Source organism: Mesitornis unicolor, unplaced genomic scaffold (assembly GCF_000695765.1).
Source record: "Mesitornis unicolor isolate BGI_N332 unplaced genomic scaffold, ASM69576v1 scaffold10790, whole genome shotgun sequence".
Classification (NCBI taxonomy): domain Eukaryota; kingdom Metazoa; phylum Chordata; class Aves; order Mesitornithiformes; family Mesitornithidae; genus Mesitornis; species Mesitornis unicolor.
Window position 1 is genome coordinate 7245 of NW_010160277.1, and position 72089 is coordinate 79333.

Below are 72089 nucleotides of genomic sequence, written 5' to 3' on the forward strand. Positions count from 1 at the left end.
TACAGTTAGGGTACCATCTCTGCTCTACCTTGTGGCCAAAGCTCTATGGTGTGACTGTAAGCAAAGCAGAGCCTTGAATGTTGTGAAAACAACAGCAAAAGGAATCGCAGAGCAGAAGGGAAGTCAGGGACAGAATTTGTAAATTGTTGTTACTTAGTTGTCTGGGGCATCTGGTAAACTTAGGGAGGGATCACGGCTAAGATTGAGAGCTTGAGCAGAGATTCAGTTTTATCCAAATTACTGTCTTTGGGCTCAAGATGAGGAATTTAGACTGCAGACTTTGGATTTCAGCTGGAGAATGACCCTAATGCTCAGTGTAAACAACTTTGGCGTTTTATGGAGTTGTGCTGCAAGTTGTAATGAAGCTAGGTGTTGTGCAGGAGAAGTAAGGTTGACATATGCAAGGCGAGCATTACAGGAAAGAGTACATGTTAGTAGTACCATTATTGCATTACAGCTGTGCCATTGTGTTATTAAATCTTCTCTCCAAATTCATAAATCTTGGCAGTCTCCTGAACAGAGGTTTGCTTGATGCTTGAATGCTTTCTGCCATGAAATGTTTGAACTGAAAGTTTTCCTTAGTTAACAGGACTTTTGACCTTGTTTTAGCCAGTTCTTGGTTGGTAAACACTCTAAAGAACAAACAGTTTTAAAATAAGCTGCCTTTTCTATTAACTGGGTTGTTTCCGAGGCTGTAGTAAGTATCTACTGTAGTGTTCTAGTCTTTTGTACTGTCTTAAACAAATACATTCTTACTAATTTCTGTGGCATTTAATACTGCAAGAAAAGACCTCCATTAAAAACTGATTTTGTAACGCTTGCTGCAAATGCAAGCAATTCAATTTATATCAGGACAGAATATTCCTAGCACGCTAAAGGCAAGCTAGACAAAGCAGATGAGAAAGCACATGGTGTAGCCCAAAAAACTAGGCATTCACACTTCTGATAGTTTCCCGTTGATTTATTTTATTTTTTTTAAAGCATTTTTTTGGGAGATTGTAAACTGGGTTAACACATTTGCAACTACTGAGGCTATATTTATGTTTCTTCCACAGAGTCAGAGAATATTGGCTCTTCAGAGCACTCCATACAATCATGTAACTTTATGTGGCCTAATAGTGAAAGCAGTGTAGAGTACGGGTCCCAGGGTCCTCATTTTGTTGTCAACTCCGGCAGCAGAACAGACATGTTTCCTCATCCCCCTGCTTTGGTTTCCCTGTCTGTGACATGGCAGCTATGCTAACTTGTGTTACAAATACTAAGCTGTCTGCACTTCCTGAGCAGATTAGCCATGCGTTCGTTTTCAGGGACAGGGCAGGGAAGGTACCACAGTGAATTCTGACCAAGTAGGATACATGTGTATTCCATAGAGTTGCATAAGCTGCTGAAATTGTTGGCAGAAATACTCTGGGTTTTAGTAAGTCTTCAGGTCTTCTGTGTTGATGCTGAGAGACTGTTTACTACTAAGAGCAATTTCTCCAAATCTAACTCAAAGCCGTACCAGAATTCCTGTGATATATTGACTCCTGGAGAAGATGTGGATAAGTGAAAAAAAAAAGTTAACATGAATATCTCAGTAGAGCTGATGGTTGGTCAGTACTGAGGCTTTGGGCTTATTTATGTGTACTTATTTATCAGCAGCTGGAATTCACAGAAACAGGAGCTGCTTGTCCGCTCACTTTTAGAAGAATCCAGATGAATATGTGACTTTATCTAGGGGAGTTCTCCCAGATGGATCTCTGCAGATTAGTATGTATTGTAGTCTCTGGCTGCAAGGAAGTTTGATGATACGAGAAAACTTTTTTTCTAATGGGTTAGGCATGTGCTGAGAACACGGATCTGCATTTTCAGTCTATTTTAGCATGAGTTAGTCATGACCTCAGTCAGTTTAATCCCTAGCTTAATCTCTGTCTATGCAGATACCTCTGTCTGTATAATGGGCTGTATTATTTACCTATTGCAGAGTGAGTTGGGACAAGAACTGTTGTTTCATGATACTGGAGTATTATGTGACACAGACTATAGCAGTTCATAACACAACACCTAGCTGTCTAAATATTCTGTGGATTTCTAGAACTCATTTTTTTTTTTTTTTAATGAACTTCTGCTTATACCTCTTTGTTATTGTCTTATATGGCTTCTTTTGGTGATGTGGACCTGCTAGGCTGGAGCTAGCAGTATTTGGACAGGATGAGCTTGGTGGCTAGTCCCTCCTTCCTTCCCCCTGCTGGTTCTGGAAATGTAGCATTACTTCTAGCAGAAGCTAGCAAGCAACTTCTCATCCCTTTGTCCAGGTAAAAAAGGGTAAGGAAGACTCAAAACTGCATTTGATCTTGAATTTTTAGCAAACAAGTTATTCTGTGTTTTGCTTTGAGACATCATTTCTTCAGCATGGCATGATCTCCTTCCTCCTCTCTAATCGCTAAAAAAAGTTGAAGGAGCTCACTCCAGGTTGCTTCTTTTTAGTGATTTTCATTCTATTATGAGGGTTTTTAACAACTAAACTGTAATTATGGTTCAACCAGAAAAGGAATATCCATAACAATTTTTGGCAACCACAGCAGAGCCCTAGTTTTAATCTTCCCTTGACCTTCTGCTTTAGATGGTGAGGATTTCTTTGAAATGAGTCTGCTTTGCATACCAGATTTCACTATTCGAAAGTGAAGCCTTTTCTATAGAGTGTGACCTGTTCCCCCATGACCCAGAATTACTCAGAACACCCCAATACAAAGTTCATTTATTGATGTCTGAGAGTACTAAGTCTAGAAGTGAACTTTCTTTCTCAGAGCCAAATATCCTTTCAGCGTTTTTCCTACACCAAGTTTATAAAATTTTAATTTATTAGCAACTGAAAGTAAGTAACATAGTATCTTTCAATAGATGTAGCTATCATATTGAAGACAGTATAAGACAGTAGTATGGGCAAAAAATAATGTCATTTAAAAAAATCTCACGATTCAGAAAATCAAAACCCTTTCAGTCGTGGGTTTCAGCTCATTATTTGATATCACTAGTTGCTTTTTAAAAAGCATTTCTGCTGTGCTGTGCGAAGTTGAGTTATGGTTGTGGGTGACATGGGATTAGGCAAAGTTGGCCAGCAAGACACTGACACTGGCTAAAGAAAGATTTTGTTCAGGAGATACTTCAAAATGTAAACGTGGTTATTTTTTCTAATTGCAGATGAGACTGAGCGGCACAGAGGTTTTCTTGCTTATAGTTTGGAAACTGTACAATTACTGTATCATTCAAGGACACTCACACAAAGTATAGATTCTTGACAGAATTGATAAGAGCAAGAGGGAACTCTCTCCCAAAAATCTCTTGAACGGTTTATTTGGCACAAAATAAAATTGCAAAATTATATGAGCTGCCCATACCTTACTATGGCAGATCTCCACCTTCTTCTGTCCTGTTACTTGCTTATGGGGGTAACTTTGGTTTTTAATGTTTTATGCAGACATTAAAATGCAGACTTTGTTTTTTGCTGATGGGTACTTTCTGCCTTTTTCCAGTTAGTGTTAGCTTGGAAAATGTCTGATTCTAGTTTCTGGCTCAGTGGATTTGAAGTGGTGCAAGCTTGGAAGAGCCTTCTGCTTTTTGAAGTCAAGCTTCCTCAGAGACAGAGGTAGACCATAGATCTTCATGCTCTGGTTTTTAATGTAGTTCTCTTTTGTATAGATTGTGTCAGCAGTGTTTTTGTTTTCTTCTTATGTTTTGGTACCAAACGTGTGTAGCCTGATGAATCAGTTTAGACTGACCTAACCACTATTTTGGTAAAAATGTATGCATCTGTAATACTTGTAGAAGATTACAGTTTACTGTTGGTGCTTATTGTTTTAGAGTTTCAGTGTTGGGAGACTTTCACAAAAGTTCATTGAGGTAAAATTGCTGTACTTTGGAGAGCAGGCAGGACACAAAGGAATGGGGATTGGTTAAATTTTTAACATTTTAATGAACTTTTAACTTTTCAAACTTTTTTTTCCTCATGCTTTTCTTCTTATTTCACAGGTGCACATATAACTCTCAGGCTACAGTTAGTAAATTCCTGTCATATTAATTTTAATTTAGCATCTTGGTTTCTTGGCCAAAACATGTGCTGACAGTGTAAACAAAACAGAAGGATCACCAGGCTTAAGATATAACAAGGTTCTTAAGTATTTACTTGCATGCTTTCAAAAATACACAATAGTACTTTGGTCATGCCACATTTGCTCAAGTGGAAGGGACAAAGGTCCTTTAGTATAGTTTTTATTAAAAGATTGTTTCTGATCATGAGGCTGAACAGTAACTGCTGCATAGTGAGTAGTTATGGGTAGTTCTGTTGCAGTGGGAAGGAAAGGGTTGTTCAAGTGACAGAGATTAAGCAATATCAGAAGAGCTAGTATTTTAGAATTGTTTCTATTGCTGAGGAGTCTGTATTGGAGCACAGTATATAAGCCAAACAAACTTTCTATCTAATGCAGAAATAAAACCTTAACGAGATACTTGCTAATATTTGCATATGTTAGTCACATACATGTGCAGCTGTGACTTTAGAAGAATGGAGGAGATGTGGTGGGCTTTCCAGCCCTTATCCAGCATTTGCCAATCTTCTGATAACTGAGCCATGTCTTTATGGGTTAAAATTTGTAGCAGCACCACAAGTGTGAGTGTGACAACAGTCTGCATGTAGCTGCTGGGACAGACACACAGTACGCCCTTATCCTTAGGCTCTTCAGTGCCTCTTCTGCCGTGCTGAGAGGGGATGGGCAGAAGTCAAAGGCTTCTGTGGCATGCTTCTGCCGTGTTAGGGGTTTTTCTTTGTGAAGACACCTGAAAATATCATCAGTGTTCTGTTGCTCGGCTTAAGGTTTCTTTTAAAAGACAAACCTGTACTACATGAACACAGGGTAATGTCAAAGCTGTACTCCACAGTAATGACATCCATTCTCAGTGCTCCTGCATCATGAATGTATTCATTGCAAATGAGTTCCACAGCTACAGTTCTTAGGGCATAAACCTGAGAAATTAATGGTTTGTTAGCAAGAGAGACTTGTCTAAGTGTTTCTGAGTCTTCCTTACATGTTAGCCCTTACATTATGTAACATAAGGGTTATAACAGTAATATTCTTGCTGCACTTTCAAAATATTTCATTTTTCAATAGAAAATAATTAAAAAGCCAAACCCAAGAAAATAAAGGGCTGATTATTTTTCCATCAGAAATAAAAGTAGGTAGTTTTGCCTACAATGTAAAGGGCATACTTTTATTCAAATCAGTAGAGAGACTGTGGTGATTGCTATTGGGAAAAAACCAAAACAAAGTCCCCAACAAACACTAAGTGTTCTCTTGCTGGCTGATGTAATGATGGTGAAATTAGCTTTGTGCCCTATTTTGCAGTGTTCTTTCCCTGCGCCTTTTTTTTAATATGCTAGAATCTTTTTCTAGATGGGCAGAGTTTTATGTATAGACTGCTGTTTGGTGGTGGAGGACCTTAACTTCTTGCTAACTCTGTAGATCAGCTGTTCTTCATATGTGGTGACGTGGACTGTAGCCTGTAGCCTAACAGAAGGTAAACTAGTGCAAATTAATGTAATGAGTTTACCCTCCTCTTCTTTGTAGCACAATGGCTGACAATAAAGCGAAGTCGACCAAACCTGCGAATAAGACTCCTCCAAAGTCTCCTTCAGATCCAGCAAAGGACCGGGCAGCAAAACGATTATCCTGTGATTCAAACAGCTCCCATGAGGGAGCTATGGCAGGAGAATTAAGTGCCCTGGAAGAGGCCTTTAGAAAATTTGCCATCCATGGTGATACAAGAGCCACAGGAAAAGAAATGCATGGGAAGAACTGGTCAAAGCTATGTAAGGACTGTCATGTGATAGACGGGAAGAACGTGACAATCACAGATGTTGACATTGTCTTCAGTAAAATCAAGTAAGTTCCTTTTTGCCATCTTTACCTTGACTCCCAACATGTTTTGTAGATACCATCTAAATTGGTCTCCCGTTGTCTACAGATGTTGTGAGGCACTTTGTCGCAATTCATCTCTTTCTTGTTTCTTTATGAAACTGTCTTGCATTGTGTGAAGCTACAGCTTTCAGCTTCTTTCCTGCTATCTAAAACTGACTTCAGGTGTTATGCTGTACAAAGAGGCACGATATGATCAGGACAAATGCAGGCTATTCCAAGAAAAATATTTTTTTGACTACAGTGAATGATGTGAGTGTTTCCTGAAGGATATCTGAATGAATTCAGGATGTAGTTTTACATCTTGCCAAAACTCAGCCTCAGAGCACTGAGGCTAAGGTAGTAAAAGCCATTATTCTAACACCAGTCCTGATGTCCAGCACAATACCTACTCAAGTTTGAAGTGTAGGGCCATGCCAACGTGATGGTGAATTTGTGATGCAGGCTCATGGCCGTGATTAATTGGTTAGGATTATCTCAGTGGTCCTAGCTTATTTTTGTGAGCGAACTGGAGCTTTAGTGAAACTATCTCCCCACATTGAAAACCTCGGCAGACTTGTTCCAGAAACTTGTCAAATCCAAGGGAAGATATTCAGCTGGTCCAGCATATTCTGTATGAAGCCCCAAATAATTTTTTTGTTCTCACTCTATGTGTAGAATTGGATCATTTTAATCTTCCCCCTCTCCCTAGTTTGTGATCTGATAGCCCTATCTTTTCAGCTTTTTATTGCCACAGTAACTGTTTAAAAATTGTCTCACACCTCATTGTGTTGAGGGACATGCTTTATGAAAGGTCCCTTAATTGTACTTGTAGCTTGTAGGAACATTTATTTGGCTCATGCTCTCAACTACTGTGATGTAATGCTAGGGGCACATGCAAGCTGAGTGCTTACAAAGGTAGTTGGGAAAACTTGATAAAAACACTGACCCTTTAGAATGCGTCAAAGCTTAGAAAGGCAGAGAAGAAAAGGCCCTTGATCTTTAAATGTTGTCCAGTGTAACATGCACAGTTAAAATGGCATTAGTTATTTGATTTCTTTCTTTCTTTGTTTCTTTGCTCCTCAGGGATCTTGTCGAGGCAATTTAAAACACTATATATGCACACTCCAACCCTCTTCTTGTATCAGTCCACTTTTTCTTTGAGTCCCTACTTGTATTTTTTGGAAGCTGTGTTGCCAGATTTTGTACTGTTAGTGAACTAGCTTATTTGAAATGGATGTTCAGGCTCTAGGGTTGTTTGTTTCTTTTTTTGATCTATGATAGAATATGCTGGCATTTATTTTTAAATTTTCTTCGACTGTTATCAACTTAAAGGTTTCTCTGTATCTATAATCACAGGAAACAATAAATCTTAGCACTACTTTCTCATGTCAGTATCTGGATAAGCTAGTGATAGGAGCAACCCATGATATGGCATAAACAATTGTACAATATTATCAGATAGAAGTATCGGTTTTGGTGCCTGCTGGCGTAGAAGGACTCTAGTCCTTTTCTGCTGGAGCGAGTTGTGAGGTTCCTAAGGCTCAAGGGGAATGTCAGCATAACCCCTTGCAGTTGTTCAGCAGCCTCAGCTCAGCTTGGGGTGTTCTTGTCTCTGCCCATGCAGGGAGGTACTGCTTCAGCAGTTCCTGAGACCTTTCTCCTGTGACCACTGTGAACTGCTGTCATTGCACTTGGAAGAGGCATGCTATCTATTCCTCTCTCTACCTAGTATTTAATAGTTTAGAAGATAACTGCATCAAATGCAAAGGCATTTTTATCTTGTTTATTAATTACTTGCTCATTCCTCACCTGTGGATGTACATATAATGTGTATGCAATATATTCTTATCTTTTAGAATTAATATTGCTTCAATGGCAGGTGATGAAACTTACAATTGCTGAGATTTGCTGTCTTTTTTAGGAAGGTCTGTTTTTTTGTGTGCATGCTTTTGGTAGGTATCCTTCCTCATTTTCTTAAGTGTTGGGTTTTTTTTTGTTTTTTACCTCTATTCTTGAGAGCATATGTCAGCAAATCTTTTTAGTCTAATCACGTTTATTTCACCTATAGTATTTTAAGTTTTAGCAAGGGAAGATTTAATGGCTGCAGTTACACAAGTGTTAGTAATGTGCTGTAACTTAGAAGCCTTATGCACAGGCAGAGTATACAGGGATTCTCGAGCATGTTCAGACAACTGCTTTTCCTTGCTTTCTCTTTTGTTTTACATTTAACCCTAAGCTAAAGGATAATGACAGATTTAGTGATGCATCAAAACAGGCATACTCACAAAATAAAATCTTACCCATTTCCATTTTACAAGCAGCTTTTTCCCAGCAGAGCACTAAGGGTTTTTGACAACGTGAGTTTTTCTCCATCTGTGTTGAATGAAACACATTAAACACTATGAAAGAATCTCCAGCTCCCCAGAAAGTGCTTCTATGCCTCAATAAGAGTCGTGCTTATTGGTATTCAGAAGGCTCCGTACTTCACTGTGGTTTTTAGGTTCAGCTAAATTGCGTCTCAGAAGATGGACTTTGGCCTGGGAATTCCTATAGTCAGCCATAGGGGCTCAGTGAGATGGGGCTGGGGGATCTTGACACTTATAGTCTGGCCAGAGAACACACCCAAAGATGAGGAGAGATGTTTGTCATACCCCAGTACAATTGCCATCTAGCATTGTGGTGGAACCTCCAAACAGGTTTAGTGTTGGGCCTATTAACGGGAAGCCACCATGTTTAGCAGGGCTTGTTTTCTAGCCAGCTGTACATGCAGTTTATGACCGTGACACATGCTGTTCAAGCACTAGAAAATAATTAATCTAGTAGAATTGTTCTTTGGATTTATGAATTACTATGCTTATGTATAAAGCCCTTGTTTGTCATCTTGTTAACTTTCCCAGGCTTCATTTATTGTTCTGCTACAGATTGGCAAAATAGGTAGGAATTGTGTTGCTGATAGTCAGGGTAAAGTAACAGGGAAATTAGTAACAGATAAGTTTACCTAAGAGCTACTGAAAGATAGTGGTTTATTCACTGATTGGTAACTTCCTCTGCTGCAGGAGAGATTTTATCAGTTCCGTCCTGAGAAGTAATGAACATATTTTTAGTCTCAACACCTCCTTCTCCACCTCTGCCAGAGTTTTGAATAGTCTGTGATGCTTCTTCAAGCTGGGACTTTGAAGATCTGTATTTCAAAGATTAGTTCAATTAAGGTTTAGTTTATGTTGTCATAAAGGTTGAGGAAATTTTGATGAACCTTTATTACAAATGAGAAAATAAGTGTAGAGTGCTGTTTTTCTTCTGCATGAGGATGTTAGGTCAGACTGAACTCTAAGCTGTTGATTTATCTTGTATAAAAGGTCCACTGAAGGCCTTCGTGTAAGCACAAGATCTGTATGTTCTTTAGGGTAAGAAGAAGAAATAATCTAATGCAAAGAATGCGCAGTAGTAGACATGAAAGAAGAATTTTTCAAATTGCATTGTTTGGTAAGAAAAGATGTAAATTGGGTGATATCCCCGCTCCTCCCCGCCCCCCCAGGTATTTTTCCTTAACAGTAATTTGTAGGTTCTTAGGGGTCTCACAAATCCTTTCAATTTGAAGGATTGTAAGTTAAGTTGTTGTGTGTTTTGGGATTTTTTTGCTTTTCTATTTTAAAAAATTTCTATTGTCAGCTCAGAAAATACAAGAAATTAAGCAGCAATGAATTTTGCAATGGATTTACTTGAAATGAAAAGTCAAAGCCCACTTGTGAGAGTAGTCGCATGCATGAATATTTGTAAGTTGCATCCCTAGAGATCAGAGGAAAACCACCTACCTTTATGCCAAATATTTGAATTGCATTATTACAGTTGGGATAGATTGCCATTTCTATAGTAAGTACAGAAGTTTTTGTTTGGATTCTTTTTTTTAGCTTATAAAAACATACAATAAAAACATATCATATGATATCATTAACCTTCTATGCATGTTGCACCTCAAAGTGAAAGAAATTGTGAAGAGTGAATGACGTAGTTTTACAATATATTGTGGGATGAAATATATTAAAAATGCAGTGAAACCAACAAAAGTGTACATAACTGTAAATGCAACTATGTAGTAAGCTTTCCTTACTGAATATTATAGTTTCACAGTCAAAACTTGAGATGTTGAACTCTTTTCTTCGTATGTATACAACAGTAATGCTATGGTTGCAGGGTAAATTTTCAGTTCAAAGCTAGCTCCTTGCTTAAAGTTATGTAAAAATCTCTTTTGCTAATTGGTATCAGGTCAGCTTTGTCTCTTTAAATAGCAAAAAATGAAGCAACTCTTTCTCTGAAAAACCTGCTCATATCATTGTTAAAAAAAAATAAAAGAAAAAGAAGCCTGAAAATACTTTGTAGGATGTAATTCTCTCTAACTGGTCCTTAAATTCACTGCCATACTTGAAGACAAAGTCACGGTCATATTCTATGAGAAGGTAAGTTTTCATAAATTACTGTATGTGAAATTCCCATGACAGGACCAAAAATAGTATTTCACCATTTTTGTAAGGATAACAACTTCAATTTCCCTGTGGCCCAGGCTACTGATGAAATGTAGGGTTTTAGTATAAATAGATCATTCCAAGCATACATTTTTCACATGCTATCTGATGTCTTCTACATTTTGCAAACTGAGTGATAATGCAATCTGGATCTACTGAATTTAGAGATGTACAACTTGCAGACATGCAGTAGCATGTGAAAATGGATGGTTTTAGTGAGAATGGGAATTCCATGGGTATCTTTTTAGTAGCTGAAGTTATTGCCTTCCTTCTTGGAAATATTCCCCATTAGCTTACGGTTTCCTTTATGTTACTCTTCCAGAGATGCAAACATTTGTAGGCTGTGTGTCTTGTATTGTGCTTACAGAGTGCAAATATGGGTTTAGTGAATCTAATTGCTTTGGAGAAAGCAAGCTCATTGGTGACACAGGAGAAGGGCACAGAAGTGTTCTGCATTTGGTATGAAAAGCAACATGTGGCTGCATTCTTCTTAATCCAGCAAGACAGTGAGACACAACAGTCTAAGAACTCTTTTTGTATTAAGGAAAGCAGAATATCCAAGAAGAATAGATGTTACTGATCTCTGACCAGGATTCTGGCATGTTGCCTTAGGAACTTAAATTTCTTTGTTTATTGGGGTCAACAACTGCTCTGGGATATTTGATATGTTAGCTATGCCATACACATACTCCACGTGTTGTATGTAGTTAATATGGTAATAGTAATAGCCCTGATATAAATACCTCTGCTCTTATTTTAGAAGTGTTACCACTCAGCACTGCTGGAATATGGTTTAAGCACTGCCATAAAACTGCTAATTCTATGACATTATTAGATAGAAAAATAAAAATATTTCTGTTTACACTGGCACGTTACTATGGTTGCAGGCAGGCCTGGGTGACGTCACGCCTTGGATCCATTGTGAGCATTTATTTAGGTAGTTGTCTCCATGGAAACATTTGTTTGTTTTGATGTTACTATGTGTTAAATTTTAAACAAATTTTTGCAGTTCTATACTGGACTGTTATTGAAGACTAGTTAATCTACAGAAGCTTTGTAAATATACATTACTCCCTGCCCCCTAAAATATTTTTTGTAAAAGATCAAGTGAAAGCATAATTGTCCCCTCAAATTCCATTAATAGTTTCTTATGTTGCTCTGACATGTTTTCCTGTTGCTGAGGAAGCCATGTGTTGCAAAGGCCAGAAAACTGTCCTCCATCTTTCTGAGAAAGGAAGGTTTTGTTCCCATGGAGAATCTTCACAACACATGTTGCTGCACCCTGGCTTTGAAGCAGTCCAACCCATGCTCTGTCCTCAGTACATCTTGCAACGGGCAGATGTTTAGCCTAGTTCCCACAGTCTGGATCAGTCAGGTCTCTCCAGTAGTGCTTCCACCTGAGACCGGCTGGATCTTAATTCAGCAGAAGTTCACCATTGCTGCAAGGCTGTGAAAGAATTAAAATGGATATTTGCTCTAAGCAGCTGGCAAGATAACTCTTGGCAAGAATGAGTACATGCTTTTCCCATTTGTCAAATGTGATTGTTGTCTTGCCTTTGTACTGAACGATTATGATACTTCTTGCTTTCTTAATACATTTGACAGGAGTATTACTTTGACACCTGCACTCATTCAAAAACAAGTATCTCTCCATGAGGCTTCTCTGAAGTAATGTGTATTTAACAGAGATTTTACTGAAGCCTCTCTTCATTTTTTTATAACTATGTAAATAGGTGTGGAGTAGTCTGTATATATAAACGAAGCACACAGTAGTTGTAAGTTGTGTTTTACTTACCTACTGGAGAGATTCCTTTAATAGTGACATAGAATCTGATTTGTGTAATCCTACTTTATGCATGAAGTAGGCATAACAGTTAATTTGTGTACTTTAATATGTCTACATCAGGAAATAAGTTTTAAGTGGATATAGAATGGTATGCAGAGCATAATCTGCGCTAATAAATCTTTCCCTTCCAGGCAAATTGTGAAGTAGTGCAGTTATAGATAGAAACGTAGGTAAGTTACAACAAAAGGGGTTCTTAACCACATCATCTATGCTTCATTTTAATTGAAATTAAGATCCAATTTCCTTTCTCCTACAAGAAGCCAAATGTAATGTTGCCTTTTGCACTTTATCCTTGAAAGGCTTTTTACTTAAAAAACCTTTTGTCCCTCTTCTGCCAAGAGGCATAAATTCTAAAAGTAAAAGAGTGACCACTTGTAAGAAGAAAGATGGATTTAGATTCACTTGCTGTTATGCGGGCTTGTTTTGTGCATGTAAAATAGGTAAGTTCTGTACCACTGATGATGTATGCTGATTATGATTTTTAAAAGCACCTTTTCATGTGAGTAGTCATCACATGGAAACCTATAGATACAGTGGTGGGTGATTCATTTCCTAGCTGATACAAAATGCTGCATGATTTCATACACAGTATGGGTTTGGGGTTTTTTTGCATGTCAGCCTAATTTCTTCATATTGCACCATCATTTAAAGTTGTCTTGTTTTCATTTATAAAAGCAGCTATGTGAAATCTGTGTTAGTTACAAAATGACCTCATTTTACTGATTAACAAGCAAGTATTTTCCGGACTGTTAAACATCAATGTAGACTTTGTCTCTTGTTTTCCATGGATTGAAGCAGAAGATGATTAGGATATAAAGGATGAGGCAGTCTTGGCTGCAGCAACCAGGTGCCTGTAAAGTTTTAGATTGTGAGAGTAGTGAGCAAGATGAACAACAGGATTACAATGCTGGACTTCAGAAGGACAGATGTTAGTCTGTTCAGTCTCCCACAGGAGACTGCCCTGGAGGGCAGAAGGGCCTAGGAGAGCTGGTTGATCTTCAAGACAGCTTCCTCAGAGTACAAGAACAGTCCATTCCCATGTGCAGGATGTTGAGCAAGCATGGCAACAGGCCAGGATGGATGAACGTGGAGCTTCTGACTGAGCTCAAACACAAGAAGGAAGTACACAACAGGTGGGAGCAGGGAGAGGCTATGTGGGAGGAATGTGCATGAAGGATCAGAGTGAGGAAAGCCAAAGTTCAGCTGGAGTTGAGACTAGCGAGAGAGGTGAAGGACAACATGAGAGGTTTCTGTGAGTGCACTGGTAGCAAAACTGGGAGCAGACTGCTCAGTGTGACAGAGGACCTAGTGACAAGGGACATTAAAAAGGCAGAGATACTCTGTGCCTTGTTTGCCTGCCTTTTCAACTGATAGGTCTTACCTTCAGAGTTCCCAGGTCCCTGAACCTGCTATCAAAGTCTGTGGGCATGAAGCAGTGCTCACAGTAAAGGAAGACAGTTAAGAATAATTTGAGCCAGTTGCACATACATGAGTCCACAGGACCAAGTAGGACACATCCAAGGGTGCTGAAGGAGCTGGGCAACATCATTGCAAAGCTACTTCCTGTCATCTTCAAAAGGCCATGGCAGCTGGAGGAGGTTCTCGGTGTCTGGAAAAAGGCAAACATCGCACACAGCCTCAAGAAGGGCAGGAAGGAGGATCCAGGTAACTACAGGCCAGTCAGCGCAACCTCAGTCCCTGTGGATGTTGTGAAGCAAATCCTCTTGGAAGCTGTTTCTCAGCATACAAAGGACAAGAAGGTGATTTGGAGCAGCCACCATGAATTTGCCAAGGGCAAGTCATGCCTGAGTGACTTCATTGCTTTCCATGATGAAATGACTGGCACTGTGGTCAAGAGGATGTAGTATACCTTGATTATGCCAAGGCCTTGGCCCTGGTCGCATCCTCACCAAATTGGTGAGGTATGGGCTGCATAGCAGGCCGACAGTCTAGGAAACAGTTCTGGAGGTCGTGATGGACAACCAGTTGAATGTGAGTGAGCCGCAGTCCTGGCAGTAAGTTGTGGCAGCAAGGAAGGGTAGCTGTATCCTGAGCTGCATGAGTAAATGTGTAGCTAGCAGGTCTGGGGAAGTGATCCTTCCCTTCTGTTTGTCCTTGTGAGACTGTGTCTGATATGCTGTGCCCAGTCTGGGGCAAGCAAGAGACTGATATACTGGAACAAGACCAGTGCAAGGCCACCAAGATGGTCAGAGGGCTGTTTACAGTGTATGGTGACTGTGGCAGGCAGTTCTGAAGCTAAAGCTGAAATTTTTTACGAAAACATGAGTGTATCTATGTACATTGTTTGACTCTTAAAACAAGGACATGAGCTAGAAATCATCCATCTCATATAGCAGGTTAATATACCATGAATGTTATAATTAAGCTATATTTTATCTGCCTATGTATATAAAGCTACTAAACGAATTAATATGTGGTCTGCTTAGGATGTGATGTTGGTAAATGGAAACATACTGCATTTGATGAAGTTTTTCATCTTCCTTCAACATTTTATTTTTTTTTAAGTGGGTTGATTTGGGGTACCCCAGTTCTTGTGTTCTTCCCATTATTGAGAAGTTTAAGAGGACTATTTTACAAGTGAATTGGAACAAATCTCATTAAAGACTGGTTGTAACATTAAGGTAAAGAAGGATTCACCTACACCCCAGCTTAAAAAAAAAAAAAAGTGAGTCTGTACTCTCTTCCCTATTCTGTTTCTTCTTTACCACCAGTAGGAATGTAAACCTCTTCCTTGGAGAAGTGATAGCATATTAATTTCAACTTTGTGGAAGGCCATGTTAATCAGGCTACTAGATCCCATGATTTGTGGTTGCTTGGAGTCTTGAAATTCTTGGGAGCTGGAGTCTGGGGCTAATATTACAGAGAAGGAAAAGAAAGAGTCACTTGTAAATGCTAAGTGTGCAACACCTGATCTGCCCCTTAAGGCTGGGCACTGCCTGGTCTTATGATGGAGTTTGATCAGGGCCAGCCAGGTTTAAGTTATTAATTTGAAATTGTTCCTGTAAGTGGTGTCACATACAAGGCACCTTCTTAATGCATTTTGGTCTAGCTGTAGTTGAACTATTAGTCAGTGAGAAGTTGTAGGTGCTATATATAGAGCTAGGACTTGCAGTGTTAAAACACCCGAGTGGTGTTACTAGAAACCACTCCTTTGAAATTCATCACCCTGATTAATTAAAATGGCGTTACTTACTATTTTCTGGCATTATTGAAGTGAAGCTGCTTATCACATTCTTTTGTGTGTGTGTGTGCACGCTAAACTGAAGAAACGTGAATGAAATCCAATTTTTTCTTGAAACTTGATCTCTGTTCCTGACTTTCTGCAGTTGTTATTTTTCTTAATGCTGTCCTGGTTTGACCTAAGTTGAGCTAATTTTCTATGTAGTGATTTTACTTTTCACCTCAGTCTCTTCTAAGTGTCTGAACTTGCTGAAACTAGCAGCATGTTTTTCCAGACAGTGTGTGCTGCTGCAGTTGATAATCTCAAGGCCACTGTGTCCCCATGGGTCCCGTGTCTGTGGCTACGGGGGGGAATTGGACCCAAAACTGACCAATGAGGTATTCCATCCCACATACGTCATACTCAGTGTAAAGCTGAGGGATCACAAAGCTCTCGACTCTTCTTCCATCTTGGAGTCCTTCCATCTCAGACCCTTCTGTCTGTCTCGATCCTGCAATGGCCAAAGTCCGAGCAGAACCCTGCTGGTTCATCTGCTGCTGATCCTGATTCGTGTGTTCCTGCATCCCGCTCCCACCTGCTGCTGGATCCAGTCTGGGACTTTTCCGGTGCCCTGCTCCACAGAGCCTCTGGTGACGTATTCATCATTGCAGGAGGGTGGGGGAGGATTTTATATTGGTTTTGTATATATTTGTACATATCTGTACATACTTCATTATTTTCCTATTTACATTATTATCCTGTAGTATTAGTATTACTGTTTTATTAAACCTGTTAGTTTTATTTTCCAACCCATAAAGTCTCTCTCCCTTACTCTCTTTTTCCTTCTGGGGAGGGGAGAGGGGTTAATAGAGAGCATCTGTCCAGGACTTAGTGGCCAGCCCAGCCCTAAACTATGACAAATGCATATGCATGTATTACTATGAATTAAAAAAAAAATAAAATTTTAAAAAAATAAATAAAATTGGTATGTAGTCCTAGTGCAATTCCGTCTAAAAGGAAAAACTTTCCCTCTGAGAGGTTTTTTTCCCCTTCCATTTCATAGTCTGTTTTAGGTTCTCATTTATTAAGTGGGTTCTGGACATTACTAGCAAATAAATAATTTTAGAAACCTTAGTAAGACTGCTAATGTTAGTGGTGATTCTGAAGGCTCCTAGAACATTCTAATTACATAAACATATCACTATGGCAACCTTTTCTAGGAAGAAATGCTATTAGATACTAAAGTTTTATGGTTGAAGGAGCAAAGACAGAAAGCTTTTCAGTTTCAGTGAGGAGCTGAGGAAGGAAGATTACAGTTGACAGAGTTAAAGTGTAGCCAGGAAGTCCATGGGTGAAATGTGTACCCTTCTGGTAAGGGGTAGTATCAGCACCTTCGTTCCTGCCCATCACTAGCATTTTCAGCAGTGCAAGCAGTCCCACCCAGCACACTGCTGCTTTTCAGCATAGAAGTATTGCTACTGAGCTACAGGTTATTTTGAAGAGCATCATTGTATCCTCAATAGCCAGCACCAATTTTTGCAGCTTGCCCATCAGAGCGTTAATATCGTTGATTTAATTTAGCATGTGAGTTGAGAAAAGATGATTGTTAAAAAAATAAAATAAAAGGGAGTGAGGGTGGGAGGGTGTTGGGCAGTAATGGTCGTCGTCTGCCATTTTGTTAGGTTATGTTTGCCTTCAATACTTTGTTCGACCCACTGATTTATAAAAGGCCAGAATACCTAAGACAGGAAGGGAATGTTACTGTACTATCCGGACATTTGTAATTTAGGCAAAAAAACCCCAGAAAACCTTACTGCAGTGTTTTACATCACGCCAGTAGGTTTCTGCTTAAGCTGTGGAACAGCTTTAAATCAAACCTGAATCTTTGTCAGTGATGGCAAGCAGTGGAAAATACCTTCAGGCAAGTTGTTTCAGTGGAGACAGGAGTTCATTGTAAAAACATTGCACTTCACGTCTGTTTTGAATGTATGATACTTCTGAAGTCTGGTAGCTTTTCTTGGTGCATTTAATTCCCGGTAATTGGTTCTAGAGATCCTTTTTGGGAGTGGTGCCATGTTCTGTGCAAAGCCACACATTGCACAGCTACTGAGAGCTTGCCATGAGCTGTGCTAGCTGCAGAACGGGAAGCAACGCAGCTACAGCTGTGTGGTGCTGCACTGCTCTGGTTGTCCAGCCTGTTGCATTCTGCCAGGTGAATGCTCCAGCTTTCTTGGCTTTAGCTTGATGTTTTAAACTGCGTGCTTCATAAAAAGGATAGTAATGAATGCTGAAGATGACGAACATAGCCTTAGCAGCTCTGAATTGTCTTCCTTCTTCTTTGCCTTAGCTTTGTTCTGGAAGGAAGGGTCCTGAAAGTGTGGGGAATCTTTTAGTCTTACACTGTTACCCTATTTTCATGATTCTGGCAGAAGCTTCATAGGATGCTTAGAAAAGCAGAAAGATTTACAGAGTTCTTCAGCAGACACAAAAGTACAAGACTCTGAAGGAAAGGATAAGCCACCATCATCTGGTGAGAAGAAGTTAGTGCTGTAGACCTGTTCATCTCTTTGTCTCGGCTTATACAGCAGAGCATTGTACCACTTAGTGCCATTTGTGATCATGGGCACCAGCAGCTGCAGAACAGTGGTGATCTTTGGCACCAGGCTGTGACACTCATGACACATGACAGCACTTGCTTCATTGCCCAGATGTCTTGGGTCTTTATTCTATGCCCTTCAGTTGCAAATACTGGATAAAAAAAGAAAGTAAGCTAATGAGAGGAGCACTTGTTTTGCTGTCTGTGGCTGTATTTTTTATGCTATATAAAAGATGGAACTGATAGCTTTTATATCATCATAAAAGTGCGGGCAAGGATAAGTTGTTTTTTTTTTTCCTTTCAGCTAACAACAGATATACAGTGATACTGTAACATGATAGTAGTTCATTATGCTACAACTGAAAAATCAGTTTGAGAAGACAAGATAGGTCTGTGCTTATTGTTTGAAATCTAACTCAGTTATACCAGATCTTCAGATACACTTGTTATAATTCCCAGTGCAGTACCAGTTAACCCTGGATTTACCTGCTTCATGATATTTGAGATGTTTGTTACTCAGTGTGGGGTGGTGTTTTCTAAGCTTCTGAACAGCACTGAAAATGCTGAGATTGGAGAGTTTATCAGACCCAGAGCAGTGTGGGAGTAATACAAGAGGCTACTGAAAACAGGATCATAAAGTAGAGGGTAGGTAGCTCTTACTCATCATCATGCGCAGTCTGTATTTCACAAAAAGGTGGTGTGTGTTCAGTTCTGCAAGATTGAGGCTCTGTGGTATGAGATATATGAAAAATGGTGGCTGCACTGTTTACCATCTTGTCCAGTCATTTCCCCATATATAGCAGCCACAACTGCTGCTTGCCAATCTAATGCTGAATGGCACATAGGAACATAATGAACCCTATTTTGATACTCCTTATGCACTGTCTTTCTGTCTCTCCATTTGAAACGGATAGTAACCTTTCTTCCAAATTTAAGCTCATATTTGGTTTGCTTAGCAAGGTTTAGGTAGTTAGTGGGCTACAGGGATGGCTTCAGTGAGAAGCTGCTAGAAACTTCCCTTATGTCTGATAGAGCCAGTGCCAGCCAGCTCCAATACAGACCCACTGCTGGCCAAGGCTGAGCGAAACAGCGACAGTGGTAGTGACTTTGTGATAACATACTTAAGAAGGGGGAAAAAAAACTGCTATGAAAAACAGTAGCAGAGAGAAGAGTGAGATGTGAGAGCAACAACTCTGCAGACACTAAGGTCAGTGAAGAAGGATAGGGAGGAGGTGCTCCAGACACTGGAATGAAGATTCCCCTGCAGGCCATGGTGAAGCCCATGGTGAGGCAGGCTGTCCCTCTGCAGCCCACAGAGGTTAATGGTGAAGCAGCCCATGGAGACCCCACACTTTAGCAGGTGGATGTGCCTGAATGAGGCTGTGACCCTGTGGGAAGCCCACGCTGGAGCAAGCTCCTTACAGGATCTGTGGACCCATGGAGAGAGGAGCCCACACTGGCGCAGGTTTACTGGCAGAAGTTGTGACCTCACATGGTCAGCACTGGTGCAGGCTGTTCCTGAAGGTCTGCACTCCATGGAAGTGACCCATGCTGAAGAAGTTTGTGAAGAACTGTAGCCTGTGGGAAGATTTGCATTGAAGAAGTTCATGGAGGACTGTCTCCTATGGGAGGAACCCCATGCTGGAGCAGGGGAAGAGTGTGAGGAGGCCTCCCCTTGAGGAGGAAGGAGCAGCAGAGACAATGTGTGATGAACTGACCACAACTCCCATTCCCTGTCACCCTACACTGCTTGGGGGCAGGAGGTAGAAAATGCAGGAGTAAAGTTAAGGCTGAGAATAAGGGAGGAGTAAGGGGGAAGGTGTTTTTAAGATGTGGTTTTATTTCTCATTGTACTACTCTCATTTGATTGGTAATAAATTACATTACTTTTTTTTGCCTGTGACAGTAATTGATGAATGATCTCCCCCTGTCCTTACCTCAACCTATGAGCCATTCATTATATTTTCTCTCCCCTGTCCAGCTGAGAGGGAGTGATAGAATGGCTTTGGTGGGCACCTGGCATCTAGCCAGGGTCAACCCACCACATTTATATTTTCTTCCTGTGACAGATGCTGTATGGAAACAGATGCCTGGGCCACTTGTAATCCAAGTGGAGATAAGTGTGCTCTTGTGGGTAAAAGAGCATGTGTCATATTATTCTCATTTGGCATGGTGTCAATGGAAGGTTTCACAGGTTTGCAAGCAGTGTATGTTGCTTAGTGTTTACAGCCCTACAGGAGGTTGTCTAGGGAGATGGTTTTAAGTGGGGGTTTGTTTGTAGTTTGGGGGTTTCTTTCAGCAAAAAAAAAAGAGCCCGTGAGTTGGCATTCTTAAAAGACCCTACAGATAGAAAAGGGAAGAAAAAGTGAGTGATTTGGCATTTACAGAGTCTTACATCTTTTATTTTAAGTGCTTTGTAAGTTGAGAGATAGGTTTCAAAAATAAGAAGACAATAGGAGAACATGCTGAAAGGTAGTTATTATGAAAGAAGATGTATACCCCATGTGGTGGCTGATAACCACTCTATTAGGTGATATTCTTGTGTATATTCAAAAAATACATAATATTCAAAGAATTTTTATACTTTTCAAGCACTGTATTGGAAATAAGTATCAGATAAAAATGGTGGTGAATTTTCTGTGGTTTGAATTTAGGATATTTTTTATGCTAATCGTTAAAGATAATAAGTGGTGTGAATGCAAATCTGAGAGTAGCGACTATAACCTGATTAAACGTTTTTTCTCCCAGTTTCAAATGAACAGTGAAGAGTATTCTGTTTAATAATTCCTTGACAGGACCAATACGTTTGCCATGTGTTCCAGCAGCTCATCCTTTATTAAGGTCACACGAATAGCACAATTGGCTTTCCAAGCTTTTACAATAAAGATAAATAGAAGTTATTTCCTTGCTTTTACAGAAAAGCTGGATCTGTGGTTTCCAGTTCTAGACAGGTTGCTTTTCTTTCATCACTTCACCTCAGATGAGAGTAATGGGAGAGCTTTACATTTTGCTGAAGTGGATGACATAGCTGGGAAAGCTGTTGAATTAAAATGCACAGAACTAGTTTGATCAACTTTTTTGTCAAGACAACAGACTGTTTGGTCTCCTTTAGCTGTATGAAGAAAGCTATAGAAAAGAGACTGAGCAGTCAATTAAAGAAGCTGCTTCGTTTTCCTCCTGCTGTGCTGATGAGAACTCCACTTGCTGATTTAGCAGTCTGGTTTTGAATTTGACCTGCATATCCAGCCGCTTCAATCAACGTTGGCCATTTTGAACAGTTTGTGTGATTTTAATAATTCCTTTTCTGATTTAGTCCTGTATTCTGTGACCAACAATACAGTATCTCATGAATGCTTGGGAGATTGTTCCTTTTGTTCCCTTTTTAGATGCTTCACTGTGTCACCCGGTCATTGACTTCTTAAGTTCTAGTTCTACATCTTTAAGCACTAATCTGTGAAAGACATCGTCCAGATGGACAGTGAACTGACAGCCACCTAAGGTAAACAGTAAAGGTACATAGGAGCTACACATAGAGAATTGGATTTCTTCAGTCTTAGGGACGCTGACTTGATGTTATCTACCATGACATTTGCACTTTTTGGAAGTGTTTCAACTTCATTTATCAAAGACTTGATCCAAATAACTGTTGATTAGATTCCTAAGTGTGCTTGCTGCAAGTGTAATCTCTCAGTCTTGGAAGAAGTCATTTGCTAAACGGCACAGGTTCTTGAACATACATGGTGATTTTTAAAGGAGTTATAGTATTAACTAACCTCTCAACAGCATTGCTGAGTTGTCACATACTGTTGTTTAAGAAAATGAAGCACATAAAGTGTGCCCAATTTGCACGTACTCAAAAGAATTCTGGCCAACATTTCTGCTTGTCATCTTCATTGAGCTCCGTTTGAAAATCTGTGAGGCTTTTTGGAGCTTTGAAGAGTAAGAGGATTTGACTTCTTGATGCCTGTAAAGCGGTGGACACCCTACCTCTGCTGCAGGGTAGAAAGGCACAAAGACATGTTATTGGGTTGGCCAAGAAGTAATTGCATTCTTTTTTCTGGATAAATGAGAAGCAGATTTTTTTTTTTGGGGGGGGGGGGGGGGGGGGGAAGCAAAAACTTTATGAAACAGTATAGTGTCCATTTTGTTAAAGTTGCCATCTTTTGGTCAACTTCATGATTCTGTGCTCAAAATAGTTCTTAGCTTTTTTGACAAAAAAAAACCAGTTCCATGAATGATTTGATATCCTCATCAGCAGTGAAGGTTTCACCATTCAAGGTGTTTTGTAAAGAACAAAACGAAAGGCAGTCTGATGGTGCCAGGTCTGGCAAATATGGTGGATGTGGTAATATGTCCCATCCAAGCTGCAACAATTTTTGACAAGTGACCAAACCTGTGTGTGGTCTAGCATTATCATGGAGAAACACAACGCCTCTGCAATTCACCAATTCTGGACGATTCTGTTTGATGGCATCATTGAATTTATCCAGCTGAAAACAGCACACATTCCAAATTAATGGTTTAGTTCCTTGGAAACAACTGAAGAAACACAATACCTTTGAAATCCCACTAGACTGACAGCATAACCTTCCTTTGGTGAGTATCTGCTTTTGAGGTGCTCTGAGCTGGTTCATCATGATAGCTTTACTATCTTTTTTGTTTGTTGTTGTTGTAGACGATCCATTTTTCATCACCTGTTATTATACATTTCAAAAATGGTTCATTTTCTTCATGTTTCAAGAGAGAATCACAGATGTCAATGCACTTAGTGAGATGAATTTCTTTGAGTTTATGTGGTACCCAAATATTGAGTTTCCTAACATATCCAAATTGTTTTAAATGCTTGATTTCAGTATATTAAGATTATCAGCAATCTCTTGTGTCATTAAATGCCGATTGGATTCAATCAATACCTTTATTTTGTCATTATCAACTTCAATTGGCCTTCCTGAGTGCGATGCATCTTTTAACATCAAAATCTCCACACCAAAATTTAGCAAACCAATTCTGACACTGCCGTAGTTTTAAGGCATCTTCACCATACACACCACATAACTTTTTATGAGTTTGTGCAGCATTCTTTACCTTTGTGGAAATAATACAGAAAAATATGATGAAAATGTTCCTTTTGATTTTCCATTTTGAAGTCGACACCAAATAAATAATTGTTAATGGTGTCGTGCACTTTGTTTTTCTAAAACAAGTTTGAAATGTCAACTGTCAAGTTACATAATGAATTTGTGGTTTAAAGTGAAGTTAGTTACATTTCAAGACATGTACGTCCATCTGTTGAAAAAAACTACAATTACTTTTTGGCCAAGCCAATAGTTTTTGTAGCTGTGGTTTCACAGTGCTGCTTTGACCTATGTATAACATGTTTATGAGTGCATAAAGCTTGCTTTGGCTATGTTCTACCCTATCAGACTTTGGTAACTGAAGGAGAGCATTGGCCTGAACGAGTTGCTGTTGAGATCCTCCTGGTTTTGCTATCCTTTCTGTGAGAAGTTAACTATAAATACCTGCATCAAGTACTTAAGCTAGTTTTAAATGAACTACGTGTATAAACATACCTGATATAGAGGATTTGTTATAAAAATGACCAGCATATAATCTTGCAAAGATGTTTGTCCATTGCTTGTTATGGGGTGTTTCTACAGCAGAACTGCACAAGCTGGTACGTGCTGTGCAGCACATAGAGGTTAACAGTGTATATGTATATGGCATTGTCTTAGTATATTGTTTGTATGTCATCCTATTTTCCTACAAGAGTCACTTTGCAGTTTTGCTTTATAGGCTATGAGAATATACTTGACTTGCTTATGAACAGTAATCTACAACCCTACAGGCAGTGCTAGTGGAGCTCCCATGGAAATTCACCAGTGGTCCTCAGAGAGTGATGATCAATGGCTTGATGTCCAAATGGAGACCAGTGATGAGTGGCATTCCTCAGGGATCAGTACTGGGACCGGTACTGTTCAACATCTTTGTCAGCGACATGGACAGTGGGATCCAGCACAGTCTCAGCAAGTTTGTGGATGACACCAAGCTGGGTGGTGCAGTTGACACACTGGAAGGAAGAGATGCCATCCAGAGGTATCTGGACAGGCCAGAGAGGTGGGCCTGTGCCAACCTCATGAGGTTCAACAAGGCCAAGGGCAAGGTCCTGCACCTGGGTAGGGGCAATCCCAAGCACAAATACAGGCTGGGTAGAGAACAGATTGAGAGCAGCCCTGAGAAAAGGAACTTAAGCGTATTGGTTGGTGAGAAGCCCAACATGGGCAGGCAATGTGCACTTGCAGCCCTGAAAGCCTACCATGTCCTGCTCTGCATCAAAAGAAGTGTGACCAGCAGGTCAAGGGAGGTGATTCTCCTACTCTCCTCTGCTCTGTTCTGCTCTAGTCAGACCCCACCTGGAGTACTGAGTCCAGTTCTAGTGCCCCCAGCATAAGAAGGACATTGAGCTGTTGGAGTGGGTCCAGAGGAGGGCCACAAGGATGATCAGAGGACTGAAGCACCTCTCATACGAGGACTGGCTGAGAGAGTTGGGGCTGTTCAGCCTGGACAAGAGAAGGCTCTGGGGAGATCTTACTGTAGTCTTCCAGTTCCTGAAGGGGGCCTACAGGATAGCTGGAGAGGGACCTTTTGCAAGGGCAGGTAGTGATAGAACAAGGGGAAATGGTTTTAAACTGGAAGAGAGTAAATTTAACTACATATTAGGAAGAAATTATTTGCTGTGAGGTTGGTGAGACACTGGCGCAGGTTGCCCAGGGAAGTTGTGGATGCCCCCTCCTTGGAAGTGTTCAAGGCCAGGTTGGACAGGGCTTTGGGCAACCTGGTCTGGTGAGTCTGGGGTTGGACCGGATGATCATTAAGGTCCTTTCCAACCCAAACCATTCTATGATTCAGAAGATTTTATATCACAAATAAATGGGTATATAAGAATCTGGTAGGTAAGACAGTGTTCTGACATACACACTGAATAAGAGCACAGAATTCTGATACTAATTGCACTATTAACTGGCAACATTTTAGAAGATTTATCTTGCTGTTCCAAACGTTATGGGAGTGGATATTACTGCACTGAATGTTCTTCTTTCACCAAAATACTACTTTATCATCAAATGACAGTTTGGAGCAATACTTGACTTTCTTGCTTTAACTGGTAAAATCAGTGGCTTTGAAAAGAATCTCAGCTTCAGAATTGAGATAGTAATTCAGAAAAATAAGATGTGAAGCCTTATTTTCTGAATGTGAGTAACTAAGAGCTGGTAGGTATTGATAATGTAAGTATGTAATAATTCCTATTTGGAAATGAAATGGAAGGTGCCTTTGAACAAACCAAATGTCAAGAGGGCTGCATGTACTTAGCCATTTCTATTCAAAAGCTGGAGAATTATGATCTGACAGAGAATGAAAGAGATGCATTGGAAGGTAGTTTGTATTTCTTTCCAAGGAGATTTCTGATGTTGGGTATAGCTTGTTACATTGTGAGGGGTTGTTTTTGGAAGAAAAAGCTTCCTAGGTATTTTGAACTTACTAAATGCTGTCAACTATTCAGTGGTATCTGATCGCAGCAGCGTTGTTCAAGTGGACTCATCTAAGGACAGCTTCAATTTCATCCTGGCATGCAGCGGGGTCCTGTGCCCTGATAGATTTTGCAGCAGATGTAAGAGTCAGGCTAAACTTGGCAGAAATTTCCCCTCACAGTTCAGTAACTCTAGCTGCTTCCTTAGTTCAGTCACTGAAGTTATGTTAGATATCTCCAAAATTGTCAGAATCTTTCCCAGCCCTGGCTTGATACCTTCCTTCAGTAGCTGTTGATCTAAATAAGTTAAAGATTTCCAAAAGAATGTACACTTGCTCCTTCGTAGTCTCCTCTCTGCTTTCACAATTCATTCCAATATTTTGGAGGCTTCCCAATTGTTCCTTGTCATTTTGGTTCATGATGATGATGTCTGCAAGATAGAAAACTATGTGGGCAAACCTCCATTTATTGTAAACCTTTGGATCTTTTAAATACAGCTAGTGCTTTGAATTGAGAGAAATGTGATATAAATGAGAGAATATCTGTATTGGTGTTAACTGTCATAATTTTCTACGTTTCTTTCAGATTGGCTTCGGCTGCATGTGTCAGAACTGTAAAGACTGATAAACAAACCTTTAATGCAGGCGAGGAGAGAGATTCCCATAGAGAATTTGGTCAGTGTATGTTTTTAGCTTTCACAAAGTCCCAGGACACAGGGACACCAAGGATGGACTGTTCTGCAGATTCTGTGATACAACTGAGACTTCCATTACTAAAATATGTTTACCGTTATGGACACACAGAGAATCACTCTCTCACCCCAAGGAGGACTGCCTCAGAACCAAAAGGGCTTGTTTCTTAAGCTGGATGTAGCTTTATTGTAACTACTTGTTTGGCAGACTTTCTCTGGTAGAGTTATCTTAGGATTTTTAACTTTAGCTTCCTGATTTTTGTCAGGAAATGGATAGAACTCTGTGGTTTCCAAACTCTCCATTTTTTTCCTCTTCAATCTCTGCTTTGTCTACATTGGATTGTTCAGGTCTCAGAGCTCAATGGCTTGCACTTGTCATTTTCAAGTTGTATTGCACTTCCTGCAGATGTTTCTTGTTATAACTAATAGAAGAATCTTCATTCAAATTGATGTTTACCTTGTCAATCACTGCAGCTTAGTGTTGGGATAGGAAGTGCATAGAGATGGCTATTGAGGTATACAAAAAAAGTAAGTGAGCAGATGCATTAGCTAGTTTTTCCCTAAACTGAGTGAAGGTACATATCTTCGTAAGACATGGTTAGGAGAAATCATAGAGATCATAGAGCCATAGCAGAGAAACTTATTAAAGAATATTGTCTGCATTGTCAATAGCATACATATGGAATTGTCTTTAGACTTGTGGATATGTAGAAGAAATGAGGCACCACCTTTTCTCATATGCAAGTGTTATATAGCTTTTGCTGCTGTGTAATTTAGCCATCTGCATGGACAGCTATTCCTTGCTCCCATTCTCTTTCTGTAGGAAAGAGATATTTGCTACCAGAAAAATTACTAAGAAGGAAAACAGTCCAGAACTTGTACTTGACTAGAAGGCATGGGTAACACAAAAGCAAGTATTTACCTCTCAATTTATGTATATCTCTATGGCACACATGAGCAATAATGTTTTGAGACCAGATACAAGTGTTAGCAGAATGTGAGCCTTTTCAGCTTCTACATGAAAAGTCTTGCACTTCCCAGTAGTTGGAAACTGCTCATCACTCTGTACATTCTCATGGAGTTTATTTCAGTGCCTGTTCAGCAAAAGAACGGCAGGATTTTTCTGGAAGTGACATTGATGCTTGAGTGAGCAGAGAGAAGTAACTTCTATAATAGATACAGGCATCATTGCTTTATGGTAATGCTGCAACAGTGCTTTTTCCAAGAATGTCGGATGTGTATGAAGTCAGACCATTCAAAGCCAAAATAGTTACTTTGGATCCGTACAAAAATTAAAGCACTGTGCTTAAATAAGGATCCCACTGACATTACAATTGTCTTACATTTATTTTTTAGTCTGAATGGAAGCCGCCTCGGTTTATGGTTACTCCTGGTATTGGTTTGCTGGATTTTTTGGTTTCTTGTCACCTGATTGCAGCATCAGCTCTGAAAGATACTGGCCTTTTTGTTTTTGTTGAGCTGTTTTTCACTATGCTTCAGTTTCAGGTTAACTTGAATGCATTTTATTGTGTACTGTGAAAAGAATTCAATGTGTTTGGTGTTCCCCTGTTCATTCACTGTGGTAAGGACATATTGAAACTATTGTGAAAGGTGAATGGAGCAAAAATGCTCTTGACATAGATTTTGTCTTGTGATAGTCTCTTGAACGCCCCACCTTAGAGAATTAATTTTCAGCGTGATTTCTGAGCAGGTTACAATTTTGCTTATGTAGTTCTCAAAAATACTATGTTCACCAATTAAAACTGTTGCTTAAAAGCCTTCATTTACCTGCATAGTGTTCTACATGACTTGTATACACAAGTCGGAACTAGAAAGCATGATGTCTGCCAAACAACAAGACCAAATTTAGAGATACTTCTGAAAACTTGGATTTGGTATCTGGAGTACCTTTGGCTTTTAGTTTGTTTTGTCATGTGACAAAGACTTAAAAAAATGTGAGACTGGACATTTTAAAAAAACCAACTTGTTGAAGTTCAGCTTACTCCCTAATTTTTCATATCAGTGAGAATGAGCCTGGACTCATGGATTTCCTGTTTTGTTTCTAGTCTCCTATTCTCTCCCCAGCCCCCATTTTTTTCTGAATGATAGGAAAACACTTTTTTTCACACATTTTTGTGTGCATTCAGTTTTTGAGTGAACTAACTAGCTTTATTCCTGGTTGAAGTAACTTGATGTTTCTGCAAGTTTGTAGCTGTTTAGCAATGCTCTACCCAAAGCAAGAACATGATTTAAAGTATTAAAATGTCAGTTGTATACATCTCAAATATGTGCATTTTTTTTTCCTCTGTGTGTGATTTTTTTTTTACCTGTGGGCAAAGATTAGGGGGAATATTTTGTGCATCCAACAACTACAGGTTTCCTGTTATCCTTTTTTAAATAGTACAATTCTCTTCGTGTGGATATCTCTTCAAATATTCTCCTACTCTCATTGTAAACCATTTGAGAGACTGTTTTGGCCACAGTCTGCTTTTTGTTTTGTAAGATGGGAATGACTGCTGGTAATGCAGAAAATTGCATTAGTAATTTTAAGTCTCTAACTGCTGTTTCAGAAGACATGAAGGTAAGAGGGATGTGGGAGCAGGACATTGCTGTGAATGTTGTCGTTTCAACACAGATTTTAAGTCTCTCATACAAGGAACACACATAGAATGGGAAGACAGAAGACTGTATATTTAGAGCTTTCCTGTGACCATCCGATTTTCCCTTTCATGTGGAAAGGCAGTCTTCCAGAAAGGGAGGCATGTACAGTTTCTTCGTTACTTAGGTTATATGTCTTGTTTTGCTTGAAGGAGAAATTGCAGTATTTCTGCTGTGTGCATACCTGCAGCCTGAAGTCTTCTCCTTTCTTGAAGGTTTGATTTGGTCCTTGGCTGTTGGTTATGACAGCCAGATGTGGGCTTCTCTGCATGGGACCTCTGGATAGGCCAGCCATTGTAGTTAGTTTTTCTTCTATCACTTGGTGTGTCTTTTTTTTATTTCATACCTTTCTGTCTCCATCCATGGTCTGTGAATCCCAAGGACTTGAGCTTGCGCTCTCAGTTAACGCCAGCTGTTTATTCTTAGTGCTGCCACCATCTCTTATTGCCAGCAGAAAATGTTAGCTGATACACATGTATCTGTGTTTTCTCCCTGTCTTCAGGATCAGTAAAACAACCCCTCCCACATACACACAGTTTTTTACTTACCTGAATGTATCTGACCTCTCAGGAGAGTTCACTATCATTGAGCTGTCACTGGGTTCAGAAATTACTTTTCTGCTTAAATGTGATTTGACACGGAAAAAATTCCAACCCTGTGAAATCCTTTGAAAACTGGAAATATTGCTGTTGTAAAACTATCTGACAATGATATTTTGTTATTGGGACAGTCTGATAAAAATCTGTTGTTTTTCAATTCTGTGTTATTAAACTCTAAAGGAGAGTCCCACCTTGGATTGGATGAGGCTGAAGCTTTGGCTTCCATAGTAGCTTTTTTGGAAGCAATGAGCTGCTATCACAGTCTCCAAATACATCAAGCCGTGCCACTTAATGTTTCAGTTATGTTTCAGAAATAGCTATGCAAAGTATAGTATTGAATGATACTATAGTTTTCTCTCCAAGAAAGCCCAAACCAGTCTGTAACTGGAAATATTTACTTGGAGGGCAGGGGGGAATGTCCTGGAGCTGGGTACGTCAGCTATCAGCTAGTGCTTTCTAAATTTCTTGGCCATAAAATATGAGTAAACTTGCTATGTCTTGGCAGTATGGTCATGAACAAAGAGCTGCAGTGCCTGAATAATAGAGTGAATATGCTCTACATGAATTAAAGGATGTTTTTTCCATCCCTTTCCCTTCATTTTTCTTGTCTTCAGTCAGTAACTTTTATTCTTTATACTGAACAGTGTAACTTCTGAATTAGGATGGGAGTTTTGTTGGAGGTCTCACTGGAACAGAGTGTTCCAGACATCTTCCCCTTTAGGAACAAGCAATGAAATGGTCAAATTGCACTTGTAGTTTTACCTGACCTTCACAGTGATTTAAAAATATGTCTCCACAATACACACCCTTCACATTGTTCTTTTGGTGCACATTGGCCCAGCATAGGTGAAATGGCCATATTGGTAGCCATAACTTAATAAATAAATTTCTGGGAATTAAAAAACCCTCATATTATTAGACATTGTAAAGATACGGAGTTAGGCTTTTTGCTGAAACAGCACAAAATCCCAGGAGGAAAACAAGAAATAAATTCTAGGAAAGTTAGCAGCACATAGAAGTTTGAGGGTTTTTAAATGTAATTTTAAGGAAAAACTGAGAGAAGAAAAACTTTTGGATGATGTGTTGCTAGAAAGAAGCTTGGGTCCTCGCTGTTGTTGCGTAATAATGGGTTGGATTCAGTTATTACTCGCTTCCTTGTGCAATGGTTTACTTTCAATGTCCAATTTAGTTCTTAATGAAAACATAATTTAAGTATTGCAGGACTAAATGAGGTAAGGTCTTATACTACATGAAGTCCTATTTAATAATGCTGTTGTTCTTTGACCTCTTGCAGTTTTGTTTGAATTTTGTCTGAATCAAGAAAGATGTCATATCATATAATCATACAATATCTAGTCCTTAGTGCGATGCTGAGCTTCTCTGTTCTGAGTCTCATTAATAAAAATAGCACTGTCTTATGTAACTGATTTCTACTGTGGAAATTTCATTTTTCTTTCCACTATCAAATTCTACATCCTGTTCTCAGTTAACTGGTCTCACCAAAAGAGGTGACTTGTCTTCCCTGAATGTCAGCACAGCCAAAACATAGATACTGCCTGTGAAGAGAAAGCAATAAGGAAGGTTACTGGTTATCAAAAGCCTGAGGTGACTGGGCGCTAGCATGAAAGTTCAATGGGTTATGTATCTTTTCCCATCTCTGATTGTCATGTACTTACACAAATTTAGGTTAATCATAATCAGAAGTCCTGAAAAATAGCTAATAATCTGAAAGCTGTCTTTGAGAATTTTCGTATTTGTGAATAATTTTGAATAGTTTCTATGGATTAACTGCTTGGGGTCAAATGCATTCTCTTTTGCTTAGAGGTCGTATGGCTGTGCAGCATTCGCCTTGCCCACGGTCAGGACTTGTGATGATATTCTGGCTTCCTTTCAACAGTGTTTGTGTTGGACATTGTTTTATTGCGTGTAGACTGGTCTCCTTTTTAACCAAATATTTTCACACTGGTGGGGAGAGTGAATCAAAATAAACCTAGCTGCTGGGTTCATTTTCTTTGACATGAATGAGATGTGTCACCTCATATGGGATTGCTGGTGAGCTCTAGAAGGTTGCCTTGTCTGTGTTTCCTGGTTTTCTTTCCCTGAGTTATCAAGCAGTGAATTCATGTGCATTGCTCTGAGTGGCAGAGGAAGCACAAGTGGTGTTGGTTTTTGCCCTGTCCTCTCAGCTGTGTTGCCTTTGTCATAAGCCTCTGCATTTCAACAGTAGAAAGAACTTTTGAAACAGTAGTGGCTGTGTCAGCTTCTTTATCTTCTGGAAGATAAAATGCTAAGTATTATTATAAGAAAATAGCATCTTATCACTAGCTCGTGTAGTAAGCTCTTCACAGCCTGGGGAAGAATGGCTAATGAAGTTATTAGCTATTGAAAACTGCTAGTAAATCTTCAGCTATCCTTAACTGCTTTCATGTGTGTGAGCCTGACTTAATGAGCACTATGACATCACACTCTAGGATTTTCATATTTTGGATGTGCTCAGCAGTGTCCTCTGGTAGCTGTGAACTGCATTAGGTTGTTACACTGTGGTTAACAGTTTGTGCTCCCTTTCCCTATGATCTGCGTGTGTGTGCCCAGCCTAGTGTGTGTCCTTAAGATGACAAGGTCCAAAGAGAACGGCAAATAAATGGAGCCCTCTGGAGACAAAAGAAGCATATCTGCAGAAGACTGATTCTGAGGCACCGTCTTCCTGCTTCAGCACTAGTTTGTTCCTTACCAGTTGGGTCTAAGACCTGTTTGCAGCCTCTCTTTTTTTTTTCTGTCTGTTTCTTACATCCTTCTGTACCTTGGCCAGTTTCCATGCTGCTGTCATCCCTGCCATGTCCTTTAATGTCTAACTTCCACCTGAATTGTGTTGACAAATAGTGCCAGCCCTTCATGCACCCCAAAGATAGATTTCTGTGTTACTGAGCAACATGCTCTGTCAGTTGAATGTCGTTTATTGGATTTTTTCACAGAAGTAGACAGCATTCTAAGGTTAAAAGCAATACACTTCCAATAAAATTACTTTTATCCATTGTGTGTGTACAGTTACTGCATTTTTTGTGTAGAGTCCAGGGGATTGACGGCCAGAACATCTCTCTTTTTTCTCTGATACCAGTTAACGAGGAAAAGTTGAAGTTCTCCCAGACTACTTGGTAGGACATGTTTCTCTCTCTTTTCGAACTCAGGTACATGCCTACCACAAGAAATGCATTTGCAAACTCCGTTGATATAAGTTGGGGCATGCACTTTCTTCAGGCTTCACAGAGTTTTCCAAATATTTAATTTGCAGCTTTTTATCAGTATTTAGCCATTACATGGATCTTTATTATTAGATATCCAGATATAACATTATTAATTTTGATCTCTTAAACTGAAAAAAACCCAACCAAACAAAACTCCAACAGGTGGATTCTGCTACTCTCTTAAGATAATTTAATCCCTTCCTCTAAGTCCTGTATAACTAATCATCACACCTACTTGCTGCTTGGACTTTTTCTTTTCCTCATCCTCCTTAAGTCCTATTAATCTCTTTAATCCCTTTAACTCATTCTGGGGTTTGCTTTTCATTGGAAGCTTTTACTTACTACATGTTTTTGCCAAGTCATTTTCTTTCTCCAGTCACCCTCTTCATTCCCTTCCCAATACTATTTTATCTGATAGGCTCATATTTTTGGGGGGGTTGGTGTTTTGTTTTTTTTTTTTAACTTAATGTCTTCTTTTAGTGGAAGTGAATTTTCACTGTGAGTGAGGCACATAGGAAGGAAATGCAACAAAAATAAAGCCAAGAGGAGAAAAGGGTTAACTTAAAATATAGAAGAGTGTTTTCGTGAGAGAAGCCTAATATGTATAGAACGAACTAGGCACTCTGCTTTACCTTTGTACAGTAATGGGACAAAATGCATCAGAAGGGAAACTGACACTTCCAGTTTCAGTTTCTGCGTGAATGAAGTGTGGTGTTCTGCCTTGCTGCCTACTCCCCGACTCCAGAGAGGTTTCTGCAAGTCATGACTGTTGCTGTGATACAGAGAGAGCATTTTGCACTGCACTTTGCATTGTGTCTCTCTTGTTTCTTTGCTCTCCTGGAATAATGAGAAAACCGATGGCAATGTTGCCTTGTGATTGTGGGGTATATGGAGCTATTCAGTCCAAGTCCTTATGTCTGACTTGGCTAAGATGCTAGAAGTTGTATTTATGAAGTAATTGTGAATCCACTTTTGGTATATAGCGGTGCACTCAAAGGTTCTGCATTCCTCAGGTGACCACTACCTTAGCTGCAGACCTCTGTTGTATCTTCTTCCTAGGATAATATTTTATGAGGATATCTTCTGGAAGGATATCTTCTTGCCTAACAATTTGCCAGTTTACTCCTGCTTGCATCAATATCCAGATGTCTGATTTCAGTATCCCAGTTCAACCCATTAATTGGGCAGAAGTCTCTGATGCATGGTGACACCTCAGATTTTGTTTTCTTAATTGGTTCTTTTACAGCCATCTTTCTTTAGAGCTATTAGATAGTGCAGTGCAAAGAACCTGATAGAATTGTATTACAGTATCTTTCCTTCCCTGCTCCCTTCTCTCTTCAGCTATATTTGTCAGATTTTTACACAAGTCTCTGCTTTGGGTTAGTCACACACTGTTCAATTTTATCCAAGAAACAGTGTTCTCTTTTTTGTTTGTAAGTTTTTTGCATTGTATATAAAAACTTTGTCATTTCCTTCTTGACTGATACATAGTAACAAAATTGATCTTCGCAGGATATGTTAAATACTCCATTTGATGGCAAGGTTCTAGCAGCCTGGTTAGCCTACCTAGGGGACCTAGCTTTAGTTTGGGGCTTTTTCTGGCTGAGAATTAAGGGGCTGAAGGCCAGTAAAAATGGTGAGCTGTGTAGCCCAAAGAGAGCAAAACTTGAACATTGTCAACTACAAAAGGAAAAAAAATAAACTACCAGCCCCAAGGCATAATCTGCTGCTTGGTTAAACAGATCAGCCTTGGACTTTGTGCTGGTTACATTACAGCAGGCATTCTTGGAAAAAAAGAATACATCTGTTAGATGAGTGATGCATTTTGCAGAGACCACTACAAAACTTTTTTGCTTCAAGAAATTTGTCTGTGGTACCTTTTTACTGTTAATATATAGAGTACGAATACCACGAGCTATTGCTATTAATGTACATTATGTTTATAGATTACATAAAGAAGACCCTAGTGTGTTATCATAAGTAGCAAGAAAAGAATAAATGTTAGTTCTACTAAACAATCAGGAGTGAATAATTTGGGAAATGTCACACTAATAATCATAAAGTTGCTGCTATAAAGCGTTAAATTATAAAAATCTATTTGTATGAAAAACGGAGTTTCAGCTGTACTGAGTTTTTAGTATGGCATATTCCTGTTGGAAAAAAAGTAAAAAATTCTGGGCAATTTGAGCAAAACCCATCTATTATTTCTCTTAAGTTTTTGTGTTTGTTGAGATAAAGTAGAAACAGCTAAAGTTCAAAGTCTGGTCTGAAAAAAGTCTGACTTGTGGTCTGTTCTCAGTATAACCATGACACTTTTATGTGAATAATTTGAATAATTTTAATAACCAATTCTCATAATTCGGGAGTGTTTCTTATTCTTTGATTAGCAGTTACCTACACGGATGTGGGAACAGTAGTGGCAAATCAGAAACTGGCTGATTAAACCTATTGTGTCAGTAAGTTGGGAGCTGACAAATAAGCCTCTCAGGCATTCTGTTGCCAGTGCAATCCTTCATTTTGTCTTCTGAATGAATGAAACTGCCTCGGGAAGGGAATAAATATCAGGAGTACCCAAATTCCTGTTTGTTTCTTATTTACAAGAGATGAAGCTGTTGAGTTTTACTTGACTGCTTGATTGACTGAGTCACCCAAGCCCATGGTGAATTTAGGCTAAATAAACCTTACAAGCAAGACCCCTTGTACAAGAGTTTATGCAAAAACATTTGTTTAGTTCACACCTCTGTCTTCAGACCCATGTCAGACTTTCTGTACTCCTTAGACTTTTGTGGGTAGGTAACAGCTTCATGCCAAAACAGTCCTGGTTTGTGTATCCTGCTGTAATCTGCTGTGGCACACTAGCAAGAATAGAAGCTTCTCTGAGTATTTTTAATTCTTCTTTCCTCTCTTTAATCTAAGAAAATTGAAAGGAAAAGTGACCTTTTGGGATGGAAATATGGGATGACTTTTGGCAGCTCCAAGATTAAGACAGGAAACTATTAAGTTGGAGACTTTGCTGTGTTAACACTGAAGTGTAACAGTGCTATGGAGATAAAGATTTCTGATACTGGTCAAGGATTTTGTGTATTAAGTATGTGGAGTGTATTTGTATAGCTTTGCTTTTCTTTTCAGCTGAAATTGTAGAGAACTGTTGATCCAAATAGTATCCAAGTCCAAATAACGTTAATTTGCAACCATACATTTGAACACTGCATTGTTCTAATCTTGTGAATGCAGGACACTGTTAGTAGTAATATCTGCAAATGAAAACTGCATCACTTGCTATTGCAATCTACTTTGGATCAATGTTTGATCTTTTACACTTTTATGTTCACTATGCTGATGTCCAGGCTCAGAACTGATGCTTTTACCTATGTGAACATGGGCCCCCAAGAACAAACTGAGGAATTCACACTTCAGTTCAGTCCTCTCATTTACAGTGTTTACATGTGGAGAGACCCATCAAGGAAGGGGAAGTGATGGGAACCTTCCTAAATTTCATCTGAGTTTGTTCAGTCTGTTCCCAGACATAGATACAAGCAACTCTTATGAGTGTACTGTGAATATGCTGTTTCCTCCAGCAAGGATGATGCATTAGGGGAATTCTGTTTGTAAGAAGCAAAGCTTAAAATAGAATGGCATGTAAGAATGTATCCTTCCTAAGCGTTACAGTTTCTTTGTGTCATAATGAAGTACAGGGCTTTTAAAATTTATATTATTCATGTCCCTCATATATCTGTTGATCTTTTCATTGAGGTGGCTGACCAACCTTATGATGTCTAGTTTTGTACAAGCCTTTTTTTCCCCACCTTCCCTCTATTGTTGGTGTTTTCCATTTTGTCTCATTTTCTGGTCAGATAGTTTTAATTTGCATTTCCAGTGTCTGATTGTGTCATATTTCTGTAGCTGTTCACACACTCCTTCTATTCAATTCCTCTTATTTTTTTTTAGAAGTATTTTCTTTTTTAATGCACAGTATTTTATCTTCTTTCTACATCTCTATTAACTCTCTGGAGTGCTAAACCTAAGAATGAGTGTTAGTAGCTGAGAGATTGCCTTTGGCATACTTAATTGTAGACAAGTTGTTTGAACTTGTAGCACTTGGAAAATGAAAGTTAATATATTTGTTTTGTTGTTCCCATGGAAACGAGATATTTATAATGAGCTTCTAAAAACAAGTTACAAATACACACAAAGAAGCTGAATCTTTGTACCAGTTGCTTAATAGGAAGAAACTGGATGTTTGGGGTTTTTTAAGTTCATTTTTATTTTTTTTTTTTTTTTAGTTCATGTATTCTAGAAAGCTGCTGTCAGAAAGAGTCTTCCTGAATGTGAACAGGGTATTAAAAATGGTGTAAATAAACAGAGTGTGACTGCCTTGTGTGTCATGCAGTGTTCATAGTATTACCTTTTTTTATAGAATCATACAATAGTTTGTGTTGGAAGGTACCATACATGGCATCCAAAAAGTGCCAGAACAGGCTGTTAGTTAATCAAGAGTTATGTTCTTGGAGTTTTCCACAAGACTTGGCATACCTTGCAACTATAGAATTTTTGAGTTAATTATGATGCTTTTCACATGAGTTTGATAATATTGTAATAAGTGGGAGGAGGGAAGAGAATGTTTTTGGAGTGCAAAAAAAAAGGGCAACTTTCAAAATTAAAACTGCTTTATTTAGGAGACTTTTACTTGGGATATAGTTCCAAAAATTCCTTTACTCCCAATCCTATTTTTAGTTTCACTCCAATTAATGTTTTTTGCTGGTAAAGAGTACCTGCCATAATGTGCATTTCTTTTACTTCTGGGTCCAGCAGCAGTACTATGTTGTTCATGTATGTATCCACGTTGTGGTTACATCTTAAGTTGGAAGGGAGATAAAACCTCCTTTCCTTTCCCCTTGTTAGTGTGACAGGGAAAACATTAAATTGGAGAGGTCGGAATGGTTGTGTCTTAGACCAGAAGGAGAGGTTCTTTGTTTCTCTTGGCACCTTTATTTATGTATTTTTCCTTTTTAATACAGGGGAAAAACATAAAACAAGTCATTCTTTTCTTTTTGATAAGTGTGGAACCAAAAATTCTGCATATGTAAATAAAAATAAAAGTAGTCGACATGAACTTCAACAGTTTTTGCAGAAAGTGGTCATTCCCTTTCCCACTGTGATAATCCTGACCGATGAGCCAAGTTAAACTGTAGGAGTCCTGATTTGGAGACTTCCAGGTAACCTATGTGCCGCAGAAAATCACATTGGAAAGATCTGTATGTTAGACTTGGCTGTGAGCCTGCAGCGAACAAGGGGCTTGGTGCAGTGTTGCGCTAAGCTTTGCAGTGATTGCCAATGCTGTCTTTTTTTGAAATGAGAAAATTAAGTCCTGACCCCTTGAGCTAGTTGAAAGTTCCTGCACATGTTTCATCAGAAGAGGGATATTAATCCTATTAATGAAAATCCTAGACAAATTCCAAGTAGTTAATTGCAGCTTATTCCAAGTGTCTTTCTGAGTAATGAAATACAGGATTATATTCTTCATTTCTACTGTCCTGATGTTCTTTTACTAGCATGTTGCATGAGATACTCCAGCATATGCTTCACCTAAAGCAGACAAGTATTTACAAACAAAGTTTGGTCAAAAAACAGATAAAGTTTATCTGTTTATCTTGGAAATAAAAGGCTACCAGTAATGAACATATGTGACGGGTTGCATTAGTGTTGAGTTTTGTTGTGAGTAACTGATTTCTCCTTGTTTTAAAAGCCTGGGATAAAATTTCATTTTGTGCTTAGTTAGTTGAAGTAGGAGTCACTTCCTAACTGCTGAGATCTAAAACTGAGAAATCTCACTTCCCCCTCTCATTAGTGGAGGTACGCTCCAGCTGAGGGGGATTTGACCTCTGAAGGTGTCTGAGAGAAGATCAAAGATAAGTCAATGACAGATAGATGAACTGTGCTTCACAGTGGCTCTTTGTGATGCTTGAATTGAAATTAGATTTCTATGCATAGTTTTTCTAGCCTGAGGTTTCTGTTGCCAGTGCACACTTTCTCTGTCCTTGCATCTATCGTTTATTCCTATATAAACAGCTGTCACTGTTGAAAGGACTGGTCTGGGTTGTGTGGTGGTTTTTTTGGTTGTGGGGTGTTTTGGTTTTTTTCTGATTTGCTTGAAATGCTCTCTAAATTGGCATAAAAATAAATGCCTAAGCAGCAAACAAAACTCATGCAGTAGCATGTTTCCCAGCAACATGGATTCTCAAATATTTCTTTGACTTTGATGGTTTCATAATGTTGTAAGCAATTGAAAACATCTTCTGCTGTTAAAGATGGTACTACTTAAGGTTACATCAGCATAAGCATCAGAACATATTTTTAAAAATTTTTCTATTTGATCTGTTAAATTTTAGCTTAAAATGTGTGGCCAAATTTTGATGTGTAAATTCTTGTTCTAAAGATCAGAGAATCTGTAATTTATTAATACAGGAAAAGGTGTGTCTTGTGTGTAATATAATTCATAGTAAAGAATAAAAATTTTTTTAATGGTGAGTAATCTCACTAATGCTGTGGGCTCATACCTGAATTTCAAAATGGGGAACACTAGAAATAGTTTCATATTAGGGAAAAGAAAGTGTGCACTCCACTACATTATCTCCTGTCTAAACTGAATATTTTAAAATGCTAGAAAACAGGCTTGCATTAATCCTCTTGTAGTTAAGATTCACTACAAATCTTTGTAGTGAATGCTGGTTATCATTCTAAGACTTTTATCAATTGCACCCTTTGGCCTGATGGGTGTAAAAGATCTGCAGGAGTGACTATATAGACAGATGTTTGTAAAGTGTGAATCTCCCGCTCTACTTGTCAGATTTTGCACTGTACACTGCTCTAGCAAAATATTCTCCACTAAAGGTAAACCCAAGCAGGTAATTGACTAGTGTGGAAATATGGGCTTCCCATTAGTGAAAGCAACAGCAAGTCATCAGCTCTGAATTTCTGGGAGAAGGTTTATGAGTTTATCAGACTACTATATTGTGTTTTCCGTGAGCCTGTGAATGTTTTATGAAGGTGATGGTCGAAGAAGGAAAACAGGTATTGAATTTAAACTCATCACCTTAAAATTTGTCAGTCTTTGATAGAGGAGTTTTTGGTTTTTAAAAGCTTTTCAATAGTTTGCTTTACACAACAACAATATTCTTAAATTACTTGTGAATACATGAAAAGTGACCTATGAATAGTATGTCACCACCAGTTATTCAAAGAGGAATAAAAAATAATACAGAAACTCACCTAAGATGCTTCAGTTCTTATATTTTATGCATGCAGGCTTTACAAGTGATCAAGCAAAGGAGACTGTATTTGATCTGATGAGCTGCAGGCATTCTGACAGCAAGCGAGGCAGGTCCCTTTATTTCCTCTTTATTTCTGAACGTTCATCAAGGGAAGTTTCTAAAGCACTATCCTACTGATGTACATTTAAAAAAAACCAAAAATGTTCCTGGAATGTGTTTTATTTGATACCATAAACGGGCTGCATAGGTCTTCCTGTTCTGTTGCAGTTTTCTGGTTTTCACTGTGGTAGACTGGAACCATTCTGCTATTCTTGGAATGCTTGTGCTCTGTTGTGGTTTCTCTCAATTTCTGTGTATTTCAACAGGGGAAAGTCTTCCAGAACTATCACTTTTGAGCAGTTTAAGGAAGCTCTTCAAGAACTCTCCAAGAAACGATTTAAAGACAAGAGCGATGAGGACGCAGTTCAAGAAATATATAAACTAATTGAAGGAAAAGCCCCCATTATATCTGGAGTAACGGTATGTTGCTGATCTGCTGCATGGCTTGTCCTTTGTTCTCCTGTAGCGTTGTTATGTTCAGCGGCCTCCCTTTACAACCCAAAAACCCAAGCAGGGTGCCTCTGTGGGCCTGGAGGCAACAACTGTGCTGAGTGAGGCACCACTGTGTGTTCCTGTGTGACACTGTCACTGCTGCTGCCAGGAGCTGCAGTACCACCTAGCAGCATGCTCGGGAAAATTCAAGGAGAGCTCTTGTGTGTGCTTAGAATATAGAAACGTTCAGGATGGGTGATGTATCCAAATCAAAAAGGAAAGAAGGGAATTGAATTTAGAACCTCATTAAACAATTCTAAGATGTTGTGGGAAATACCAAAAAAAAGACTAAAGCAAAGACATCTTAAAATATATTTAATACACTCTGTGAACCCTAGAACACTGACAATCTGGGAATAATTATTATGTGGTCTAGTCTTTGTTTTTTATTTGTTCCGAGTTTGTCAGAACTATAATGTTCTTTTCTTCTTTCTTTTAAAAATATCGGCATTAAGCTTAATATATTAAAGGGAAGTTAAACAGTACATAAGTTTGCTTGTCCTTTTAAATGCTCAAGTTAGACAAGTTTTTACCTTGTAGTTTATGAGAGACTGGAGTGTTTTCACCATCACCTTGAATAGTTATGTTAGTTTAGTTCATCTGCTTAAAACTTGTGATCTTCCTGAATTTTGACTGTAGAGCTGTGAATGAAAACCTAATTGTACATAATCTTTCCAGAAATTGGTTCTGCACATATGAGCAGTGGAAATGTCAACTGGAGAGAAGGGGGAATCTCACCCAAGTATATAAGTACCTGAAGGGAGGGAGTGAATAGGATAGAAGCCAGGCTCTCTTCAGTATTGCCAGTGATAGGACAAAAGGCAGTGGGCACAAGCTGAAACATGGGAGGTTCTGTCTGAACATCTGGAAACACTTCTGCACTCTGCTGGGGAAGCACTGTCACAGGCTGCCCAGGGAGGTTACCTTGTCTCCATCCATGGAGATATTCAGAAGCCATCTGGACAAGATCATGGGCAACTGGCTGTAGGTAAGGGGATTGGAGTTCAGAGCAGATGACCGCCAGAGGTGTCTTCAACCTCAACCCTTCTATGATTCTGTTACGTGTAGTACCACTAGTTGCTTCTGGTTGAAGAGTCCAAGACAGATGTGAAGTCCTTGTGTATTCTACTCTGTATTTACAAAGGTTTCTTTGAAAGAACGTGCCTTAGCAGGATACTTAGATTGCACCTGACCCTTTTGTGTAATGTTCACAGGACCTTAAAGAGGAAGTAGTATTTTCTTTTCAGTGGATACGCATTCATCGTAAGAAACATAAAAGGAGAAATGGGGTATTCTGCAGAGCCTTATGGTGGCATCTCGTTCTCTCTCATGGTTTGTATGTATGGATCAGTTCAGGGAGTGAAAGTGTATTGTACAAGGAATTAAAGTTACTTGAATTTTGTACTATTGGAAACAAAGTGAGTCTCCCATTTCATAGAAATCGTGCCAGCAGGAAGCCAACAGGGATTGCTGTCTTTCACTTGTAATAGTCTGTCACATGTGGGAAGGGGCGCACCAGTGACTTCACATGCAACTTAGGAAAAGGCTGCAGTTCTTACTTAGTTAAAACCATCTGAAGAAAGAGCATTTGCCTTGCAGCTACTGTTGTTATGTTCATTTCATATATTGAGACTCCTGTGATGCAGGAAGCCTTCTGATCCATCCTGGGCTGAAGGAACACAGGATGTGGGATCACTGTTGTCTTGCTCTGGATTTGTGATGTTCATTGTGCTGGGGATTTAGGTTTTGTTTAAGTTTTTCAGGACAGAAAGATTGTATTTTTTTTTAATCTGTCACATTAATTTACCTTTACTTAGATTGTTGATGTTTCTTTTTCCCTGCGCATACACGTATCAACTTTCAGTTAATAGATGTGAAAACCAAAGATCTGAACTGTTGTCCCAAGTTGTCTGCTAAGTAGGTGAGATTTTTTTTTGAGATATGTCGAAGGAATGCTAAGCCACAGAGTTATTTTTGAGTGTTTCAACCATTTGCTGTATTGCTGTTGCACTGGGAACACACTTGGCTTTAACAGATGAAGAATGAGTTCTAAAAGAATGTTTTCATGTTAGCCCTAGCACAAGTCTTCACCAGAGGATGTAACAGTGTTATGAAAGAGACATCAGAAGGAAGTAGTGGATGTGAAATCTGTAGACAGATGACTGGTAAATTCCAAATGAAGAAGTGTCAAGGGAAATTAATGGGGGAAAAGAAGCAAACAAACAAAACCCAAAAACCTCACCCAGTGCAAGAACCTACAGAAGAGGAAAGTGAAATCTATTTTAAAAGTCTCTAGTAAGCTGGTTCCCATTCACAGGTATCAATTTTCTAATAGATTTCATTCACTCACACTCTCACAGTCAAGCACGAAAATGTGTGTCCCAAATTGGTCACATTTTGGCACACACGTTGCATTCCCTCTGTGTGTGGGACACAGAGGACAAGGGATGCTCACTACTGAGACATCACTGTGTCTTTCCTGGGTTCTTCATGATTGACAATGACAAACTAGTTTTTGGATAGACGTTTCATCAACTTGAAGAGTTACTAGTTGTTACAGACTGGTCCTTTGCTTCAGGGATCTTAGTTCAGCCTCTGTGAATTGTAGGCCAAGCAGTTGTCCATCCTCTGTTTCCTTGCTGGTTTGAAATGTGTCACTGTTTTCCCAGTAGACTAATGAATTTGGTAAAGGAAAAGGCAGCCAACTAGAGTTTCTGAGACTTCTCTCTGCATGTGAGAATGCAGAGTGTATGCACACTTCAAGAGAACTGATTTTCTCTAAAGTAGTGGTGAGGAAATACATGGAAAATGAATGTGTTAAGTTTAATTAACCTGACACTGAATATTGCCCCTGTCTTGCATTTGGAGTATTTCCATGTTTACAGTACAGCTTTTGTCACTGGTAGCATCCCGTGGCTTCAGCAATAGTATTATGTAAGTAAACACAGAGCAAAGTTTAGTCCTTTGATTATATGATGAGCTTTCTTGCGTCTTCTGTAGCAGCTTCTTCTGGTGTTGGGGATCGTGAAAGATACTTTGGCAAGTATTGTACCCTAGCTTTGTCCTTGCTGGCTTATGTGGGGTGAATCACAGATGGGATCTTCATTTTCTTAGTAAGTTTGTTTAGAACACACAAGTAGCGTGCTAATAGTTAAGAAAATGCCTTTAGTAAGAAGCATCATACGTTCTTTTGGAGGGAGAATGATCTAGTAATAACTTAAACAAGCATAAGAAACTTTCCCACATGTATTCTATCCTACAGTCAGCCTTTATTAGTATCCTTCTGCAGCTGTTATGACCTGCAGGGGTTTTAAAATGAAAATGAAATTAGGCGAGACAGATCTACTGCCCACTACTATAGGTGTTTCATGGTTCGCAATGGTGGTTGGTGGATGGCTTTGTTCAGTCAAGCAGTCTGACAGTTTGTCTTCAAGTCATGGCTGGATTCTTACTCATGAACACTGAATGACAGGAAACACCACACCATATGAAAGCCTATTCCTACTGGTTTGTGCCAGAATTTTTGTTCAAGGTACAAGCCTCCATGTTTCCCTTCACCTGCCAAACAAAACAGTGATTCACAAGCAAGACTTAAAATAGCACAGAATTCCTAGTGCCTAGGGTGAAGCTAACAGTTTGTGCACTCTTACAGAAATGCAGGTCTTTGTTTTCCCCTAGTTGTCAGAGTAATTTCCAGTGGCCAGACAATCCTTTGGTTCTGTTGTGTGACTCTGTGTACAACCTGTTCAATTTACTAATACCCTGAGAATAAAAAAAATAAATTCTCAGCTGGGCACTAGGCTGGGAGTTTTTACTTTGCTGCCTTTGATGTCTTAGCTTACACATTTTTATTGCATTTTCATTTTATCTAGCTGGGCTGCTAACACAATTATTGATCACAGAGTGTATTTTTTTGTTACCAGGTCTACTGTGAATACAGTTTTTCTCATTATAAGGTGCTAGCAGGCCAATGTGGACAAGAAAACTACGTATTAACGAGCAATACACCTTCCTAAGCATTGTCTTAATTTCTGTTTTTCAATAGAGAAAAAGAATCACTTCTGTTCATAGTACTCTGAGACTCCAAGGCAAAAGTCCCTAGAAGTCATTGAGTAATGCTGGTTTGAGAAATGAATGCTCCAGTGATCATTTTCTTTCAGGTAGTGATGGAACTCACACCAGCACAGCACCTTTTCTCATCAGGGCCTTGTGTGAAAGTAGCACTGCAGGGCAGGCAGGGCTGTCTGTGTCACATGTTGGATATATTTGGAGGGAGAAGAGCAGAAGTTCGCAACCTGAGATTCTCATTAATTAGTTATATATGTGGACAAAGTCCCTCAAAACAGCTTTTATTTAAACGATGTGGAGGACATGTGACTTCCATGGCATTCACTCACAGTCTCATGGATTCCAACTGTCTTGGTACAGATTCAAGTATCTTTTCCAAGTATCTAATCTTTTACTGTTCAGTATTAAAAGGTATCTGATGTCCTATGGAAGACCTATGGGTTACTTCAAAAGTCTGTTTTTTAGGTGTTATTAATGAGCACTTGTTTAGGCTAAGGATGGATAGAGAGGGAATGAGGTTTTTGAAGAAAGTTTCCCAGAGCATTTGCTTCACTACAATGAAGCCCATGTCACTTGTCTCTAAAATGCACATAAGAAAGATACCCAAATTTAATCAGTCTTTGTTCATCTTAGCTCTATTTCCACTAGTACACAAAAACGTTCTGTGTGTTCCCTTCTCCTTTAGTGCCCTTTCTCTTCTGATTTTAAAATGTAACCTTAAGGATCAAAATGACCGTTCCCAGTCCAAGCACACAGGTTAACATGTTTCTGTATTGTTCTGTGAAATAACTTTTTCTTTCTGTTTGTGTAGTCAAATTTTCTTTTTTTCTCAATGACAGCAAAACTCTGATTTTTAAGTAGCCTGATATGACTCAGTAGAAGCAATGTAGAGGAAGGTCTTTGCTCAGTGCCATTTCTTAGTCTGCTGATTTTCTGTCATTGAAAATAACTTTCAGTCCTTTTAGTTTGTTACCTCCATCATGAATTCGAGAGCTTAGAATAAATTTGTCTCTTGAAGCAATGAATTCTAGCTGTATTGGTTTTGCATTTTCTGTATTGGCTCAAGGCTTTATGCTTGAATGTTGACGTTATGGATTTTGAACAAGGCTGTTCCCTATGACTTCTTCATAACTTTGGTGCTTAGAACTTGATTATTAATCAGAAGTATCCTGTACTGAAAGTCTCTTCCAAAAGTTTTTGACACAATTTGCACTATTTTGGTCTTGTCTATATGATTATTGTCACTGTACGTAATGGCAAGAAACAAACATTTTTTGTATCCTTTTGCTGAAAGTGAGTAGTCTCCATCATTAGCCAAGATTTAAATGTACAAATATCTGTATTATGAATAAGTGATTTCTAATGTGGGCTTTTTTGTTTCTGTTCTTTCTTCTCATAGAAAGCCATTTCATCTCCAACTGTATCACGCCTTACAGATACATCAAAATTCACGGGTTCTCACAAAGAGAGGTTTGATCCCAGTGGGAAAGGAAAAGGCAAAGCTGGCCGAGAAGATCTGGTGGATACTTCAGGATATGTATCTGGCTATAAGCACGCAGGCACATACGATCATAAAGTACAAGGAAGCAAGTAAGGCTGAGGGTTTACAATACAGAGGGAGAAAGAGAGGGGGAAAGAAATATTTGTAAGAAAGAGGTAGATGAATCCCACATGTTTTGGTTATTGTGAATGCTAAGACTATGTTGTCAAGAAGTTGTTTTCAGGAACTGGAACTGATTTCAACATCTGCTGAGCTACTTGCAGAACAACGCCACTTCATTACATTCCTCATGCGTATATTGGCAAAAATAAGTATATTGGTACAAAAATACATTATTTTTTGAGCTTAATAAAAAAACCCAACAAATTCAAAAGCAGTTATACTACACTGTGTCAATTCAAGCAAAAGATCTCAAACATTCCTAAATGTCCAGTTACCCTGAGGATGTCGAAGAGAACCTTTTGAAAAGAGGGTCTTGCATAGCAGTCTTTCTGAAGAATATCCCCTTATTTATGCAGTTTGATTTGACTACTGTTTGAGGGCTTTTTTAAAATGTCTTATATGGGATCTGGCACTTTCCTTAAAACATTCAACAATATACTACTGGGGAGTAAGTGGTTATAATATACAAGGTGCAAGCCTATAAATGTCATAAGTGACTCATGAAAAACTGAAAAAAAGCTATTTGTAGGACAATATAGGTTCTAAAGTTTTTACGTCAACAGAAAGATGTGGAAAATACCAGCCCTTACTTTCCTCCTGTCTATACTTTGCGCTTGTTACTGTCTGTACTGTAGCATGGTTCTCACTGGCTGGATTTGGATAGAGCTATTGTACTAACCTGAGAGATGAGGAACAAGACATTACTCACATCTGAAATGAAGGGGGCATTAAGCTAATAATGCTTTAAAATATTGATTATGACTAAACACTGCCAATCAGATTGCTATTAAGTGAATGTGATAATGCACATACATTGGCACATATTCCCTTTAAGCTATAACATATGCAAGGAAAGTTGGCAGCCCCTTGGAATAAGGACATTTACAATTAATATCCATTAATTAGGTGCAATTTTCCCACAGAAATACAGTATTATAACTGGGCTACCTTTTGTTAGATTTGTTTGAAGCCAAGGGATCTGATTCTCTGTTCACTTTTGCTGCCTGACTTGGGAGTAGTGGGAATGGCTTTCCACTGCTATAGAAGGAGAACCAGTTTCACAGGCTTAAGGTACAGGCAGCTGAGTGTGACCTGCCTGGGGCCCAGAATGCCAGAACAGCTTAATAGGAGTAAAAATAACTTGTTTTTGTATTGCTTACAAAAGAGGTAAAAGGCTGGTGCAATTTTCCACAAGAGCTGAACAAGTACCCTAATGTAGTACTCTGCTTCTCTAAAATTATGGAAGATAAGATTTTCAGTATTCAAAAGCAGCTGCTAGCAGTTCTGCTTTGCTTTCTTTCAAAAAGATCTCATGCACTGATTTTCATGTTCAACTCTGAATAAATGTTGACAGATGTATTGCTCTCCCTTCATTCATATAAGCATCCCACTCAGAGCACATAAAATTTAGTGAGCGCTGTGTGCCGTCATGTGCCGTGCAGGTCAACAGTCTGTATTTGGCCAACTTCCAGAAACACAGCACTGGTTTTCAGCCCTTATAATGTTCATATTTTGCTTTTCTGACATTGAACGGTAGCTTTTCTTGTAACTTTGCCTCCAATGACCCTTTGAGCCCCTACATCAGCCTGAAACCAAAACAACAATAGCAAACAAAGGCAAGGACTTCCTTGTGGACTTGGAGATTTTATTGTTTGTTTATAATTTATTTTGGGTTTTGTTTTGAAGAGGGAGGGAAGTTTGCCAAAACTCAGCACGTGTTCTTGTAAAGATTTAAATGGCTTTTCCCATGGTTGGCTCTGGTTACCTGGGAAGAGTTCTGATGTATGTAAGGATGCTCAGGATGAGAAACATTCAGCTTAGTGAAGCCTTTCCAGGAGTTACCCGTTGTTCTTGAAGAAGAATTTCCATGGAATGAAGGATTATCCACTGCTGTGTTGCACTGGTGACCTGTCACACTCTGAGACAGAGAATAGCATACTGTGATACCAACAGTGGCCAAATTATTCCAGCATGGTAGTGAACTGTCCAACTGTTATACATCTCTGGTGCCTGTGCACCTGTGGAAGGTTCCAGGATAGTCCTGTTTTTTATGCATAAAAAGTCTAAGCTTCTAACCCTTGGTAAAACCTTCAGCTAAGTTACAGGCAAAACCAGTGTCCGTTTTCTTCCTGTTAACTTTAAGACTTTAATCATAACTCGCTGGTAACTTAAAAGGTCTGGACTGAATGAAAGGTGAAGTCCAGTCTACTGCAGAGCTCTTTCAGCACACTGTTGATCTGGCTGTTGTTAGCTAGCTGCCTTGTCTGGCACATCCAGTGATATTTAACTGAGGGTACACAAGAGACAGGCTTTCTCAAATACTGAGCACCAGTAATGCCAGGCTGTCACTGCACAGGAAGAATGATTGGTTAGGAAGGTTTTAAGGTACAATTAGGTTTTATGTTGCTAGCTCACAGTGTGAGAGAGACCAGCACACTCCTAAGACAGAAGGCATGTAAAGGAATTGAGGATGTGGACAGATCCAAGTTGACTTTGACTAAAAATTGAGCTACTCTGTTTGCTTAGAAGAGGCTGATGGGACTAGCTGGGATTCTGCCAGAGTTTACTTTGCATTACTTGTACAGTATAAAATCTCTGCCATGAACCAAAGCCCTTTGTGTGAACCCAGTGTAAAGATCTTTGAAATACTTTTGATGGTGTAGCAAGCTTTGGATCCGGGCCTGAGAAGATGCTTCAGATAGCAGTATTTCATTTTGAGGAACGCACTTCTTTGTTTCTTTCATTTCTACAGTTCTTAGTTTTAAAACTCAAACAGATGCATGAAAAGAAGTCATTCTGATACGACAATGACAAAGGAAAGTTGTGATTGGAGAGATGGTACCTTGGAAAGATTTTTCCCTTTTACTACCTTTGGTGTGAAAGATAAGGGCTATGAATGAAAGCACCTTGTGCAGCTGTGTATTAGGTGTTCAGCCACCTACTTGCGCTCTTATTTTTCCACTAATATCTGTAGGAGTTTAAAAGCCTAAATACTAGCTTGAATGTTAGCTATAAATTCCAGGCCTGCTTGGGAATGAGGCAAAGTACATTTTCTTGTTTATCTGCCGTTCTCTCAGTTCTCAGGACAGCAAGTACAGATGGTACCTCAGAGATGAGGGGAAGGGATAGCTCAGGAGGTGACCCATTTTCAACCCTTGAAGTGTTGTAGAGCATATGCTCTTCCTGTGCACCATACTCCAGACTGTAAACAAATGTCATATCTGAAGTAAGGGCATGGGTATCTAATAAGGTTTACAGTCATCTCCTTTTTTTGGACATCTCAACTCATTCCATCTAACATTCCAGTCTGATTTTCAACATCTTTTATGCTGCAGCACTCTTCTGTGTGACATCTTCTATAAAACCCTCTTGTTCCTAATTATATTTGCTTTCATTACCACTGAACATGCTATAAAAAGAAATGTGATCAGAAAGTTCAGGTAGCTTTTAGCAATAATTGCCTTAAAGAACAAATCCAAATTACAATATTAATTTAAAATGGAACCCTTAAATACTATGCCAGTACACTGTCGTGGTTTAGCCCAGCAAGCAGCTAAACACCACACAGCTTCTTGCTCACTCCCCCCTGCTCCTCAGTGGAGTGGGGGAGAGAATCAGAAGAGTGAAAGTGAGAAAACCAAAACTCCTGGCTTGAGATAAAAACAAGTTTGAAGATGAAAATAAACAAAACTGAAACAATAATAATAATGATGAAGTGTAATAAAAATAGGAACAAGAATAATAAAGCGATCAAAATTATACTCAGCTCCTAGCAGCAGATGCTGGTTGTGAGTTCCCAGCGTCACTGGGAACAGCTCCAGTGAAAATGTGATGGTCACTAAGTGTGAGTGGGGAACTGAGTGGCAGATGAGGCCTATAGGGACAGCAGCTATCCAAAGAAGAAGGGTGTCCCCAACAAACTCCCTTTTGACGTTTATGGTATGGGTTACATTCTGTTGATTAGCTTGGATCACACCCAGATCATCTGTCCCAGAAAACCCTGCACTTTTGTTCCCACCTCATCCTCTTATGCAGAGAGAAGGGGGAAAAGGCAAACCAAACAAAAACCAAAAAAACCCAAACCAAAAGAAAGGTGGAGTGCAGGTGCAGGTGAAAATTGAAAAACAGTCCTTGAGTTAAACATTACTTGGCAACAAGCAAAACTTCTGTGCACTATCAACATTTTTCTTAGCATTAATCCAAAAAACTATGAGGAAATAACTCTATCCCAGCTAAAGCTATAATACCAACTGCTGGACAGAACATGGAATTCTACAATTCAAGCCAGGATATACACAAACTTACCTGAGCCTCCACTGAGGCTTAACCTCACCATCAAAGCCTTTGCAAGACTGAGAAGAAGAAATAAAAATCATGAGGCAAAAGGATAGTCCTTACAAAAAATTTTCTAAAACCTAGTTTTTAAATGAAATAAGTAGAAATCAAACGGGTTTTCTTACTAGTGCTTACTTACTAATTTCCTCTAGTCATTCCATGTGCTTTAGTTACTTGTTGAGAGTTTGGCAACAATCTTATCAATATGGAAATACCAGAAGCAAAATTTACTGTCCTGCTTTTTGTGGCTATCAAAGCTATCATAATAGTGTTACTGAGAAGCAGACATCAAAAGCCACACATTGTCTCAGCAGTCCTATGTGAACAGTTGTCATTAATTGTAATCAAATATTTGGAATCCCAAAGGAAATGTTGAACACTGGGCCATGGCCGAAGATTTCAAAACCAGTCATAACTTGGGTTTTTCATCAGCACAGAGATTGTCCTTCAAAGATATTTTGGATTGAAGTATGATATTTTCCATGTATTTTACTGACCTTGCCAAAATTAAAAATTTTTCTAATGACTTTTTGGCATGATAGAAATCTTTGTTCATGAATTAGCATTTCAATCACCCATGTTTTCCCTCTGTTGGCTCAATTCATATTTTTGATGGTAGCTGGAATTGGCCAGAACTAAAAGGCAAATGATTGCTATGGGTTTGTCTTTCAAGTGATAGCTATCCCAGCCATCTGTAACCATCTGTAGATAAAATCCTTGTGTATCTTTCTCCAAAACCAAAACTTTGAAGTTGTAATTGATAGTTTTTTTCCTTAAGGCTTGTCATAGTTATAAAATAAATTTTAATTCTTTGTGCCTGCATGTATGATATTCAAAACATAACCCTGCCTTTCAGTGATGCATGTGTTCTGGGGGCATGCGTCTGTCATCCATGAATGAGAATTCTCTGTTTGCACTGGCCAAGAAACTTTTACCTTTATGATAAAGCAAACATAATGTGTTGCACTAGGATGCATCCTCTTAACTTACTGTTAGCCCCGTGTGTGTGCCAAAATAACTACACCTTTGTGTACATTGTTTGTGGTGTGGATGTTAGGTTCTTGGCTAGTCTGTGAGTTGGTAATAAGTAATATAATACATAAGACTTGTACAGGTTTGTGTGAGCATACACATACTCTTTGGATCCAGCTAAGTAATTAAACCACATAAATGTTGATCCAAACTTTAAATCTTATTAGGGCCAAACTCTAGCCCTGCAGCCAATGCTGTTCAGTTTGGCCAGTTGGTGACACTGCCATTCTCCCTCCACAGCATGAAGGTAAAGATCTAAGCAGGCTTTCATATTTTTTTACGTCTTCCCTATTCCTGTTTCTGGGGGAAATCACTCTTCAGCAATTCTAATGTAGACTTGGTGTGAGAAGGAGAGTTGCTCCATAGGAAGAAAGTCGGAGAGAGAGAGTCAAGGTGAAAGCAAGATTTCCTCAGAGTGCTCTCAAGAAACCATTTAAAATGGGCCTTGAATGGGCCCTATATTTTCCTCTGCCCTGACTTTTTGAAGCAAGTGGACACTCACTATGTATACAGGTAGTCGTTCATCATCAGTTAGCAAATACAAAGTCATGGTATATGGAGATGGGAACAGGAAACAGGACTGTCGTACGATGCCTGTGGACTTAGTCCTGCATAGACCTTTGTAAAATTAAATACCTGAAGCATAATGACAGATCTCAAACTCGTGTGAAGGTGTCACAGTCTGGAGTGCCTCAACTTGATACATGTATACCTCCTGTATTTGGAGTGTTTGCCCACAGAATAGCATTTGGACATTTAGTTACTCATTTTGTGCACCCAAGTGCACAGATATATTTGGCTTACCTAATATAAACTGGAAATGATGGACTGAGATGTTATTTTTAAGTCTTCAGAATCCTAAAACTAGTGAGAGGCCTTTAGTTGCATTCATGTTTGCTCATTAAACTCAAAAACAATGCTTTGAAAGATGTCCCAGCTACGAATGGTGCTTCAGGAAGCTAAAGAATATCAGACAGAACCTCCACGTCTTAATTGTCCAAGTAATTTGTTTTTGCAGGGAGAAATAACTGTAATATATTTGGTATTTTTCATGTTTTTCAGTATATTGCCTTGGCTATATTGCTTCAAAATATGGAGAAGGTGGATTTCAAAACAAGTTTAAGATATAAGTCTTTACTTTGTTGTCAGAAAATGTTTGATTTGACTCCTTTCATTCAACCTAGTTGATTGTCCACTCCAGCTAGAGTCCGAGTTTGGCAAGAGCAAGACAATAACTAGAAGGGAAAAAAAACTATACCTATTGGCTGGGTATTCTTGACAGACATTTGCAATATTGGTAATCTGAAATGATCATTTTAAAAATAAATTCTCTTTCATAATCATGTACTGCTTTGGGGCATATGTATATACATGAGTGGCAAGACTACAGAAGTGGCTTCTTTTGTTGGTTTTTTTTTTACCTTACATTTGGAAGTTGACATTGAGATGCCCAACTGACCAACCTAATTTGGAAAAATGTTAAGCATCTGCCATATTCCATTGCAGGCAAACAGCCAATGAATTAAGTCTCAAATATAGTTATACAGCATCTCTTTTTGTGAGTTACTGTAAAGCTTATGGCACTGTACAAAGTGAGTTTTGATGTAAGCATTTGTAAAGGTCTTAAAGATAACGCTCATGAGAATTTGCCCTTACTCTTTATTCAAAATTTTTCTATTTACACATTTTTCAGAACAGATCACAAACGTGAATAAAGTGACATTCAAGTTAATTAAAAATATAGCCTTAAAAATAGACTCATACTTCATTCATCTTTACATTTTGATCATGAGCTATGTTATGGATGATCAATAAAATAAGAACAAAGATGGCAATCTGTATCCTCACAATGGTGAATTATTTTAAGCTCCAGTTTACATCAGATGAGTTTCTGTATGCTTGCATTTGCTCAAATGCTATTTTTAGACAAAGTAATTAAATAATGTGAAATAATGCAGCCTGGGCTCTGTTAAATAGGATTATATTAATGCAACTCAAATGCTGTTTGTCTGAAATATTCATGCTAAATACATCCTAGCTCTGTACAAAGGCTTTTTGTAAGGTCTGTTAACCTGCAAACTCTGATGTCCTGTATAAAATTCTGTTGGCAAACTACTTTTGTTAGCACTGTAGTGTATAAAATGGCAAGATCATAGACAAAAACAAGTTATAGGATGCAACAGAAGTGTGTTTGTGTTTATCTTTGTGCTGGGTTCAAAATTTATCAGCTTTGGCAAACTATTTCAGCAGGGAAAATATTTTGTATAATGCTTATGATACAAAGTAATTTGTCTTTACATTCTGTAAAGCAGAGAAATGGTCAATGTTGGATAAGTATATTGAAGTTTATTCTTGGCAAGGTTTTATGTTTCACAGATTTAAATATTACAGAAGAAATATATATTTATACAGAAATATAATTTTTGAATGTTTGAGGTTGGTTTTCTTCAGTCATGAACCATTTATTTATCCACATTATGCTTTATTCCTTTGCTAGCATGTTTTTCCGTCCGTGCTGTTCCAACATCCATTTCTAATTTGGTTTGGATGCTTTGATTCTTTATTTGCACAAATCTGGATGTGCATGCTGTCAGGACCTGGTCATAAAGTGTAGAGGCAAAACTCTTTTGTCTGTGATTACCTAGAGCAAAAATGAAAATGTAATCATTAAGTAGTCCTGATACAGAGATAGGTCTTGGCATAGTCTTTGGAGCACTGTACAGCATGATGAAAACCTTCATTGACTTACTATTTCTTATTCTGATTTTCATTTGTCTTTCATCTTGGTCCAGAAAACCAGGAAGCTGCTGTGTGCTAATATTTACCTGCAATACTATAATTGCAGGCATTGCAAGCATTAACATTCAGCTGTACTAGCCTACTGAGTTCACTGTGAAATTTTCAACACGGTAAAAATTTTACATGATCATTTGACCTTACAAGTTTACTTTTTTCCTCACTAATTTAACACTGAACCTTTTTTTTCATTATTGCAGATGAACAACTTGAGCATAGCATTTCTTAATCTTGACTATAATAGATGAACGTATGCTAAGCAAAGATTTTTAACCACTTGAAGGGGGCCAGGCACCATCAAGTGCAAAGCACATTGGGCAAAATCTTATCCCCACTGCAGTCAGTGCCAAAATTCTAACTGGTGTTAGCAAAAATGGAACCACCACTACCAAGGGGTTAATATGCTTAGTAACCATAACAAGAGGTTATGGGGGAGCACAACAGTGATTCTCTATTTCCATGTCTTTGTGTCTGTTAATTTAAAACTACTACTATTCAATCTTTAAAATAAGTAAAAGAAACTTGAAGGGGGGATCATATACTACTAGTTTGTACTAGGTTTTTTCAGGAAAAGGAAACAAATTTATATATATATATATATATGCAATATATTTTTACACTGTTTATTAATGCTAGAAAGTATTAAATGTATCACTTTATTGGTGTGAATGTTAAAGTAATGACAATGTTATGGATGTTTTAAACCTTTTAAAGTTGTCTTGTTAAATTCTAAACCCACATTAACAATGGAAAAGCTACTTTGTCTACAACATTATTGTTGATGTTTTAGGGAAAAAGTTCAAGTACAGCAGTTGTTTGATTAGCACTGTAAAAGCTTGGCTTGAAAAGTTGTAGTGAAATCCATATTGTAAACACTATTTTTTAAAGCATAGCTTCTCATAAAGTATGTTACTGCTGTTGACTGACTGTATAAAATTATATCTTTAGTTGGTAAAGTGATCAATAAATGTGTTACTACAACCATTCTTGGATTTCTTGAAGTAAATGGTATTTGCCGATAAACTTTTTTACCAGCAGTTATTTTACAGTTTAGATGTTAAGCAAATTGCTAATAAATGTATAAATTACATCAGAACACTCTCTGAACAACCAGCTCTCTGTTTCCGAGCAGAATATATTTCTTCTTTACCATTTGTTTTCCTAGTTTTAATAATGAGTAAAGCTGATCATTAACAGTTTGAGACCTCTAGTATGATCCTTCAGTAACCGTGGTGATAGCAATCCACCAAATGAGATCTGTCAAGAATGAAACAATTGCTTCCCACCTAGCTACACTGCAGAGGCTGGTTCTCAATTTCAAAAGCCTGAGTTACTTCTCTCACCTTCTCTGAGTGGTGGTGAAAATGTTTTACTTGCAAGGAAAGGCATTTGCTACAGGAACATTCTTTTAAGGACGTTACATTCAAAAGCAAACATGGACCTTTTATTCATAAATAACAGTATTCTTCAGCTTCCCAGTAGAAATAATACCATGATTTTTCAAGAAACAGAAGACTGAAGTTATTTAATTAAACTCATAATGTCATAATAACATGGAACATGCGCTGCTCTAGATATTTAGAAGTACTGAAGTAGCAACTACAAGGAAACATAACTAAACAGCGTACACCTACACTGTCTCTTTTCCAATTCTTCCCGAACTGGAAGTGGTGTTCTCTGTGCTCACACACTAGACAACCTTCTTTGGAAATGCCTTCCAGGTGAAGTCTAATACAATGGTGTCCTAAGGCAGCTTTTCTTCCTGCATAGTGACCATATACTTTTTGTAGTATGACTGCCAGATAAAGCTCCTTTTGTCTCTGAGCAGATACGGTTACTGAAACTGTAAAAAAACTAAAGCAGCAGAAATTTAAGGATTACTAAAGGTAAAAAGTCAAGATAATCTTTCCATTCAAAAAGCCCTTAAGGAAGGAGACGTAGTACCCTTCTGCCCTATGAGAACATAGGACACTTATGTCTGCATTTTCAAAAGAGTTGAGGATTTTTTATTGTTTTCCTGTCAAGCCTTTAGAAATGCTCATTCAACCCTACTTGCCACTTACACATCATGACTTTAAACTAAAAGAAAAAAATAATAATTCTGCCAGGATGTGTTCTCTTTACTCTAGGAATACAATTATTTGGGCTAGCTTTTCTGTACGTGTAGCTACTGTTGCAGTAACTACACAAAGGTTGTACACGTAGAGATATTGAGATGGGACTCACAGAGCGCCACCTAAGCCTTGCTGGCTCTCTGCTCTGAGCTTTCAGAGCTGGCCACTCACATCAGCATCAGTTAGGTCTCCTGCTCTCATGTCCATATGCAGACTGATTTCTCCTGGTTCTACTGGGTGTTCTACCACAGCCAGGATTGAATGGAGAAACACAGAGGGAAAAAGCAATAACAAAAAAAAAAAGTACCTCTGCCAAATCTGAGTCCAGGGGACTCATAAAACTTGGTCTTCTAGTTAACTTTTTTCCATTTCCTCAGCTTCCTATTTAACTCACTGCACTGCTTTATTAATAATGTAAAATAACCCAGGCTCATTGAAATTTACTACTCTGGTTTGCATTCCAACCGGAAGTTGAAACCACGTCTACATCAGTTTATTTCCAAAACTGTGAACTCAAGAGATTACACAAGCATCCAGTGGGTCACTTAAGGGCTGAAGGGCTGCAGGGGATTTCAGGAATAAAGGCAGGAGTATAAGGAGTGGCAGAGATAGCAGAAAAGAATAGTCAATGGAGACTGCTGCAATGAATCTGGTAGATATTGCCTCCAGCTAGCGCAAGAGTGACTTCCCTCTTGAAGGCAGGTAAGTGAGGCAACTGCAGTATCGGTTTTACTTCCTCATTGGAATGATAACAAAAACCTGTTATATCATTACTGTGGCAATAAGAAGATTTTTTTCTGTAACAATCCCTGATACTAGATGATACTATAGAAAATAAACAAAGGTTTTAATCCCATTTTTACTTGAGTTCTATGAACACTCTAATACCAGAAGAATTTTGTATGCAGAACAGAAATTGGCTAGCATGGAATTGTTCAACTTTTGTGGTATATGTATGACTGCTAATTCTTGGTAAAAATTAAAGCTCCGTGACTTAAAAACATTCTGGCTACCACTTTTGTTCATTTCTCCAGATAAATTAAATTAATATTTTTAAGTTTCCTTTCAGTAGTATTTTGGTGGTTTTAGTACTACTATTTTAGTACTACTATTTTGAACTTTTATTTCAAAGCAAACTTTTTTAAAGGAACATTTCTTATAAATTACTTAGTGGAAAAGATTCTTGTAGTCATACATTGCTACCTATCCAATCAGTATCTATGTAGGTTCCACATGCTGGAGTCACTGGACCAGATGCAGTATAAAAATATAAAATTTACAAATATACTTAATATTTAAATTTAAATATATCTTTTACTGTAAGTATAATATATCAAGAAATATATAAAAATAAATATATTAAAAACTGGTATAAAATGTTTCCCATTATTTGAAATTCTGTCTCTGTTCCAAGGCACTGTCACAAGCATGAAATGATATTGTGTGTTAATTTTGAGATCCCATTTTAGCTAATTGCCATGACACAGACATCCTGAAGGATGTAATTTTTTACTGAAGTAAATCTTGTCTGCCTTAAAGCAGGACCGCAGCATTTCATCCCATGTGCAATCTGTGCTCATTATCACCTTCTCATTTTCTCATCAACCTCATGAAGAGCACTTGACAATGTCTTTCATGCTGAGCTGTGTCTCATTCTGGTCTTCTCAGTTTCTTGTCTCTCTTCTCTTGGGCCATAGCTTAACCTCATTTAAACATATTACTGAAATAACTTTAGACCAAGTGGTGTTACCAATTCTTTTTAGAAATAATATCAGATTGTCCTTTGAAATTCCATTTTAGCCCAAATTTTTACTCCTCTGCAGATCCACTAGAAGGCAGACCATGTAAGAGCCCTTAATTACACAATCATTAAGGTTGGAAGAGACCTTTAAGACCATGGAGTCCAACCATCAACCTAACACCACCATGCCCACTACGTCATGTCCTGAAGTGCCACATCCATGCGTTTCTTGAACATCTCCAAGGATGGTGACTCCACCACCTCCCTGGGCAGCTTGTTCCAGTGTTTGACCACTCTTTCAGTAAAGAAATTTTTCCTAATATCCAATCTAAACCTCTCCTGGCACAACTTGAGGCCATCTCCTCTTGTCCTGTCACTGTTTACATGGAAGAAGAGACCAACACCCACCTCTCTACAACCTTCTTTCAGGTAGTTGCAGAGTGATAAGTTCTCCCTTCAGCCTTATCTTCTCCAGGCTAAACAACCCTAGCTCCCTCAGCTGCTCCTCATAACACTCATTCTCCAGACCCTTCACCAGCTTCATTGTCCTTCTCAGGACATGCTCCAGTGCCTCAATGTCCTTCTTGTAGTGAGAGCCCCAAAACTGAACACAGTATTCAACATGCGGCCTCACTAGTGCCGAGTACAGGGGCACAATCACTTCCCTTATCCTGCTGGCCACACTATTTCTGATGCAGGCCAGGATGTTGTTGGCCTTCTTGGCCACCTGGACACATTGCTGGCTCATGTTCAGTTGGCTGTCAATCAACACCCCGAGGTCCTTTTCTGCTTGGCAGCTGTCTAGACACTCTTCCCCAAGCCTGTAGCGCTGCATGGGGTTACTGTGACCGAATATTGCTTATTACTGAATAAGTGGCTATTTTTTCCAGATATTTTACACAAACTAGAATGCCATAAATTATAAATGAACAGAAAAGCAGATAAACTCCTGAAAAAAACAGGCCCATCTCATCTCTTTCAAAATACAGCTGTTATCATGATCTCAAACAGCAGAGTTCACCTTAAGCTTGCCTAGCAAATGAGGTGTAGTCAATAGTACATCCACTTCTACCTGCCCTCCTGTGGTGGATTAACCTGGGCTGGACGCCAGGTGCCCACTGGGCCCCTCTATCACTCCCCTCCTCAGCAGAACAGGATGGAGGGAGAAAATAAGATGGTAAAAAGACTCATGGGTCAAGATAAAGGCAGTTTAGTAAAGCAAAGCAAAGGGCCATGCATGGCAGCAAAAGAAACCAAAAGATTTTATAATCTACTTCCCATCAGCAGACAATGTTGTCTCCTTCCCAGGAAGCAGGGCTTCAGCATCATAGTGGTTGCTCCAGAAGAAAAACATAAATAATGAATGCCACCCCTTCCTCCTCCTTTCTCTTAGCTTTTATTGCTGATCAGCCATCATATGATATGGCATATCCCTTTGGTCAGGCTGGGTCAGCTGTACTGGCTATGTCCCCTCCCAAGATCTTGCCCACCCCCAGGAGGGAAATGGTGGAGAGACACCCTTGATGCTGTGTGAGCACTGCTCAGCAGTAGCCAAAACACTGATATGTTAGCAACACCTTTCTAGCTACCAATACAAAGCACAGCACTGTGAGGGCTGCTATGGGGAAAATTAACTCCACCTCTGCCAAACCCAATACAACTCCTCACCTCCTTCTTCCCACTAAACTGGCTTAAACTGTCACCACTTTTATAAATTTCTAGTTCATCAGACAAATTTCCTGGTTCATGAAGAAGAACTTGAGTCTTAATCATAGATGCAAACGTATATTGCTGGTTTGCTTGTATTCATGTACACCTAGCTCCATCTAAAAGATCCCCTCTAACCACTGCCTTCAAAATAAAGGCATAAGTCTGGATCACTCACACCTTAGTAAAGACATACATTTCATGTTGTTGACAGACACACACAGCACCAATTTCAGGTGGCCTGTTGACTATCATCAGACGGATAAGGAAGGAGAACCTATTTCAAGCAGAAATATATGACACAGCGAGAATTTGTGCTTGTTTGTTTTGTAAAACTTGATCTACAGTCTCCTTGACAGAAGTCTCTATTAGGAAAACCCTCCAAGTATCAGTTAGGGTTGTGAGTGATCTTTCTGGAAGCAAGCAAATGCTGCTTTTCATGGATGTGTGAAGGATGAATCTTTGGGGGGATATTTAAAAAATCCACTAGGTGGTGCACAAGGCATAGAGAAGACAGGCAACGTTGTGGAGACCTAGCTCCCACCTAGAAAGTGCTTTCAATTTGTGCTGGTTTTGGCTGGGATAGAGTTAATTTGTTCATAACAGCTCTTCTGAGGCTATGCTGTGGATTTGTGCCAAAAACAGTGTTGATAACACAGGGATATTTTTGTTATTGCTGAGCAGTGCTTACACAGCCTTTTCTGCTTCTCACACCAGCCCACCAGCAAGTAGGCTGGGGGTGCACAAGAATTTGGGAGGGGACACAGCTGAGACAGCTGACCCCAACTGACCAAAGAGATATTCCATACCATATGTTGTCATGCTCAGTGTATAAGGCTGGGTGAAGAAGCAGCAAGAGGGAACAGTGCAGGGCACTGGAGTGATGGCATTCGTCTTCTCAAGTAACCATTACACATGATGGACCCCTGCTTTCCTAGGGGTAGCTGTACACCTGCCTGCCAATGGGAAACAGTGAATGAATTCCTTATTTTGCTTTGCTTGCATGTGCAGCTTTTGCTTTACCTGTTAAACTGTTTTTAACTCAACCCATGAGTTTTCTCACTTTTACTCTTTGGATTCTCTCCTCCATCCCACTGCAGGGGAGTAAGCCAGTGGCTGTGTGATGCTTAATTGCCAACTGAGTGTCGCGGTTTAACTGGGCAAGCAGCTAAACACCACAAAGTACACTCGCTCACCCTCCTCCTTCCCAGTGGGATGGGGGAGAGAATTGGGAGATTAAAAGTAAAGAACTCATCAGTTGAGATAAAGACTATTTAATAACTAAAGAAAACGAAACTTAAATAATAATAATAATGCAAATAATTGTAACAAGAATAAGAATAATGATAATAAAACAATCAAAGTTATACTTGGCTCACGAGCAGCAGTCACTGGCCATATGCCAATGAAAACACAACAAAAGAGTAAGAAGCCTCAGGACCTGACATGGGTCACCATCACACAGGAGAAGAGAAGGGAAACATGAAAAAGGAATTCTACAATGCAATCCCAGCAAAACCAGGACCACAACACAACTTTAAAAAAAAAAAAAAAGAAAAAAGAAAAAAGAAAAAGTAATCACAAAGAATTAAACGAAACCTCAAAATCTAAGGTTAAAATTATTGATGACGAACCTCAGTGAAAGTCTGAGGCTATAAGCAAATTTCACCTTATTTTGGCAATGCAAGTTCACTTCTGTGCACATTCACTGACTACATCTGGAGGAAAAAACAACCTTACAACTAAATAGACAAAGATTTTTCTCCTAAGCCTACACTATGTGTTGTTGCTAGAGAAGAGCAGGGAGAGCGTGAACTACCAAATATGTAATGTATGACACTGAGATGAAACCCAAAGGTCACATACATTTCTCCTACCACACAGGGGCTTGTGCATCAGTTCCATGTCAATTTTACTGCAGGACCTGTGTCCATTATGTCCCAGAGGACTGTGGGGTAGAAGATATTTAACAATCTTAACAGATCTGCAAATCAGCGTCTAGCAGTCTGTATGACACCTTACACCTATAGATTTATTATACTCTCTTTTTATTCATGTATCCAACACTCAGTATTAGCTCGAAATCCTCTTTCATGCAACCCACGTGCTCTCTTCCTCCACAACACTACTACTGGCCAAATTACCTAGGGTTTACCTATGCCACCACCTCTCTGTGTTCCTGAAGTACTCTCATGCACGCTACCTGCTAAACAAGAGGCACTTCCTGGCTAGGGTGCATGCAACTCAGAGCCAGCCACAATAGGTATATGTAACAACTAGGCAACAGGAAGACAAAAAAAAGATACCTGCAGTCTTTTCTTCAGTGAAAACACCAATGAGGAAGCTCAAAAATTCCTACTGCTTGAAGACTGAATTTGAACTCCATTTTATTACAGAGATCAGCTATCTCTCAGAGATACTGATGGTCACAGAATAATAAACAAAGTAGAAAACAACCATAAACAGCCGTAGATGCGTACTTATATTGAAGACAGTAATAATTTGCACCATGTTAATCAACACCTTGAACAAAGCAAACAAAATAATTTAAGTGCTAAAATTGATAACTGGATGGGTTGTAAAGTTAGTCTGGACAGTAATTTTATCATAAGCTTCAGCTTCATCTTGAAGTTTTAGATTTGGGTCTTTTGTAGACAAATCCTTAGCCTTACTTTCCGAAAATGTAGGTTTGCTACTTCTTTTTCAGATACTTGTGACAAAATGTGGTATTTTTTGAACAGAACTGAAATACAGCTTTTCAAAATTTTCTTCAGCTTTCATTATTTACATTTCTGCTACAATAAACTAACAAGGCACAAGACTGACTGACATAGTTCTTAATACACATCATGCTGGTAATTCTGCTTGAAAGGCATCCCTATAAAGATGTGGCCTTGAAGTAATTTTATGTTATAAAAGAAACAGCAACTGAGGGCACCGAGGTTGTCTGGTTTGAAGAGGAGGAGGCTGAGGGGAGACCTCACTGCTCCCTATGGCTTCCTGGGGAGAGGAAGGGAGGAGGAGTGTGAGAAGAGAAACAGACATGGTTGGATATCTGTTGTCCACGTAAAGGTATTTGGTAAACAAAGCCTGCCTTTACATACTTTCCAAAACAAGAATATTCTACCTTAGATAAGCATAAACTTAAAAAAGAAGCATGACTGAAATTATGAACTCTGTTCATTCATCAACCTGAGACTGTGGCATCATGAGATGACCTGATCTAAGAGCTCACAGACCCTGAAAGGGAGGGAGCTAACAATACCTGGCCCCTATTTTTCACTCTCCATGCTTCTAGTCAGAAGCTGTCAATGCACATACTTCTGACCTTGCACAAACTCTTGTGTCCTCTGGATTTGTCTGGGAGCTCATGCAACATGTCAACTTGCCAGAAAACAGGTCTACCAAGAAAAAGCAGACTGTCTTCTCTGCTAGGTTAATGAACTGATCTGACTCTCAGAATTGCCTGATGAGTGCCAGAAAGAGGGCAAGGGAATGAGCAGGGCTGTGTGGCCAGGAGCCATGGATGTGGGAGGAAGAACCTGAGGCATGAGAAGGGAACAGAGAAGGAAGATACAAGAACAAAAGTTCTCTCTTGCTGTGACAGCAAGCTATCAATTTCACTTTGTTTTTCTTGAAAACAACCTGATTATTACAGAATAGGAAAAATTAGCTATTTTATTTTTGTATTACTATTGCAGAAAAGCTATAAAAAGTAGAACAAAAATAAGCAAACCTCCTTTTAATTACAGAAAGACCTGTGAAGCCAAAGCCTGCCAACTAGCAGCATGTGAAACTTGAGTGCTTGCTATTTCTCATTTGTCATGTCCAGTCACTTGTTCAACTTCTCACACCACACACTATCTATATCTCTTCATTATGTCACTACAGTAAACCAAACTGTAAAGCTGATCCCGTTGAAAGATAACCATCTGGGGTATTTTATAGTGTTCTAATATCTTTTTTTTTTAAGATTTATTTCAGCACTCAGCCATGCAAAGGCCTATTTCAGTGCTTGTGGTAGGGGCAGGAAGCAGAAAATATATTTATTTCAGCAACACTACTGCTCAACATAAATTCACAGACTTAATTGCTATCTCACCTGAGTCAGAAAAACTTCAAAACTAATAATTGCTGAATATACTGATGTCATTTTTCAATAAAAATTCTTAAGTAACTCAGATAACTCTAAAACACAAGCAACTACTTAAGATCGCTCACCTGGGACACCCATGATGCTGCTGAGAGTTCTGTTATTTGCTGAGTTTGAGGTTTTGTAAAATCATAGCCACTATTAAAGAGAAGTTCCTCTAAGAGTTGTCAATTCAACGTGCAGAGGCAATACATTCTTCTGCATACTCACCCACCAGTGCAACATAATCTTTGTGAAAGACAAACTTTGAAGTTTGAAATACTTATCCAAGTTCTACATCTGCTTCACTCTAACTACTGCCAAAGGTTTGCTTGCTATGGCTGCTCATTTTGAAATAGAGTAAATCCATACATGCTTTCTAAAGCATACTTTGAATAGCTACAGGAAAATAAGCTTTAGCTGCTGATGGTCAAGTACAGAAGTAAAGTTACCACCTCAGCATGAAACCTACAAATTCTTACCCGTCTCTTAGAACATGTGTCTCAGGAATCAGCACCTTAGCTAAAACTTAGAATTTAAATTAGGCATCGAGACTCCATCAACTCACAAATTCTTTGAACACTTAATACAATTAACATGGAATACAGGATGAAACTATTCTGCAGAATGTCAAAAACTAGGACAACATGTTTAGTACTAAACAAAAGTAGGAAACAAATTTCTTGTTGCTACTTGAGGAGGATTTATTTTTGAGGTTTTTTTGGGTTGGTTTTTAGTTAGTTTGTTGGTTTGGTTTTTTTTCAATGGGAGAACTAGTAATAGTAGCTATTTGGTAACTACTGTAAAAGGATGCTGGAAAGAAGTATTATTTCTTTCAAATGTCAATATCAAGCCAGAACCTGCTCAAAACCCTGCATATCCACTCTTCAGGACAAAACAATCTCTATGCTTCTGACTTTCCCTTGAAAACAAGTATTTATGGCAGCTGCATATTATGTAAATTAAATCACTGTCATCTTGTGTACAGGGAGAACACACCTCAACTACACAGATCTGTGTATCATCTTCCTTAAGAAAGAAGCCATGGAACAATGACAATAAAAACTCTGTCTCTTATGAGGGTTTTGACTTCAACTAACCTCTTAGGTTTTTCTTATAAGCCTGCGATAATCAGGAACTTTTTTTTTTTTTAATTTAAAGGTAATCTATGAAAGAGCAAACAGGTTGTGGGTTCCCTGGTAGTGTTGGACCTATCTCTGCTGAACTCTATGACATTATTTCTGTGGGACAAATCACAGAGAAAAGGTACTTAATACAATGCAGGAGGCATCCAGGGCAACATCTATCTAGGACACAAGAAAGAACATAGGTATTTCTAAATTGGGAACTCCTACTCTCTTTCTATGTATCTGCCACTTCCTATACCCCTACCATGATTTAACTCAACATATAACATCATCTTTTGTGAAGATTTATAAGCCTTAATGTGCTTAGTTTCCATATCTAGGAAAGCTATTACCGAATACCTTGTGGGGTTTGAGTATTACAGCCTCTTAAAAAAGTTTAGGTTTTCAGGCATTGAATTATAAAAAACTTTGGATTTCATGTTATTCAAAGTTCAAGAAACAATTTAATAGTACGTATATTAGTACATTAACTATGTCAATGGCATATCTAAATTAAGTTAGCTCGTATCAGGACTAGTACTGAACACAAGCCAAATTTCTGCTTCCCTTCAGATCCAAATTAAGAATGTCAGTAATTTCAAACAGCTTTAGGAAAAACAAATTTCCACGAAAGAAAACTACATTTGTCAGACATTGTCAAATATCAGCCACAGATTTTCGTCCAAGAAAAGGAAAAACTCTCTCCTGTCAATCACATAGAAATGAAAAGCTTACAAAAAACCTAGAAACCTCTCGAGGTCTACTTAATAATTCTTCTGGACCAGTCTAGATTATTCCTATTTAGGTCACAGCATTAGATGCCCAAAAGCTATTGAACTGCATTTTAGCTTGAGTTCACTATTTCATAGTTATGCAATAATTAGCTTAACATAGTATTGGTTAACAACTTCTTTATCTGCAAGCACCAGGCAAGAGGAACAGACATTCCTTTCCCATTTTTTGTTTTAACCTCTGAGTATCCGCAATCTACTAATAGAGGAAAATGGTTATGAATGCCATCTCAGACAAAACAGAAAGAATAACTGCTCCTGGCCCTTCATTATTATCTGGGAACGGATGAAAAAGGGATGGGAAACAATGGAAATTCCTATGCAGGAATTCCAGGCCTTCTGGCTTACTTGAGGGAGAAAAGATAAGAAAACCTGAGGGTATTTTCCCACAGTGAAGGTGAAGAAACTTTAAGTCCTGTGCCTCCCACATCAATGTTCTTCAAGCTATGTCCTCCTGTTGCTTTATTCTGCATTGACTCACAGTGATTTAGTCAACTTTCATGGAATAATGGACAACAAAACCAGAATTATGTGATAGCTTTTTGCTGGGTTAGCAAGTTGAATTGGTAAACTGCATGAACTGATGAATGCCAGAGGTGGTGCAAAGTAGGAAGACAGAGCACTGGAAGTGAGAAAAAGACAAAGAAGAGCAGTGAGGAAAGATGAAAATATTAATCTAAAAATCTATTGATCTATTATTTATATCTATCTATAACATTTATCTAATTTTTTAATCTAAATATCCATTCTGTACATTAGATGTCAGAACAGAATTCAGTGGCATTGTTGGATTCACCTTAACATTAAAAAAATGTTGAAAGTATATGTTAATTTTTCAATAGTGAGGTTTACACAATTTTATGCCATCTTATCTGCATGGATTTCAATGATACTATTCTGACTTCTAGGACCTTGTTTGTCAAATGCACATGTAGCAGTAGCTATGTTAACTGCTTGCCAGATGGACATTCAGAGTGACCTTTTGCCTATGATGATAAGAAGTAAGCCTCTTAAGGTCCACCAATATGCAATGCAGTGTAAGTGTATGCAAGGAAATTTCCAAAAGCACCGCTGGAAATTGGGACCTAGTTGACAATATTTTTTTCCTGATGATTGATTCCTTACCTGATGGCTTTGCCATTGAAAAATACGCCCCCAAGAATTTCTGTGGAAGGGCTATAGGAAAACAGTTTTGAATGGAACAATATTAAAGATGAATGGAAGTTACGCTGTGTTCACAATAAATGGCTACATTTTCCTTTAAAAGTCTAATATAGGAGAAAAAAATGAAGGAGATAATAAACCAGGATTTACTGGCCAGATTGAAAGGGAGAATTTGAAGATATTAGATATTAGGCATTTTAAAATGTTTTTAAAAAAATTTTGGCTTGATGATATTGGCATTGAAATAGCTACAAATATGTTACCTCTGTTTCAAGGTCATTAAAATATTTTTTTGATCAGTCAGTTCATGTTACAGGAAACAGTTTTCAGTATGGGTTGGAAAAATAAAGAAGGGAGGATTAAGGACACCTAAAAATATCTCACACTACCTAATCATAAAATTATCATACAAAGTGTAGCAACTTTAAGGATTGTGCAAGCAAATGGAATTCATTCTCACCTCTGTTGCTGAGATCTGAGATTCTCTATACCAGACTGGGAGCCCAGTTCTTGCTCTGTGTGAGGGTGTTTCTTTGATGTCATGGAAAGGATCTCTTGAGATCATCTGTCCAATTCCCCTCCCGGCTCAAAGCAGGGTCAGCTGAAGCTGGTTGCTTAATGCATTATCTAGCCCTTTTCTGAATATCTCCATAGACGGAGCCTCCTGTCTATGCAAACCTGTTCCAGTGTGTGACCACCCTCACCAGAAAAATGCTTTTTTCTTAGGTTTAAATGGTATTTCTTGTACTTCAATTTGTGCCCGTTGCCTCTTGTCCATCCACTGGATACCACTGAGAAGAGTTTGTCTCTGTCTTATATACAGTGTGATTGAGTGCACCCTCAGCAGACGGAGTGGTGCAGTTGATACACAAGAGGGAAGGGATACCCTCCTTAGGGACCATGACAGCTTGAGCTGGTTCTGTGGTTCTCTATACACCACTCAGACATATGTAAACATTTGATAAGATCTTCCTTGAGCCTTCTCTTTTAAACTAAACCCCAGTTCTCTTGGTCTTTCCTCATTCAAGTAGCAATACATTTCCCTGACTCTAACGATCTAAGCTTTCATTTCAATAAAAAGAGATGATTTTGCAGATCAATGACACAAGGCCAAAACTAACTTAGAGGTCTGGGAAGTCATTTCAGAATTCCAGAATCTTCTTTGAGTTGCAAAGCCAGGTGTATAGCTACTGTGTTGTGTTTTGTTTCTAGAGAGAAAAAAATCTGGAATGTTGGAAACCAATTCTCATTTCAGATCTGTATTCTCCATTGTGGTGTAGAACTAGTCAAAAATAAAGGTAGGGTTTTTTTCCTTCTTTTTTCCTCTCTTCATTTTGGTTATGACAGAAAATTGAAAGTTGCTGCAGATTTGAAGTTCTTGTGGAGCCCTGTGCTATGGTGGTCAGGAATAAGTAATATTAGGACTACTCTATCAGGTTTCGGTCACTGAAACACCTCATGTAGGGATTAGTTTCCAGTGATTGTGTACATTAGCTACTTAACAGTTTTCTTCCATCAGTTAACCAGACACTATATAGCTTTTAAAAAATCAATTTGTTCTTAAAATCATAGAATCCCGACCCCAACATTCAGACCACTTATGAAGATATTAAATGGTGTTGGGCCCAATACCAACTAAGATAAAATAAGACTATCCTGAATGTGTAATCTCGTCAAGGCCATTCCTACACATTTTGCAGGTGACATTTACCAGCAGTGAATCAGAGGATGGGGTCTGGAGCAGAACACTGAAAGGTGTAACACAATTCAATTCTTCACTGTCATATTATGGTAAATATATATCCTGGGGACAGGATTTTCAAATAGTCTAGGGAAGGTAAGTTCTAGAATTCCTGTTACTTTCTATGAGTTTCATGTGCCTAATTCCTCCAAAATCTCTTCACATCTGAGTTTCCTGACTGAAATAATACAATAAATTAGATGCCACTGATTTACATTAAATTCTTACTTCAGTTCTAGTATTTATATATGTATACATTACTTAATATATGTGTATATATATAGATAGAAAGCTATAAAGTTTTTATCTTTTCTCATTGTTCTTTCTCTCTTGAGTTCATTAATAATTTCAATTGCCCATTGAAGATAATATTTTGCTTCGATAACCACTAATAAAAGTCTATATGCTTTAGTGAATATGATTAGCAGAATTGATTAAAGGAATGAATATATTATCAAAAGTGAAGAGTAAATAACTAGAAAGCAGTGAGATAGCTGGAATATTTACACTTTTTTTTTTCTAAATATTTCTATTAGATAAAAGACCAAAGGAGTTGGTCATCCAGAATAGCAGCATACCACAGTTTTGACTCCCTTTTTCAAGTCTTTTAATGGAAGCTGTAGGTTGGTTAAGAATATTCATAACAAACTAAAGCAGATCACAAGACATTTTGTGTCATATTGTTTGAAGGATGGGAAGAAAAATTACTTCTTATCGAAATTACAAAATAGCTTGTTAGAAACAGGTGCCACCCAGGAACCTGTTACGATAAAAGTGCTTGCATTGTGTGCTTCTTCTGGCAAGGGTTATCTGTGCAAAGTTAGGAATCTTGGCTTGATGACTACAATTTTTCTTTTGAAAAATGGTGAAGTTCACAAAGTAAAGTCACATCTATTCTTTGATTTCTTATTTCTCAGCGCTAAGGCTTCACAGTACTCTGCAGTGTGCAGCAATCTGGGAAGCATGTGTAAAACTGAATGTGAATACCAATAATGCTTGTCTTAGGTGTCTGCCATAGCACTTAAAAATCTCTGCATGGAGTTCAGCTAAAATGCTTCATGTGAACAAACGTGTTTATTTTCCGTTTCTTCATGCAAGTCTTACCAGTCTACTTTGCAGAACTGACTGCTTGCACCTACTTACTGTCAAACACAGATTTAGTGATTTCTGACTAGTGGCTGTCTCACCTCCCATGGGAGAAGAATATTTTTCAAACGTCTACTCAGTCTTATGCTCACACTCCATGCAAAATGGACACCATATTAAGCTCAGTGTTAACAATACTGAGTGTTATTACACCTTACCTATCAGCACTGCCTTAACTGAAGGTATGCAGCTATCACATGGTCTAAATTGGTTTAGTATGTGAGCAAAATGATTGTGTGTTAGTCTATGCAGATAAATGTTTCTTACATTTGAATCATTGTCCCTTCTATTATAAGTAGAATTACTCTTACAGTTTTCTTGATCACGTGTTTCCAACATCAAGTTTATTTTCCAACATGAAAGAAAAAAAACCACAACCAACAAAACAAACAGTAGCCAGGTGGAATAATATATTTCAACACAACTTATTAATTTGATTACTTCAAGGAGAAGCAGGGGTTAATTCCTCTGAAATATTAGGATCAGTGGTCTGTTCCAAATTGTCACAATGGGAAGTTATTTGTGTTCTTGCATGAATTATTACTCAGTTTAACAAAAGAGCTATTCAATAAATATGATACCTGTAATTAATGAATACTCAACATTAAAGAACCTTAATATTCTTTCATTTACATTCTTATAAATAATTAAAATTAGGTTTCATTAGGTAATAAGGTAACAAGCAAGAACTAATCTAGTATTTTCAAGAATTTGAGGGCTGAATATGATTTTTAATTCAGATCAATCCATTATGGGGAAGACAAAAGAAACAACTGAGTATATCTATTAACTGCAACTGCTGCAAAAGTGTGTCCTTGCTCCTTGCTCTGCTTCCAGCTCCACAGTTCCACCCACTCCTTTGCACCAGCTTTATTGTTTGCCATCTATTTCTCTGATTGATCCAACTTATTAATGAAGCACAAAGCTGTCTACCCAGCTAGAGCCAGGGCAACCTAAGTACCATTGAATGTACAGCAGGAGCAAGACAGCCGTTCACCAGTGGTAAGCCTTTAGATCTCCTAAGTTCGTCTTACGTGAGTTCAGTCTGAGGGCATTTTTTTCCCTAGACCGCTGTGGCTGTGCAAAGACACATGACAAGGTCATTCTAACACTGTAGCTACACAAGTCTTTGTCCTGGATTCAGTTGCTTGGGATAAGGACTGATTTGCAGTACAGTATTTTGCAAACAAATATAGATGGAGTAGTGTGTGGTTAGGTGGGGTTCTTGTCACATTTTCCATGTCATGATGCGAAAAGTCTCTTTTTGACTCACAGCTTCTCACTAGGATCCCTACTGGGTGATGTTCTGGGACAAAACATAACCTTAATGTTATACTTCCATGAGTGACTCCTAGCTTTACCAACATAGTAAATAATTATTAATGTTAGAAGATAATGAAGAAGAACCCTAATGTGATTTGGGTAGATCTGGGAATAGGTTATATTGAATAATTCTAATTGATTTTTTTTATTTCTAATAGAAACAAAATTTAACATTGTATAATTTTAATACAGACAAATGCTGTAGCATGTTTCTAATTTTATCAGCCTGAAATGTTATGGCATTAAGATCGTTATGAACAGTAATAGGTTATTATAATTTATCTTTCCCACTTGCTTTATGTCAAAAGGTTTATGCACAAGAAGGAATTTTTTAATCATAACTATTTAAAGATACTGTAATGAGATATACTGATACTTACCCCCTTACTGAGGATAAGTAAACCCTTTCAGTCTGATACTTTAACATGTGAAAAAAAGACATCTCTCTTTCCTCAAAGGAGGCAAAAACCCTGTGATAAGAAAAAGAGCAGGATAAGTCTGGGTTAGAATTCTTACTTCCACTGCATCAAGAAACAAAAGCTTGAGGCTACAATGGTAA

General features: G+C 38.6%; 1 protein-coding gene across 1 annotated transcript; it reads left to right on the top strand.

Annotated features, from left to right (window-relative positions):
- Positions 1-5604: 5604 nt before the first annotated feature.
- On the top strand, positions 5605-46616 carry TPPP (tubulin polymerization promoting protein). Its single transcript, XM_010189602.1, has 3 exons — positions 5605-5915; positions 40425-40578; positions 46118-46616. The coding sequence occupies exons 1-3, from the start codon at positions 5605-5607 to the stop codon at positions 46310-46312; spliced, it is 660 nt and encodes a 219-aa protein (XP_010187904.1). The 3' UTR covers positions 46313-46616.
- The last annotated feature ends 25473 nt before the right edge of the window (positions 46617-72089 follow it).

Excerpts from the sequence above, each read along its gene's own strand:
- TPPP (XM_010189602.1), top strand. The coding sequence starts at position 5,605 with ATGGCTGACAATAAAGCGAAGTCGACCAAACCTGCGAATAAGACTCCT. Across the intron at positions 5,916-40,424 it reads ATTGTCTTCAGTAAAATCAA|GGGAAAGTCTTCCAGAACTA; the intron begins GTAAGTTCCTTT and ends GTATTTCAACAG. Across the intron at positions 40,579-46,117 it reads CCATTATATCTGGAGTAACG|AAAGCCATTTCATCTCCAAC; the intron begins GTATGTTGCTGA and ends TTCTTCTCATAG.